At 33.9% G+C, this 72,089-nt stretch overlaps 2 protein-coding genes and 1 non-coding gene across 4 annotated transcripts; all 3 read left to right on the forward strand.

Moving 5' to 3' along the window:
- Nucleotides 1-3,292: 3,292 nt before the first annotated feature.
- Nucleotides 3,293-3,400, forward strand: LOC130971902 (small nucleolar RNA R71). The gene has a single exon (XR_009083104.1). It is a non-coding gene; the product is annotated as a small nucleolar RNA R71 (small nucleolar RNA).
- A 13,277-nt stretch (nt 3,401-16,677) lies between these two features.
- LOC130967625 (zeatin O-glucosyltransferase-like) lies at nt 16,678-18,320 on the forward strand. The gene has a single exon (XM_057892570.1). The coding sequence runs from the start codon at nt 16,740-16,742 to the stop codon at nt 18,168-18,170; it is 1,431 nt and encodes a 476-aa protein (XP_057748553.1). The 5' UTR covers nt 16,678-16,739; the 3' UTR covers nt 18,171-18,320.
- A 7,032-nt stretch (nt 18,321-25,352) lies between these two features.
- Nucleotides 25,353-36,726, forward strand: LOC130970402 (derlin-1-like). 2 transcript variants are annotated; one of them, XM_057896479.1, is made up of 7 exons: nt 25,353-25,568; nt 25,981-26,116; nt 26,327-26,400; nt 27,006-27,099; nt 34,866-34,994; nt 35,784-35,944; nt 36,381-36,726. In XM_057896479.1, exons 1-7 carry the CDS (start codon nt 25,552-25,554, stop codon nt 36,616-36,618), a joined length of 849 nt encoding a protein of 282 aa, XP_057752462.1. In that variant the 5' UTR covers nt 25,353-25,551; the 3' UTR covers nt 36,619-36,726. The 2 variants fall into 2 exon arrangements, with proteins under 2 accessions (XP_057752462.1, XP_057752463.1); XM_057896480.1 differs by lacking the exon at nt 34,866-34,994.
- Nucleotides 36,727-72,089: the final 35,363 nt, after the last annotated feature.

The raw sequence follows: 72,089 nt of genomic DNA on the forward strand, positions 1-72,089 counted from the left end.
CCTCTATAATCATGATGCTATGGATCATGATGGCCCGATCCACAGTAACTTTGGATTGGTTGCTAGTGGAGATGATGGAGCATTGGATGAACTCCAACCATCTTCTAGCCACAGGCTTAAGGTCCAGTCTTCTTAATTGAACCGGCTTGCCTTTTGAGTCTCTTTTCCATTGAGCTCTTTCAACACATATGTCCATAAGGACTTGGTCCAACCTTTGATCAAAGTTGACCCTTCTAGTGTAGGGGCGTGCATTTTCTTGCATTATAGGCAAGTTGAACGCCAACCTTATATTTTTCGGACTGAAATCTAAGCATTTTCCCCGAACCATTGTAAGATAATTCTTTGGATTCGGGTTCATACTTTGATCATAGTTCCTAGTAATTCATGCATTGGCATAGAAATCTTGAACCATTAAGATTCTGACTTGTTGAATGGGGTTGGTCAGAACTTCCCAACCTCTTCTTTGGATCTCATGTCGGATCTCCGGATACTCATTTTTCTTGAGCATGAATGGGACCTCAGGGATCACCTTTTTCTTGGCCACAACTTCATAGAAGTATTCTTGATGGACCTTTGAGATGAATCTCTCCATCTCCCATGACTCGGAGGTGGAAGCTTTTGTCTTCCCTTTCCTCTTTCTAGAGGTTTCTTCGGCCTTAGGTGCCATAAGTGGTTATAGAAAAACAAAAAAAGCTATGCTTTTACCACACTAAACTTAGAATATTGCTCGCCCTTGAGCAAACGAAGAAAGAATAGAAGAAGAAGAAGAAGAAAAAATGGAGGAGAGGGGGAGAGATGTGTATTCGGCCAAGGGGGAGAAGAGAGGGTTGTGTTGTGTGAGAATGAAGAAGGATGGAGGGGTTTATATAGTGGAGGGAGAGGGGTTTGGTTCGGCCATTTAGGGTGGGTTTGGGTGGGAAACAGATTTTGAATTTAAAGGTAGATAGGGTTTATGGGGAAGAGAGGATGGATGTGAGTGGTGAAGAGGTGTGGGGAAGAGAGATTGAGGTGATTGGTGAAGGGTGTTTCCCACAGATCCTGAGGTGATCCTGTGGGGTCCACAGATCCTGAGGTGTCAATGATTTATCATCCCTGCACCAATTAGGCGTGTAAAATGCCCTCTGCATGCAATCCTGGTGTTTAACGCCAGATTAATGCTTGTTTTGGCATTAGACGCCAGCTCTATGCTTGTTTTGGGTGTTCAACGCTAATCTGCAACATGTTTCTGGCGTTGAACGCTAGTTTTATGCTTGTTTCTGGCGTTTAACGGCAGCTCTCCTCATGGTGTAATCCTGGCGTTTAAACGCCAGACTGTTGCTTGTTTCTGGCGTTCAACGCCAGATTCATGCTCTGTTCTGGTGTTGAACGCCAGCCAGATGCTCCTTAAACGCCAGTAAGCTCTTCCTCCAGGGTGTGCTGTTTCCTCTGTTATTTTTTATTCTGTTTTTAATTTTAGTATTTGATTTATGACTCCACATGATCATCAACCTAATAAAACTTAAAAGAACAATAAAAATATAGATAAATAAAAATTGGGTTACCTCCCAATAAGCGCTTCTTTAATGTCAATAGCTTGACAGTGGGCTCTTATGGAGCCTCACAGATGTTCAGAGCATGATGAGGGCCTCCCGACACCAAACTTAGAGTTTGAATGTGGGGGCTTCTCAACACCAAACTTAGAGTTTGGTTATGGCCTCCCAACACCAAACTTAGAGTTTGATTGTGGGGGCTTTGTTTGACTCTGTATTGAGAGAAGCTTATCGTGCCTCTTTTTCATGTTCACAGAGGGATACCCTTGGGCCTTAAAAACAAAGTAGTCCCCATTCAATTGAAGGACTAATTCTCCTCTGTTAACATCAATCACAGCTCCTGCTGTGGCTAGGAAGGGTCTTTCAAGGATTATACATTCATCCTTCTCCCTCCTAGTGTCTAGGATTATGAAATCAGCAGGGATGTAAAGGCCTTTAACCTTTACTAACACATCCTCTACCAATCCATAAGCTTGTCTTATTGACTTGTCTGCCATCTCTAATGAGAAAGTGGCAGCTTATACCTCAAAGATTCCCAGTTTCTCTATTACAGAGAGTGGCATAAGATTTATACCTGACCCCAGGTCACACAGAGCCTTCTCAAAGGTCATGGTGACCATGGTATAGGGTATTAAGAATTTACCAAGATCTTGTTTCTTTTGAGGTAGAGTTTGCTGAACCCATGTATCTAGTTCACTAATAAGTAAGGGAGGTGCATCTCCCCAAGTCTCATTACCAAACAACTTGGCATTCAGCTTCATGATAGCTCCTAGATATTGAGCAACTTGCTCTCCAGTTACATCTTCATCCTCTTCAGAGGAAGAATAGTTTTCAGAGCTCATGAATGGCAGAAGAAGGTTTAATGGAATCTCTATGGCCTCTATATGAGCCTCAGATTTCTTTAGTTCCTCAATAGGGAACTCCTTCTTGTCTGGGAGATGTCCCATGAGGTCTTCCTCATTGAGATTCACGTCCTCCTCTTCCTCTCTAGGTTCAGTCATTTTAATTATGTCAATGGCCTTGCACTCTCTTTTTGGATTCTCTTCAGTATTGCTTGGGAGAGTGCTAGGAGGAGTTTCAGTGATTTTCTTACTCACCTGGCCCACTTGTGCCGCCGAATTTCTAATGGAGGACCTTGTTTCACTCATGAAACTTAAAGTGGCCTTAGACAGTTCAGAGACTATATTTGCTAAGCTGGAGGAGTTCTGCTCAGAATTCTCTGTCTGTTACTGAGAAGATGATGGAAAAGGCTTGCTATTGCTGAGCCTGTTTCTTCCACCATTTTTAAAGCCTTGTTGAGGCTTTTGTTGATCCTTCCATGAGAAATTTGGATGATTTCTCCATGAGGAATTATAGGTGTTCCCATAGGGTTCACCCATGTGATTTACCTCTGCCATTGCAGAGTTCTCAGGATCATAAGCTTCTTCTTCAGAAGATGTCTCTTTAGTACTGTTGGATGCATTTTGCCATCCATTCAGACTTTGAGAAATCATGTTGACTTGCTGAGTCAACATTTTGTTATGAGCCAATATGGGATTCAGAGCATCAATTTCAAGAACTCCCTTCCTCTGAGGCATCCCATTACTCACAGAATTCCTCTCAGAAGTGTACATGAACTGGTTATTTGCAACCATGTCAATGAGTTCTTGAGCTTCTGCATGCATTTTTTTTAGGTGAATAGATCCACCTGCAGAATGGTCCAGTGACATCTTAGAGAACTCAGATAGACCATAATAAAATATATCCAAAATGGTCCACTCTGAAAGCATGTTAGAAGGACACCTTTTGGTCATCTGCTTGTATCTTTCCCAAGTTTCATAGAGGGATTCACCATCTTTCTGTTTGAAGGTCTGAACATCCACTCTAAGCTTGCTCAGCTTTTGAGGAGGAAAGAACTTAGCCAAGAAGGCAGTGACCAGCTTATCCCAAGATTCCAGGCTATCTTTAGGTTGTGAGTCCAACTATGTTCTAGCTCTGTCTCTTACAGCAAAAGGAAAAAGCATGAGCCTGTAGACTTCAGGATCTACTCCATTAGTCTTAACAGTCTTACAGATCTATAAGAACTCAGTTAAAAACTGATAGGGATCTTCTGATGGAAGTCCATGAAACTTGCAGTTCTGTTGCATTAGAGCAACTAGTTGAGGTTTCAGCTCAAAATTATTTGCTCCAATGGCAGAGATTGAGATGCTTCTTCCCTCAAATTTGGAAGTAGGTGTAGTATAATCACCAAGCATCCTCCTTGCATTATTGTTGTTGGGTTCGGCTGCCATATCCTTTTCTTGTTCAAAAATTTCAGTAAGGTTGTCTCTGGATTGTTGTATTTAGCTTCTCTTAGTTTCCTCTTCAGAGTCCTTTCAGGTTCAGGATCAGCTTCAACAAGAAAACAAAGAATATTTAGAATCCTCTATGTCACAATATAGAGATTCCTTTATGTGAGTAGAAGAATAAAAGAATAGAAGAAGGAAAAGGTAAGAATCCAAACTCAAGGGGGAAGAGTGGGTTCAAATTCTTGAGTGGAAGAGAGGTGTTAGTAGATAAATAAATAGAAGGAGATGAGAGAGACAGAATTTTCGAAATTAATTTTGAAAAAGGGTTAGTGATTTTCGAAAATTAGGAGAAGAAATAAGATTAAAAATTAAAATTTGAAACAATTAATTAATTAAGAAAATTTTTGAAAAGGAGGGAAGTGATTTTCGAAAATTAGAAAGAGAAAAGTAGTTAGGTGGTTTTGAAAAAGATAAGAGATAAACAAAAAATCAGTTAGTTAGTTGAAAAAGATTTGAAAATCAATTTTGAAAAGATAAGAAGTTAGAAAAGATATTTTGAAATCAAATTTTTGAAAAGATATGATTTGAAAAGATATGATTGAAATTTGTTTTGAAAAAGATTTAATTTTTTTAAAATTAAAATTGATTACTTGACTAACAAGAAACTAAAAGATATGATTCTAGAATTTAAAGATTGAACCTTTCTTAACAAGAAAGTAACAAACTTCAAATTTTTGGATCAATCACATTAATTGTTAGTAAAGTTTCGAAAATCATGAAACAAATATAAGAAAAAGATTTTGAAAAATAATTTTTAAATTTTTGAAAATCATAAAAGAAAAATGAAAAAGATTTGATTTTTGAAAAAGTTTTGCAAAGATAGGATTTTTAAACTTGAAAATTTGACTTGACTTATAAGAAATAGCTAAGTTTTTTTTTATTTTTTGACTAAGTCAACTCAAATTTTTGAAATTTTGAGAAAAATAAGGAAAAGATATTTTATTTTTTTTTTAATTTTTAATGAGCAGAGAGAAAAACAACAAAAATGACTCACAATATGAAAATTATGAATCAAAATACATGATGCATGCAAGAACACTATGAATGTCAAGATGAACACCAAGAACACTTTGAAGATCAAGATGAACATCAAGATTTGTTTTTTTTTTTTTTTGAAAAAATTTTTAAGAAAAGAAAACATGTAAGACACCAAACTTAGAAATTTTCAATGCTTAGACACTATGAATGCAAAAAATGCACATGAAAAATAAGAAAAGACACAAAACAAGAAAATATGAAGATCAAACAAGAAGACTTACCAAGAACTACTTGAAGATCATGAAGAACACATGCATGAATTTTCGAAAAATGCAAAAGTTTAAAAAAAACATGCAATTGACACTAGACTCAAACAAGAAACACAAAATATTTTTTATTTTTATGATTTTCTAATTTTTTTTGGATTTTTTTTGAAAATTTATTTTTAGAAAAACGAAAACAAAGAAGATTTTTTTTTATTTTTCGAAAATAATTTTTGGAAAAACGAAAACAAAGAAAATTTTTATAAAATATATTTTGAAAACTTTTTGAAAAGAAAATTACCTAATCTGAGCAACAAGATGAACCGTCAGTTGTCCAAACTCGAACAATCCCCGGCAACGGTGCCAAAAACTTGATAGCGCAAAATTGTGATCTACTCTTTTCATAACTCGAACAATTTTTAGTAATGGCTCCAAAAACTTGGTGCACACTACTATGGTTCACTCACATTCTTCACAACTTCGCACAACTAACCAACAAGTGCACTGGGTCGTCCAAGTGATAAACCTTACGTGAGTAAGGGTCGATCCCACGGAGATTGTTGGTATGAAGCAAGCTATGGTCATCTTGTAAATCTCAGTCAGGCAGATTATAATGGTTATAAAGGTTTTCAAAAATAATAATAAATAAAGCATAAAATAAAGATAGAGATACTTATGTAAATCATTAGTGGAAATTTCAGATAAGTGTATGAAGATGCTGTGTTCCTTCTAAATCTCTGCTTTTCTACTGCCTTCCTTCATTCCTTCTTACTCCTTTCCATGGTAAGTCGTGTGTAGGGCATCTTTGTCAATGGCTACATCCCATCCTCTCAGTGAAAATGGTCCAAATGCTCTGTCACAGCACGGCTAATCATCTGTCGGTTCTCGATCATGTCGGAATAGAATCCATTGATTCTTTTGCGTCTGTTACCAAGCCCAACAATCGCGAGTTTGAAGCTCATCACAGTCATTCAATCCCTGAATCCTACTCAGAATGCCACGGACAAGGTTTAGACTTTCCAGATTCTCAAGAGTGGCCGCCAAAGGGTTCTAGCTTATACCACGAAGATTCTGATTAAGGAATCCAAGAGATAATCGTTCGTACTGAGGTAGAACGGAAGTGGTTATTAATCACGTGTTCATAGGTCAGAATGATGATGAGTGTCACAGATCATCACATTCATCATGTTGAAGTGCAACGAATATCTTAGAATAAGAATAAGCTGAATTGAATAGAAAATAGTAGTACTTTGCATTAAAACTCGAGGTACAGCAGAGCACCACACCTTAATCTATGGTGTGTAGAAACTCCACCGTTGAAAATACATAAGTGATGGTCCAGGCATGGCCGAATGGCCAGCCCCCATAAACATGATCAAAGGATCATAAGGTAATCCAAAAATAATCCAAAGATGTCTAATACATTAGTAAAATGTCCTATTCATACTAGACTAGTTACTAGGATTTACAGAAATAAGTCTAAATGCAGAAATCCACTTTTGGGGCCCACTTTGGTGTGTGCTTGGGCTGAGCTTGAGCTTTACACGTGCAGAGGCTTCTTCTGGAGTTAAACGCCAAGTTGTAACGTGTTTTTGGCGTTTAAATCTGGTTCGTGACGTGTTTCTGGCGTTTTACTCCAAAATGCAGCATGGGACTGACGTTGAATGCCAGTTTGCATCGTCTAATCACGAATAAAGTATGAACTATTATATATTGCTGGAAAGCTCTAAATGACTGCTTTCCAACGCTGTTGAGAACGTGCCATTTGGAGTTTTGTAGCTCTAGAAAATCCATTTTGAGTGCAGGGAGGTCAGAATCCAACAGCATCAGCAGTCCTTTGTCAGCCTCCTATCAGATTTTTTCTCAGGTCCCTCAATTTCAGCCAGAAAATACTTGAAATCACAGAAAAACACACAAACTCATAGTAAAGTCCAGAAATGTGAATTTTGCATAAAAACTAATGAAAACATCCCTAAAAGTGGCTAGATCCTACTAGAAACTACCTAAAAACAATGCCAAAAAGCGTATAAATTATCCGCTCATCAATCACTGTTGTCAATGGCTACCGTTCGTCCTCTCAGTGAAAATGGTCCAAATGCGCTGTCACCGCATGGCTAATCATTTGTTAGTTCTCACTCATGTTGGAATAGGAATCATTGATCATTTTGCGTCTGTCACCACGCCCAACACTTGCGAGTTTGAAGCTCATCACAGTTATCCCATCCCAGATCCTACTCGGAATACCACAGACAAGGTTTAGATTTTCCAGATCTCAAGAATGCTGCCAATTGATTCTAGCTTATACCACGAAGACTCTGATCGTGAACCAGAAGGCTAAGAGATATGCATTCAAGCTCGTTAGCATGTAGAACGGAAGTGTTTGTCAGACACGCGTTGATAGGTTGAGAATGATGATGAGCGTTACATAATCATCACATTCATCATGTTCTTGTGTGCGAATAGATATCTTAGAACAAGAATAAGCATGAATTGAATAGAAAATAGTAGTAATTGCATAAATACTCGAGGAACAGCAGAGCTCCACACCTTAATCTATGGTGTGTAGAAACTCCACCGTTGAAAGTACATAAGTGATAATGGTCCAGGCATGGCCGTGAGGCCAGCCCCCAATGTCTAAGATAGCATAAAACTGATAAAAGATCCCAGCATATCCAATACAATAGTAACAGGTCCTATTTATACTAGACTAGTTATTAGGGTTTATAGAAATAAGTAAATGATGCAGAAATCCACTTCCAGGCCTACTCGGTGTGTGCTTGGGCTGAGCATTGAAGCTTTCATGTGTAGAGACTTTTCTTGGAGTTAAACACCAGTTTGTATCCTGTTTTGGGCGTTTAACTCTAGCTTGTAACTTGTTTCTGGTGTTTAACGCCATAATAGGGCAGGGAATTGGCGTTTGAACGCCAATTTGCGTCATCAAAACTCAAGCAAAGTATGGACTATTATATATTTCTGGAAAGCCCAGGATGTGTACTTTCCAACGCAATTAAGAGTGTGCCAATTGGGCTTCTGTAGCTCCAAAAATTCCATTTCAAGTGCAGGGAGGTCAGAATCCAACAGCATCAGCAGTCCTTTTTCAGCCTCTGAATCAGATTTTTGCTCAGGTCCTTCAATTTCTGCCAGAAAATACCTCAAATCACAAAAAAACACACAAACTCATAGTAAAGTCCAGGAATGTAAATTTTGCTTAAAAACTAATAAAAATATACTAAAAAGTAGCTAGATACTACTAAAAACTATCTAAAAACAATGTCAAAAAGTGTATAAATTATCCGCTCATCATCCTTATACGTCGACGGCTCTTTCAACCTACAAGGATGTAGAGCAGGTATCATACTTGATGATGGCCATGGCAACGTCATCGAGCATTCCCTCCATTTTTCATTCAAAGCAAGCAACAATCAAAGTTAGTATGAAACCTTAATTGTCGGCCTTAGACTCGCTGCCGACCTAAACATCACCGAACTTAAGGTATACTGCGACTCCTTACCATCGTCCAGCAGGTAAAAAACTTATACCAAGTAAAGGACCATTTGCTTTCTAAATACCTTGACATCATACAAAATTTACTTTCAAAATTTTCTAAATACGAAATACAGCACATACTCAGGGAGAGTAATGGCCGAAATGACATCTTGTCTAAACTTGCCAATACTCATCCAAACAGGTCATCCCTTTACCAATCTACATTGCTTAAGCCAAGGATTGAACTAACAAAAATCTTAAGTGTTACACAGGAAGCAGACTGGAGATCTCCATACATGGACTATCCTCAGACAGGAAACTTGCCAGGCAACGTCGAAAATATCCGACACTTCTGCCGACATGCCTCCTATTTTACAGTTTATAATAACGGCCTATATAGACGAGAATTCTCTCGTCCATTACTAAAATGTCTTTGCAGAATAGAAGCCGAGCTTGCACTTGCCGAGGCACATGAAGGGATCTGTGGTACACACCTCGAAGCCCGAAGTCTATCTTCAAAAATACTCAGAACTGGACTATACTGGCCGACAATACGACAGGATTGCCGTGAAAAAGTTAAAAGGTGTAACAACTGCCAGAAACATAGTCCGATCACACATCTCCCGGCCGAACTCTTACGCTGTTCCGAGGTAAGTTGGCCGTTCAACCAATGGGACATAGATATCCTCGGCCCCTTCCCCACAATAGCAGGACAGGTAAAATTCCTCATTGTAGCAATTGATTATTTTTCCAAATGGATAGAGGCACAGCCTCTAGCCAAGATTACATCACAACAAATACTTTCTTTTATCTGGAAATATATTATTTGTCGATTCGACATTCCTCGACACATTATCACAGATAATGGTCGCTAGTTTGCTAATCAAAAATTCCCATCCTTCTTGCAGGACTTGAAAATCAAACAACACTTTTCCTCAGTAGAGCACCCACAAACAAACGGATTAGCTGAAGCTGCAAATAAAGTAATACTACATGCTTTAAGAAAGAAACTAGATGAAGCAAAAGGCCTCTGGGCCGAGCTTATCCCAGAGATCATATGGGGATACAACACCACTGTCCACTCAATAACAAAAGAGACATGTAAAACCCGGTTAATTAACGGCTAATTAACCCATAAATGAGAATTTATTCTAGAAAGCCTAAAATGTGATTTTTATGGCTAAATGTGATAGAGGAGATTGAGACGAGAATTTTGGTACCAATTTTGTAGAATTCGGACCAAGATTGGACCGAACGGGCCAAACCGGGCCAAACCGGGCCAACCGGACCCAAAGTGGGCCCTTGGCCCAACATAACTTAACCAAAACCCTAGTTTTCAACACTCTCTCTCCTCATTTGTTACACACACAAGCTGAAATGGTGGAGAGGAAGGGAAGAACATTCTCTCAACTTCTCTCTCTCACTTGATCTTCAAATCACCATAACTTTTGATCTAGAGCTCCGATTGCCGCCCCGTTTGCGGCCACGCGTTCACCGCGGAGAGCTCTACAAAACCCATATAATCAATCTTGAGGTAAGCCACACCTTGCTGTTCGAAATCTCAGCCCCTATTTTCGAGTTTCATGGGTTAAATGTTGAGATTTTGGGTTCTTTGATGTTATAGGACCCAACTCTCTTGAAGGAGAAGGTTAATCTTGTTTCCTTGGACCTTGGGTGAGGTAAGGTTCTTAACCCTAGTGTAATTTTGTTGTTTTATGATGTTTGGGTTTTGAGGTGTTGTGTATGGGTATGATGGTTGTGGCTTAGGTTGTGTATGTGTGGATATTGGAGCTTGATTGGTGATTTTGAACAAGCTTGGAAAGGGCTTGGTGGTGAAAAATCTGCTCTTGGAGGTGTTGAGGCCTTGTGAGCTTGAGGATAAGTGGTTTAGAAGTGCTCCGGTGGAGCTTGGGAAATTCGGCTAAGGTATGGTTTCGGTTTCCCGTATCTAATATGTAATGTGGTAGGAAATACTTAGGCTAGAGGCCCTAAGATAGGCATTGAATGGTTGATGTTGTTGAATGATTGAGATATATGATGTGGTCATATATGTGATGATGAGTATTGATGCCTTGATAGTATGATGTATGAGAAATATGCATGTTGTGATATATGCTTGATTATTGGTTATGGTTGAATTGTGGGTTGAACCATGTTGATGGTGAGTATGATGTTGTTTGTGTACCATGATGATTTATTGGAATTGGTGTTGTTGAGGATTGGTATGAGGAATAGTATATGATATGTCAATATGTTTGAGTTTGAGCCACTTGGGTGAAGTGGGAGATAATGGTGAAATAGTGATTTTGGTAAATTGTGAGTTATGTGTCAATGTGTGAGTTGAGGAGGCTTGATGTTGAATTTGATGTATTTTGATTGATTTCAAAGAAAAGGGATGAAATTGGCATGTTTTGATTGATTTTGGAAAGAAATGGAAATGGCTTGTTTTGAAAATGGCACTTTGTGGTTTTTATGAAAAACATGGTTTTTGGGCATACTTTGGCGGGACATAACTGGGACTACGGATCTCTGTTTTGTACCAAACCTTTTTAGAAATGAAATTGGATCCGGGATGTTCGTGCCGTTCGAAGAACGGACGAAAAATGATTTAAAATGAGGAAGTTATGTCCGTTGGAAGATTGGGGTGTAAGTCTGTGAATTCTGCAGTTTTTAACTTAGAAAATTTTTAGCAGAATGACCCCTTGCGCGTGGGCGCACCTGGCGCGTGCGCGCCGATCTTCCGAAAGTGCCATCCACGCGTACGCGTGATGTGCGCGGGCGCGCCGATTGTGCTGCACCCAATGCCCAGCCATTTTCCAGAGAGTTATGCCAGAACTGTGCCGGTGTTGTGCCTGGGGCACGAGAACACCCGCGCGTACGCGAGGTTGACGCGTGCGCGTCGATGGGCAAGTTTGGAATCCACGCGTTAGCGTGCATGACGCTTGCGCGTCGATGAGTTTTTGAGGCCATCCACGCGTGCGCGTGGAGTGCGCGTACGCGTGGCCCTGTTTTCATCCCAAAGTTGATATTTGAGTTTTAAAAGCCAAATCTCACACTTCTAAGCCTCCGATCTCACCATTCATGTCTTAAATCATCATAATATGCCTAGCTATTAGAAAGGGGCTAGTGAATGTGATAACTTGCGAGTGAAGCAAGGGAAAAATGTATGATCAATGAGGATCAAGATGATTATGTGAGATGCGGAGGATGGTGGTGGAAGTGTTTGTTATGCCATGGGCCGAAAGGCTGTAATTGTTTATGAAATGGCTGGTTATGGATTTAACCATGAGCCGGAATAGCTGTGTATGCTATGAATATTGGCTGGTTCTGGATTGAACCGTGAGCCGGAATGGCTGGTATGGATGTTGATCCATGGATGAGAATTCATGCATGTTGATGCTGAATTATTGATAATTGTGAAATTGCACTTCCACTATCTGAGTACGAGTTTCCTTGGGTAGTAGCAGTGGCTAGCCACCACGTGCTCCAGGTTGAGACTCGAAGCTCTGTTAACCCTATGTTGTAAGTGTGGCCGGGCACTGTGAAAGGCCCGGATGAGCTCGAACCCCCGTAAATATTCACCAGTGAGGGTGAAGGATATGGATCATGTTTATGATCAAGTTTATAACGAGTATAACTCGAGTTTGGGGATGCACGACAGAGGGACAGTCCAATGGTTAGCGACCAGGACTTGTCGGGTTGGCTCTATAACCGACAAGATGATATCATCGGCCACTAGGGACAGGCATTCATCATATGCATACTATGTGAATTGGTTGAGATTGCCTAACTGACTGCATATTACTTGCTAATTGTCTAAATGTCTTAACTGCTACTATTTGTATATTCTCTGTTTGATATATCTGTGTTTGCTATAATATACTCCTGCTGGTGGTTGGGAGGTTTGAAGGAATTGGAAAGGGAAGTATTAGTTAGACTGAAGAATCTTTAGTCAGATGCCCTTATATGGTTTAGCTTGTTTATAAGCTTTGATATTATCTGGGGGGAGATATAGGATTGCCTTTGGCTTTCCTTTATTATTATATATTATATATGTGGAAGCTGTTACCATGCTGGGGACCTCTGGTTCTCACCCATGCGGATTTTGTGGTTTTCAGATGCAGGGCGTGAGGTTTCCCGCTGAGGCATGCTGGAGACTTCTATACTTGCGAAGATCCTTTGTTCTCGGGGCTATTTTTGGTTTATATGTTTTGTTTAGATACTTTTATCTCCATTAAATAATACGAACTGTGATGACTCCTTTTATGGGAGAATTTTGGAGAATAGGTTTTATGTATTTGTGTCCCTTTGGGTTTACCTTGGGGTTTTCCTTTTTCTATCATATGTATATACTGTTATGCTCGGACCGGTTATCTTCGCAGCCGGATTTTGAGCCTTGATATTCCTGTTTTTGACACTCTTTTGTATATATATAATCTCGCGTTGGTTTATCCTTGTTCGTTACGTTATCGATCGGAGTGTTGCGCTTTTGAGTTGCGGTTTTTGTTTACCACTTTTTCTACAAAGGCTCCTAGTTATAATCAATCATTCATACTACTATATGTACTAAATTTTTATTTTAGAGGTCGTAATACCTTGCCATCTCTGAATTATGACTTAAGCATAAGACTCTGTATGGTAGGGTGTTACAAGACACCCTTCCAGCTAGTCTACGGATCCGATGCAATGATACCCGTGGAGATCTCCCAATCCTCACTGCACACTGAACTAGCCGACCAGACTACACAAAACACAGCTCGGCAAATCGAACTTGACCTCGCAGAAGAAATAAGATCATCAACAGCGGTCAAACATTTGGCCATGCAACAGCACATAGCTCGAAGATATAACCAGAGACTTCAACCAAGGTCTTTCCAAGTCCACGATCTTGTGCTCAGAAAACAGAACAAGCTATAAAACCATCAGCACATGGCAAACTAGCAGCTAATTGGGACGGCCCTTACAGAGTCACAGAAGTAATTGGCAAGGGAGCCTACCGACTACAAACCTTAGAGGTTAAAGATCTCCCTAACACTTGGAATGTATCTTTCTTAAAGTTATATTACAGTTAATACCAGGGACAGGCCAGTACTCTTTTTCCTACTACCAAGATTTTTCCCACAAGGGTTTTGCTTGGAGAGGTTTTAACGAGGCTAGCCTACCTGGGCCTTTGAAATCAAGGGTTCTTCAATAAATAAATTTCTTATTTTATCAAATCATTATTTTCTCCATTTCATAGTTCCGCTTCATCTATAAACATATAATGCCGACCTATACTATCAATCTGACCATTCGGATACTATCAACACCGATCATATGCCAAAATAAGTCATTCGAAATCTATCAGTCAATCCGATATCCGACCTTTAACATAATCTGATAACTCGGATACAATCAGTCAATCCAACTGCCGACCTTAAAACGGAATCTAATCACTCAGATACAATCAGATAATCCGACTGCCGACCTTAAACGGAATCCGATCACTCGGATACGATCATTCAATCAAACCAACATCCGATCTAAATCGAAATCAACTGATTGAACCAAACAAATATCCGATCTAAATCGGAGTCCGATCATTCAATCAAACAAACCTCCGATCTAAATCGGAAGCTGATCATTCAAAATTAAACAAATATCCGATATCACTCCGAATCTAACCTCTCGGATACAATCATTCCATCAAGTAACTAATCTTAATCAAAATCTGAACACTCGAACACTATCATTCAATCAAATATTTGATTATAATCCGAACCCGACCTTTCGGCAAATATCAGTCAAAACAAATCCACAATCTTAAACAAACTACTCGGACTTAATAATAGATTGCCGAGCAATACTCAGAATTACTGCCGACCATTAAACAGAATGCAGTTACACAACATACTATCAACGCCTATTAAATCGGCATCTCAATAAACTCTGCCCACTCAGCCTTTCAATGATACTTCTCCATCAAATTAATGGCATTATACCATTAACACAATTTTGCCTAAAAAACAAATTGGCTCCAAGCCACAATCACAACTAGGAGAAATTCACCTATCATAACAATATATATGTTTTCTACAAAATCAACATGTGCAAATAACCAAAAGCCAAATAAACTATTTACATAAACAGTACCAAAATTAGGAACATAAACAGTCATAAGCTCACTATAGGAGCAAAACAAATCACTAACATACATGTTTTAACACACAAAATATACACACTGATCAACTATTTTCATCCTCTTCCTCGGCATCTCCGTCATCTTCAACCATAACTCCATCTCTGACAATGTTGCCCGAATCCATCTGAGAAAAATCACAATCGGGAGCCAAAAACTTTGCTTGCAAGGAAGCCCTTTCAAATCCCTCAACAAAAGAGTCTAAAATTTCTGTTACCTTACTTTTCTCAACTTCCTTCAAATCTCGCTATTATCTCTACAACCTGGGAAGTCATAGAAGAAAGCTCGGCCTCTTTCTTCTTCAAATCTTCAACTTCTTTTGCATAGTTTTCCTTCATCAATTTTAGCTCTTTCTCAAGATCAGCTACTTTACTCTCCAGTTCTGTAACCCTTATATTCTTTAAGCTCAACTGTTCCTCCAACTTTGCATCTGGCTTCTACTCGGCCACTTGACGATGTTTCTTTTCTCGGCTACGCCCTAAACTGGCAAGCCTCAGACCAACAACCTTATACAAAGGAAAATGGAACCAAATTGGTCATCCATAAAAATATCAAACAAATAACAAAAAAAGAAAAAACAAGAAAAAAGATAATAGAGAAGGAAAGCAAAGGTAAAAAATGTCAGAAAAAGATAATACCTCTCTCGCTCATATTTTACTTCAAACTTCTTCTGATAAAGCTCACATAACCTTATGTCAAACTACCAAACCTTTTCAACTCCAAAGGTTAATTTCAAAATCCAAAAAACCGCTTTCCAGTACCACCAAACAGTCACTTCGACTGCCCTAAGAGATATGATGTGCATTGAGAAGACGCACGTCATTAATAAGTACACGCAGTATTCTCTCTCTCATTAATATTAATTTATTAATTGTTTAACAAAGCATCTTGAACTGGGGGCTCCAAAATCACGTCAAATGCCGAGTTATACACCAACTCAATTAACCGACCTATTCATTAAAAAGCTCAACCTGCTTCATTAAACACAATTCCCAGGCCAAGCTTGGGGGCTATGATCCGGCCGTTGCAAATCCAACATCATAAACTCGGCATTATCATTCATAACTCGGCATTATTCACGTTATTATTCAGAAAGCTGGCGTTATAGTTTGGCATTACAGTTATTAATCGGCAATCAATGATCATAACTCGGCAATCTGCATAACAACTCGGCCGTTACACGTTACAATTTCAACAAGGTAACACCCGACCAAAACATCATCATTAAGAACCCAATAACTGCCTTTTAAGTTGGATGACCAACAAAGGTATAACGGACCAATAGTACTCCACCTATAAGAGGTATGACATCTTCTCCTTTAAGGACACATTGAATTCTCAATACTGACTTAAGTTTCGGAGTGCCTTTGCAGGTACACTCCCCCCTTGTTCCTTGCTCACGCTCTGCTTATTTGGACATCTCCTCGGAGTAAAGCTCGGACTACCACAAAGCTCAAAGGTCTGCACCGAAGATAACAACTTGGCATCGACTCCCAGGGACCGAGTTCTCCCTTCAGGTATCCATACAAGAACACAGTGTAAACGAGATAAGTTTACACAGTGTAAACAAGATATACACATATCATTCGCATCTCTTATTTCGTTTACACTATAAACGAGATAAGACATATTACGTATTTTTGTAATTATTTTAAAAATTATTTATTTTAATAAATAAAATATTTTTTATTTATTTTAAAAAAATCCAAATATGAACCTAACTGATAAAAAGGTACTATGAATAACTGTTTATAGAAAATTAATTTAGCAAAATAAACACTCATTTTATAGAAGATAAAGTATATCTTATTGATACTACCCCGAATAAAGTTCGAATGTCGTTTTCCACTTCTCATAAAATAAATAAACAAAAAAATGTGATTTTTAAAGTATAAATATTAATAAAGTCTAGTATACTTTATATGTACATTGCATAGTAGCCAGCTAAGCATCAACCCCTACAGCCCAAACTCGAAGAATGGCTTCCACTGGCAAAACCTATGACAATAATAATGTTCATAATCAAAACCAAGTTGTTGTTGTGATGATACCTTTCCCAGCACAAGGCCACCTCAACCAGCTTCTCCATCTCTCACGCCTAATCATATCACACAACATACCCGTCCACTACGTTGGAACAAAATCACACAACCGCCAAGCCACACTTCGTGTTCAAGGTTGGGAACCAACCTCCATTTCCAAACTCCATTTCCATGACTTTGAAGTCCCTCCTTTTCCTTCTCCTCCTCCAAACCCTAACCAACAAAGCATGTTCCCATCTCACATAATTCCTTCCTTTTACGCTTCCTCAAATCTTCGTGAGCCTGTGGCATCACTTCTTCGATCCCTTTCGTGTCTGCACGAAAGGGTGGTAGTGATCCACGACTCGCTAATGTCGTCTGTGGCACAAGATGCCTCGGACATACCAAACGCAGAGAACTACACTTTTCAGAGTGTCTCTGCGTTTTGCTTTGCATTGTACCTTGTGCTGGATCTCATGCAAAACAATAATCCGAATATTGAAAGTTTTGGTGTTCATATTACCGAAGCTGCTTCTTTAGAAGGATGCTTCCCGGAAGAAATAATGGACTTCATTACAGAACAAGTCAAATTCTTTGCATTGAGTAATGGGTTCATCCACAACACAAGCAGAGCCATTGAAGGTCCTTATATGGAGATGATAGAACAGTTCCCTGGCATCAACAAAAATATTAAGCATTTTGCTCTGGGGCCATTCAACCCTTTATGCCCCAGCAAGAAAAGTTGCAAGGAAAAGGACATCATAATTGAGTGGCTTGATAAGCAAGAACCAAATTCAGTTATATACATCTCTTTTGGGACAACAACATCATTGACGGAGCAACAAATCAAAGAGATTGCAACTGGGTTGGAACAGAGCAAGAAGAAGTTCATATGGGTGCTGAGAGATGCAGACAAAGGGGACATTTTCGACGGCCAAGTCAGGAGATACATTCTCCCTGACGGATTTGAAGAGAGAATTGAAGGGATGGGGTTGGTTATAAGAGATTGGGCTCCACAATTGGAGATTCTAAGGCACAATTCAACTGGAGGATTTATGAGTCACTGTGGATGGAACTCTTCCATGGAGAGCATAACAATGGGGGTGCCAATTGCGGCATGGCCTATGCACTCTGACCAACCAAGGAACATGGTTTTGATAACCCAAGTGTTGAAGATTGGTTTGGTTGTTAAGGATTGGGCCAAAAGGGATGAGTTGGTTACTGCTTCCGAGGTTGAGAATGCTGTGAGAACTTTGATGGCATCAAAGGAAGGTGATGAGATGAGAAAGACGGCATTGAAGCTGAGAGATGCCGTTCTTGAATCCATGGATGAAGGTGGGGTTTCAAGACGGGAAATGGATTCCTTCATTGCTCATATCTCCAGATAACATGAATCTTTTTACCATTTAAATTTTCTAAAGCTTATATTTGTCATCATTTAACATGTAAACTTATATCAATTATCTCTCATATTTCTATGGCTAAGTTTTTTAGAAATGGATGAAACGTATCTACAATCTACTGTTATGGATAACAATTTTGTGATACACTCTTATAATACAGTAAAGCACACCCTCTTCAATACTAAAATATATCTACCGACAATTATATTCAGATTCACACGTGAATTTTTTTTGTTTACTTAGAGAATAAAGGCTTTAATTTCATGCAAGATAAGGCAATTTATTCGAAAAATATGAAACCATAGTTGTAAAAACTAAATTGAATTTCGGTTGGATTGAGAAATTAATAAATCAGACTCTAATCCGATTCAATCCAAAACCAAGACCGTTTCAAGATAAAAATCGGTGAGAATCAACCAAACCGAACTGCATCAAAAACTAGTGCTATCTGCTCTAGTCGAGCATTGTAAAAATACCTCGCCAACTTTCTCTCTCCATACGCGCGGCCCCTCGATCCTTCTTCTAACACTATAAAGTATAAACATTCTTTATTTCTTTACATCAGCCGGTGTAGAGCTTTAAAAAAAAAAGCATGACTTCAAGAAAAGTACCTGGGAGTAGGACAAAGAAATAACAATTATTGTATTACAAAATCCAAAAAGGAAAAATCGACCCCCACTAGCTACTTGCTTTGATCTCTACCAAACATGGCTTTAACTTATCCCATTTACTTCCTTGCAACTATCTTTCAGTCACTATCTGAACTGAGCTCACCAATAACTGCTCGCCACGTGTACACACTTGCCCCGTCTTCATATGAACCTGACTTGTCCCCACCGGTACCCTGGTCCCCACCGTCTTCGTCCTCCTCTTCGTCGTAGAGCTACTATCCGAAGATCATGAAGGCTCCGGCGAGGACTGCTTAGACGTCACCCTAACGTCACCGCTTATCCGATGATGCATCAACTTCCATTAATTAAATCAATCGCATTACATAGTTTATCCTTAAAAATCATCATATTTTTATCAAAAAAAATCATCATATGAGAATGGTGTCACAAAATTAGCGATTGAGAGTGGAGGATTTAGTCCCCTCTTGCATTGTTTAAGATGGCATCATTTTTAAGTTGTTTACTTGTTTTAGAAGACTATTGGTAATTCGTAAATCAATCACCATTCAGAAAAAAGAAATGTCCATCTTTTAAATTATCACTACAATAAGGTATCTTTTAAATTATTTCTTCAATCACCTTTTTATTACTTTAATTTTTAAAAATATAAAACAAATACATTTAATAGATATGATGTTTCTTTTTCAAAAATTTAGAAAGACTAAAATTTATAAATTTAAATTTAATTTACAAATCACGTACAGCATACTAACACATTTCAAAATTTTCAAAACATCCCAAAACATTTTTAAACGTCACTCATATAATGAATTTTTTATGTTTATCAAATATGTTTAATTTTTAATTTTGGATATGTTCAAAAAAATATTTATATAAAATTTTCGAATGAATTTTGGATGTGTTAGAAATCATTTAGTGTACAATTATAGTATTTTGGATGTGACTTAAAAAAGAAAAAATAATAATTTTTTTTATTGTGGGTAATATTCATTATAGGGTGTGTTTGTTTAATTCTTTTAATCTAACTAGTAGAAAGTAAATTCTTAATTTTTTAACATATTTCACTTTCAATCATATTTTCACGAGTAAATATTTGATAATATGTTTAATTTTTAATTTTAGATTTGTTCAAAAAATATTTATATAAAATTTTCGAATGAATTTTAGTTGTGTTAAAAATTTAGTGTGCACTTATGGTATTTTGAATGTGACTTGAGAAAGAAAAATAATATTTTTTTATTGTGGGTGCTCTTGGGTGAATGACCTTGATGTAACTCGGTCGCTTGCAGTCGATGCTTAAGTTAGTATTATAAATTTTTTGTGTGTCCTTTCGAAAATAAAATGCCATATCTTTATAGGTGATGTGGAGTAGATTGGTTATGTTTTTTGGTAATCATTTGCATTGAAGGGTAAATATAACAGGTCGGTAGGTTATGGTATCTGATCGGGCGTTAGGATTCCGAGCTATACCGTTTGAGATGGGTTATAGCCCGTTGACCCGAGTTATAACGCATAATGCCGAGTTATGACTTATGATTTGTAACAGCCATATCACAATCCTCGAGCTTAGCCTGTGAATATTTTTGATGAAGCAGGTTGAACTTATAATGAGTCATAACTCAGTAAGTAAGATAGCTATGGAGCCCCCGGATCAAGATGCTTTATTAAAAATAATAAATATCAAGTTGGATTAAAGAAAAAATGGTAATAATTATAGTTAAGAGAGAGAAGAATTAAATGCTAATGTGAAGAGTGTGCATGTTCTCGAGGCCTTCTGCATCGTGGATGTAACTGATGGGACGGTTTGGTGGAACCCAAGCAATTTTGTTAATGGTTTAATTAGATACTTTGGAATCCAAATGGTTATCTTGTAAGTCATTATCTTGCCAATTATAAAAAATGTTTGGGAGGAAGAAATGAGCAAGAGAGGTAAGCTTTTGTTCTATCTCTGCTACCTGTAGTGTTTCTTCTTCTTTTGTTTATTTTTCTGAGTCGTTGATAATGGGGGTTTGAGAAAGAGAAAAAGGGAAAGATTGATTGGTCTTACAATTTGGTGAACGAAGATGTGCGAAAACGGATTTCTTTGTTTGTTGATGAAGAAGCTATCAAATAGATAGATAGGAATATGATATATAGAAGGGGTTCTGGTGTGCGTTTAGAGTTACTGCCATGTTCTGCTCATGATCGTGTCTTTTATAAGGGGGAGGGTTTCGAGTTCTTTTACATACACAGTTGTGTGCTAGAAGAGTTAAGGGTCAAGCTTCCTTTTACGAATTTCGAGTGTTAGGTTTTAAAGCAGTTGAGCTGTGCTTCTCGCAACTTCACCCCAATAGTTGGGCTTTTTTGCGAAGTTTTAAGGTGTTGATGGAGTTTCTGGAGAAAAATCCGTTGTTAGAGTTATTCTTCTTCATGTTTCAGGCCAAGGTTGTTTAGAAGGGTGGTTGAGTGAACTTGAATAGTTCTCGAGGGTTTTGCCATTTTTAAGCTGTATAAGTCCTCTTTCAAGGACTTTAAAGAGATGTATTTGAAAGTCAGGTCTGCTAAGAGTGATTTTCCATTTTATTTTGATGAAACTCTTGGGGAGAAGTTTTCATTGTGGTGCTGCTTTGAACCCCAAAATATTCTAGGTTTTGAGACAATCAGTCCGAGAAATGAATGCATCATTGAGTATTTAGTAGACTTTATTAGTTAATCTCGATTTTTGATTTACTTCAATGAGATGACAATAGGCAGGCCGTTGTAGAGTATTTGGGTAAGGTGTTGAAATATAGCTTTGTAGGTATTGATTTAGTATGTTAGTAACTGTTTGATTCGTATTTGTTTCAGGTGGGAAGTATCTTGGAGTATCCATTGCTACTTTAAGAGCTCGGGGAAAAAGTAAAAATCTGGAGAAGGAAGGGTCGACCTCGAAACCAGATAAGGGTACTGGTGTGGGTGAGGTTAATCAACCTCACCCAAAAAGGAAGAAGGTCATACTGAAGAAAAGGAAATCAGATGTTGTGACTTATCTGAGGACTCTGATGAAGATGGGGAGGGGTGGAGTTCCTATTGAGGAAATTCATGCATTTATGGATAATTAGAAAAAACTGCATGATATTGCCGACCATAGTGATGGGTCATCTATTTGGTGTAAAGACTTTCCTCATATGGTCGTCGCTGATGAGGTTTGTCAATCGTCGGCTGATGTGTCATTGGCGAATGAGGTTGGAGATATTGCCATTAGGCAATATATGCAGGTATGATTTTTGTTTTGTTTTCTTGTTCTATTGGTTTGTTATTTGATTGTGTTGTTGTCTTTGTAAGGTTGTTGAGTTGTGATGACAAGTCATCTTATGCTAGCTTTTCAAGCATTTTTCACTTGTTTCATTAGGTTTTATGCACTTTCTTGCATTGTAAGTAAGTGGTTTGGAGTGGAATTGCATGGTTTTGTTGAATCAATCAACCATCCTTTATTTGACACTAAATCATGAGGTTTAAGCTAAAACTAATTGGGTTTTGAATGATTTACAAACTTTGTGAATTTGGTGATACTTTGATTGGTTGTTTTGATTAATTGAAAGTGAAGAAGAGAAAGAAATAAGGAAAGTGTGGCCTAAGGAAGAAGAAAAGCGTGGCCTATGGAAGAAGGAAAGCGTGGCACATTGGTGCGCGAAATTGTGATCACCAATGGTGCCATCAACGTGGTACGCTCAATTGCAATCTCAACTCTTTATCACAACTTCGCACAACTAACCAGCAAGTGCACTGAGTCGTCCAAGTAATAAACCTTATGCGAGTAAGGGTCGATCCCACGGAGATTGTTGGTATGAAGCAAGCTATGGTCATCTTGTAAATCTCAGTCAGGCGGATTCAAATGGTTATCGAGGATTAATGATTAAAAGATAAATAAAACATAAAATAAAGATAGAGATACTTATGTAATTCATTGGTAAAAATTTCAGATAAGCGTATGGAGATGCTTTGTCCCTTCCGTAAGCCTTGAAGTAGAATTTGGTATCGAAAGAGATGTATGTAAGGACATCAAGTAAGAGTTAAATTGGATCAACAATTCGAGAAGTCACTCAAAAAAATGAAATCGAAGATTTTCAAAATCAAGGGTTATCCAACAACTGTCACACGATCAGACAAAAGAGCGAGAACGATTACCTACGTTTTTGCATACGTGGGGGCGTCACTTCAAGATTGATCAGTTAAGGAAATGGCTATAAATACTAGAAGGATCAAAGGAACAAAGGTTGGAACTTGGTTTCAAAAATTACTCACGCACACTCACATCCCAGCAACTTTCTGAATTTGCTGCGAGTCAAATTTTTGTAGGATTCCTTCCACTTGTTTTTACTTTTCATATATAATTTTTGCAAAACATTACTTTTCATGTTCAATTTATCTTTCAAACAACTTTAATTTTCTTGTTAAATTTACATTTCGGCACTTTCAATTTTCATGTCAAAAATCATTTGATTCAGTCGAAGGCATTCTATCGCTTTGTTTAAATTCAATGCAAGCCATTTCGATTTTAGTCAATTTTACTTTTAAAAATCTTTATTTAACACTTTTTCAGTCTTTCCTTTAAATTTCGTCTAATTCGAAGATCTTTGATGCACTCTTAGAAAAATTGGTACTCGCAAAAGAGGAGTTGCTTTTGCTCCCAGACCATTAGAATTGAACCACCATCGATTTGCTAAAAATCGACAAAACACCAGGTCTAACGAAATCCTATGTGCGCGCTTTTTCTTCTTCTTCGTCCACGTTTTTTTATTCTTCTTTTTCCTGTGATTTTTCTTTTATTCTTACCTACACTTTTACTACTTCTTCTTTTTCTTTTTCTCCTCATTTTTTTTCTCATTTTTCATTTTTTTATTGTCGTCGTCACCACCACAACTACTACCTCATCCTCTTCCTCCTTCTTCTCCTTCTTCCTTTTTCATTTGATTTCTTCTTTTTTTTTTTATTTTTTCTCCTCCTCCTTCAATATCATCACCACCATTTTTACATTTTCATAATTCTTGCTTCACCCTCTTAATAAGAATCTGTGTCATGATTAAGAAATTTCAATGTCAAAATTAAGAACTTCTTGTGTCATGTTTAAAAAGTTTCAGTGCTATGTTCTTTTTCTTTCATATTTTCATAATTCTTATTTCACCCTTTTAATAAGAACCTGTGTCATCGTTAAAAAATTTCAGTATCAAAATTAAAAAATTTCTTGCCTCACGTTTAGAAAATTCCGGTGCTGTGTTTTTGGTAAATTCTACATAATTCAAAAATCTCCCTCCTTCTCTTCTTCTCTTTTAGTTTAATGCCACGCAATCAATTCAATGATTACAAAATATATCATTTAGTTAAAAATAACACATAAATTTTTTTATAAATGACCAAAATTTTTTTAAAAAAATCATAAGTCCAAAACATTAAATTATTCAACTAACAAAAAATATTTAAATATATTTTAGAACCAAAAAATAAGTGATTATCTTTTTAAAATTATAGATAACTTTATCTTTTTACAACAATATGATAAAAGAATTAAATAATCTATCCAAAACATTTGATAAAACCACCTAACAAATTACTCATTTTGGATAGTTTTATTGAAGGAACACTACCAAATCTTTGATCCGTATCAAATTTGTTTATAAATTTTGTTATAATTGGATTAAATTTGTATAGTAGTTTTTGAGATTCCCAACCTTTATTATTTTAGTCTTTTAAATTTAAAATTGTCTGTACTAATTTTTGAAATCTAATTCTAGGCACCATGTATATTGGTGTCTGGACACTTTTCGGTGTTAAGTCAATGAATGGAATGTCGAAATAATTTTGGCTTGCCATGCTAGATCCGAGCTAAATGATGTTTATTCATTTTGGCGCTTAAACAAAACAAAAACGAAGTCGTTTTGGAGAATAAGGGGAGATAATGTATTTATACATAATTTAAACTCTTCTTTGTTTTCTTGTTTTGTCTTGTTTAAGCGCAAAAAACAAAACAACGTCGTTTAACCGTATATCTAGAATAATAAGTCAAAGATAATTTAACATTTTATTTGCTGGATCAGTGTTAAATAGGATCTAAAAGTTAATATAGTGTCCATAGCTAAATCTCGGAGACCAAAATAGTAAAAGTTGAGAATTTGAGGGACTAATTTAAGGATTTACTCTTATAATTGTCTGCGCTCGAATTTTTATAACAAAAAATAATAGTTTTCTTTAAAAATTCAGGAATAATTTATTTATATTATAAAAAACAATTTGAATAAAATTTATTACAGCTTAATTTGAGGTATTAATCTAAACAAAACAATATAATTGCCAGTTAAATTCTTGGGAGAATGACTTTATCATCACACCCAAAATTGATAATACCATTTTTCTTTATTTTTTGTGATTTTTTCAAATGATCCTTTATCTTTATTATTTTAATATTTACAAATTTTCTATTAAATATAATTTGGGAATAAGACAGGAAAATACTCTCCAAATTCATGCGCAATACGAAAGGAAAATATCTCCACTAGATAACGACAGTGTGGAGTGTGATCTGGTGCTAAAGCTAGACTTTGAATGGTCATTACTTCAAAGACTAATTCTTCATCATTTATTGGCTCATACTAGTATTCCACTACTCTTTGGAATTTCCAAAGTTGTGAAATTTTATTTTATATTTTCCTTTCTTTCTTCATCTTATATGTTAACTCTACATTCTCTAATTCCCATCATTCCATTCAATTCAATTCAATATGTCTACTCCAGCAGAGTATTCTCTCTTTCTCTATTTTCTCTCCCTCTAAACAGAGATTAGATTTTCATTTGTTGATGCATATTTGCATTTTAATTGTTGTGCTTTTATTGAAATTGTTACTATATATCATTTTATGCTCAAAATTCCATCATAATCATCTTAATTATGCTCAATTATTTTGCTTCACATCTCCTATAAGTGCATTATGTTTTGAGACCGAGCAAGATTTATTTCTTTTTAAGCTTTGTTCCAATGATTTTTCGATTTAAAATCTTCAAACAAATTTCGTAAAAACTCATCAGAGTCTCCTATGTTATTTTTCTAAAGTTATACCAAAACTTGTTTATTTTTCTAAATTCTAAAACTTTTGCTATGCTGCCATATACCATTTTAGAAAAATTAATTTAATTCTATGTTGCTATTGCAGTTACTACCGTTCTCTACCACCTGTCAGTAAGACCTATGGAGTGTTATGTTTGATGACCAGTGCTGCATATTATCTGCAATTATATGATGCAAAGAACATAGCACTCTTTTATGGACTTGTATTTAAACGCCTTCAGGTTTGTCATAAAAAATTAAATTGATTCATTCTTCTTCTATGTTTCGCCAACAACTACCTATTCTTAAAATTCTTGGGACCCGGATTTTCGTTCTAAGGCTAAAATTGAGATCAACTCTTTCTAGCAATAAAATTCTAGCAAAAGTTCTAATTGTCTCGTAATTTCATTTATTTAATTTACTCACTTATGTTTTGTTTGTCCCTGATGTAGATTTGGAGGCTTATCACAAATTTCTTCTTTCTTGGACCGTTTTCATTTCCATTTGCAATTCGACTTATAATGATGTAAGTAGCAATGTAATTTTTTTTTTATCACATCCCTTACTTTACACTCCATGAGCAATTTCAAAGAGTATTTTTAAAGTATTATTTTTTATATTTATAAAAAGTGAACTGATTTAAAATTGAAATGTGTATTACAATTATTAGATGAAATAAAATTGATCTCACATTAGAGATATGATATTATTTCAATAGACGATTAATAAAATTTTGTCACTTGTATAATTATCTCGATAAATAATTAAAAATAATATAAATTGAATTTTTTTTGGACTGAAATTCAAATTGAATTGAACCAAATATTAGAATGACAAATATTACATTTAGTTTCAAATTACTATTTGAGATATATAACTTCACAAATATAGATGTAGCATTTTATGAGACCCCAAATGAAATTAAAATAAAAGTTACTATTTGAGTTGTTCAGTTGTTCTAAATTCTGAGAATCCATACTTTAAAGTTAAAAGTGACCAAAATTGTCTCTTTATATCTCCGATTTAATTCTTGATGAAAGTATCTATATTAAGTTATTAACTTTGTATAGTAATCTTCAACTTTCCAAAAAATTAGAATCATGATTGTTTGAGTATTTGATAATTGAACAGAGCAAAATATGGAGTTTCGTTGGAAAGAGGACCCTTTGATAAACGTACTGCAGACTATGTTTGGATGTTCATATTTGGTGCACTCTCGCTTTTGGTATGTAACGCAATTCTTGTTTATTTAAATCAATTTTTACATGTTTGCTCCTCTGGTCTGTTGAAAGAGGTAATGTAACTGAGCATAATTTGAACTAAGCCAAACAAGTAGAAACTGAATAAGATGTTAGTAATATAAGAATAGTGTAACATCCTATTATTCAAATTCTTATACTCGAATCAATAGTCAATGATAATAAGGTGGTATGACTCTCAAGGTGTATTATAATATATAATTATAAATAATTGAAAAGAAGTATAAATTGAGAAGTCTGAAAAGAGTAAAAATAAAATCGCAAAATTGTAACACTCACGTATCGATAATTAGAAGACAAAGTGCGAATCGACAACGATATAAAGATAAAACTATAAAGAAGAGTAAGAACAAGACAAAGTATAGATATATAACATAAGTAAATAGCCACTAATTGCGACCCGCGAAGTTTAGGCCGGCTATGGCACAGTATAAAAGTAATTGACAACAATATCTCCTAATCTCTCCCAAAAGATACATAAGGACCTCTATAGGCAAGTTCAAAGGATTAAATACATAGCATAAGTTTTCAAAACAAAAGCGAAGAGGATCTAAGAAAAATGTAAATCAGAGAATTTCAAAGGTCTTCGCCATCTTTCAGATAAACCACAGCTCACTGATGAGCACCTGGACTTGCATCTGAAAAACAAGATATATATACGGAATGAGAACTCCGGACCCATGAGTTTCCAGTACGGTAATAGTGCTAAATAAATACAATACACTATAATATAAATTCACTAAGCATCTTAAACTTCTTACCTCGTCATATCCATCCTAAGTTCTCACTAATCCATAACTTGGCAACTACCATAGGGGATTCTAATTCTAATCCAATATCCTTTATACTTTCACTACCTTCCAACTGAACAATCCAAGAACCGAACCATCCCTCAAGTATTTCAACTCTTATGCAAACACAAACAATACAGATAAGTAATGCACAAGTAAGGCAAGTAAGACAATTAGAAAATAATTATGAAACAAGCACAATTAGGCAAACCAAAGTAATTAGCAAACCCAAACAATTCAAACAGATGCATATGATGTATGTCTATCCTACTGGCCGTGAGCTCACGTGTCGGTTATTTTGGCAGAATCCGACATATCCGGTAGCTAACCTAGATATCATCTCTCTGACATGCCTCCACACTCTTGGGATATAGTGCCTGTCACACTCTCGGGATATAGTGCCCATCACACTCATGAGATATAGTGCCCATTACATTTCCTGAGACAAAGTGTTCCCACACTCTTGGGATATAGCGCCCTCCACGCTCTCGGGATATAGTACCCATCACACTCATGGGATATAATACCCGACACACTTTTCAGGGTAATGTGCTTTCACACTCTTGGGATATAGCGCCCACCACGGTCTTCGGATATAGTGCCCGTCACACTCATGGGATATAATACCCGACACACCTTACAAAAGAGCAAGGTTCTGAAAACCGAACCGGTCATCGAACCGCTCTAGTTACTGGTTCACTGGTTCATAGGTTCAACCGATTCAACCGTGGTTGAACCGAAAAAACCGTTTTACAATAAAATAATAAATAAAATATAAATAAACACATTAAAACATAATTATAATCTAATATAAATCTTAAAATATTATCCAAATTAAAATACTACATAAACCAGAATGTTATGATCTTATTCAAGTACAAACTCAAAAGTCAAATAACAAAATAAGACAACCAAACATAAAATGCCAACATCCAAACTTATCATCAATCATCAAAATCCACTATAAATCACAATGTTATTGATACTAATGCTGCATGCCATTAATTCTGGATGGAGTCATAAATTAAGGAATGGAATAATATATATCATCCGGCTTTCAGTTTGCTTATTGATTCTATAATATATATATGTTCACCAGTTTTGTAATTTATCATCCACAAAAGGGAAATTACAATCCAGTGAATCCACAAAGACCTCAAACTTGTCAAGTTTCAAAAATTTAACAACAGCAATTCAATCTCCAGCAGCACATCACTAGGCAAAGAAATCACAAAATCCTACATAACTGAAATAAAAAAATCATGAAGACAGTCACCATTTAAGCATAATTAAATCGCAAAACAGTAAAACAAACACAAACACACACAAAACAGCAGCAACTTCAGTTTCCAGCAGCACATCACTATACAAAGAAATCACAAAACACAACATCAGCACAACAACAGCAGAGCAGAACATATGCTGAATTAACTAACTTAACAATCTAAGCATAATTAATCCCAAAGCATAGTTTTAATTGACTTAATTAAACACAAAAATGCTCAGCAGTCAGCAATGAACAACAGAGAGCCAAAAAAGCATAGCACAGCAGCGAAGAAGACACAAACCAGGGTACAACACAGCATAGCAGTAGTGAGCAGAGCCATTCAATAATCAATATAATTTGATAATTTATGAACTAAAAAATAAACACGAATAGCAGGCACTAGTAGTGAGCTATATGATACAAGTATTCCTTTAGGCAATGAGTACAATCAAGAAACTTTAACAAAATTTAACAGCAGAAAAAAATAAAAGCATGTACAAACCAGTATCATTTTATCATTAATCAGTAGGAGGATTAGCGTTGGGGGAATGGAATGGCCTTCGAGCACCACGAAATAGGAGGATTGAAGAACGATCACGACGAACCAGGCGGCGACAGTGCGACCAACGGGGGCGCGATGGAGGCTAGGGTTGTGTTTTGGGGAGAAATAATGAGAGTATGTATGAGACTGAGGAATCAGGAATGGGGCTCGAGACAGGGGCAAGGGCTTCAGGTCACTCAGGATGACACTGCGCGACGGCAAGGAGTGGTGGCGGTGGCTGCGATTTCCACGGCTGACTTCGACGGAAAGGGCTGCGCGAATCTCCAAGCTGGCTCCACGAACTTGCGACGGTGAGTGACTTCGATGGAGGTGTTGCGACGGCGGCGGTGGCTCGAGGTAGAGACTGCATGCGTGGCCACTGAGTGCGAGAGGCGAGAGTGGAGGGCTGCAGGGTGGAGGCTCAAGAGTGGAGGGCTGCAGGGGAGTGAACTGAAGAGTGAGGAGACCGAAGACTGAAGGCTAGGGTTGGTTTCTAGATCAAAACGCAGCGTTTTTGACAAAATTTAAAAAACCGGCCGGGTCACGGTTCGGTTCGATCGACCGGTTCCCGGCCGGTTCGGCGGTTCAATTTCGGTTCTTAAATTTAGCGGTTTTGCCTTCTGTCCGAACCGTATTTGTTAACGGTTCCCGGTTCGACCGGTTCGACCGGCCGGTTCGAACCGGTTTTCAGAACATTGCAAAAGAGAGAAACTCAACATACTCATCATCATCAATCTCAATCAAATTTCTATTATCATATTCATTCATCAATCATTCACATTCATTCATTCAATATCATTATGGCCAAGAATTCATCAATTATATAGCACTTTCTCAATTTATCAATCATAGTTACAGTCATTGTCTACCAGAGATATAGTGTCCATCACACTCACTATTTATCATTACCACCCTTATACCTTCTCTCGTACACTCACATTTTATCAATTCATATCTTAATTCAATCTCAAGTTCATCATTTATAATCATCCTCATCATTCACTTCTCATTCAATATTGCCAACAACTTATTACTTAGTTACTCGCTCTACTCACACTTTTCAATTTAAATCCCAACTCCAAAACCTCTCTTCTCCTATAAGTCACCATCACTTCCTAATTCAACCCTCTTCATTACCATTATCATTCAATTCTAGGGTCTTAGAGAGTGGAAATAGAGGTTTAGAAGTTCAAAATTAGGTTTTAAAATATAAAATTCACTTTGCTGAAAACAGGAGTCACACGTACGCGTGGGTGAGTTTTTTTTCTTGCTCGCGTACGCGAGATACCAAACCCAAAAAGGTTGGTCGCGTCGCGTGCGAGGCTCGCGTACGCGAGTCATGCAGAATAGGTTAAAAGTTGTTAAGTCCATAAATTCAGTTTTATGCACCTAACTTTCGACGTCCATAATTTTCTATACAAAACTCTGATTTCCACAAAATGTATACCGTTTTAAAGCTTTCAAAATTATCTTTAATTTTAAATACATTTTGTTCAATTCCAAAATCCGAAGCTCAAGTTATGAATCGTCGAAGTTCATTAAAAACCAAGTTTTACCCAAAAGTTCAAAAACTTTATCTTCCAACATTTCATTCTCATACCAAAGTTTTCCAACCTAAAATAACCCAATTTCCAACCAAAATCCTTCCATACCCTTATCACCCCTCTCTCTACATATCAGTATCAAATTCTATCAATTTCAATCCAACAAATTTATAATTAACCAACATTATTCATAAATTAACAATCAATTATTATCGTTATTCATAATCATTATCAAAACTTATCAATCATCAACCATCACTTACCGTCCTTACCTCTTTCCAACTTCCGACCCAAATTCACGGCCTCCGCCTCAATATTTCATCAAATCAATATACATAAACTCATAACCATATAATTCACTATCTAATACCAATTTCAATCAACACAACAATAATAAATCATCCAAAACATCAATTATCACATCATGTCTTCTCCACATAGCAACTCTATCCAAATACTAAATTCAAACTTAATCTGAGGGGAATCTAACCTAGGAATTTACATCACACCACATGGTACTTAAATGAAACTTAAATAGTACCTTAGCCGATTCCTCGTAAAACCCAAAGACACCTCAAGGTCAACGTTCCTTAAGAGACCACAGTCCTAAAGCCTCTCCTAACCGAATCTCAGCCACCAAGGTCCAACAATCAAGCTCCCAACATCATCAATGTACTCCAAATCAACAATATTCAATCTAATCCCACAACATATTACTATAATCAACATTCAAGCTTGCTAATTCACAAATCAACAAGGACTTGAGGTTCTTACCTTATTTATGCATCAAATTGAGCAAGACCCACTAATTTTCTCCAGTTAATTTGGCCCTAGAACATCAAAACAACTAAAAATCTCAACACTCACTCACCAAATTTTCGAATTTGGGAGGAAGATACTGAGAGTGAGATTGAGTTTTTCTTACCAAATTGATTAGCAGGATTTGTAGAGAATTCCGAGACAAATATGTGGCTGTTAACGGCTCGTCAATCGAAGTCCCGAATTAAAAGTTATGGCAGAATAAAATTGGAGCCAAGGGTTTGCTCTTCTCCTTCTCCCCCTCACTATGTTTCAGTGTGTTTCCCCCTTTGTTTGGGGAAGAAGGGCTGATGCCCTTCATTTAAGTAGAGTTGGACTGGGCCACGGGCCCAATACGGACCGGTTCGTTCGATTTGGCTTGTTTGACCTGATTTTGGACTAAAATCTTTAAAATTAGTATCAAAATTTTTATTTTAATCAGTTCTATCTTATTAAACTATAAAATTTTATTTTTTAATTTCTTTAAATAATAATTAATTTATTTATTAATTATTTACTAATTTTTTGGGTTTTACAAATAACATAATAAGAATCATGGGAGTGTGATGTGGTGACTTATTATCATCTGAGTTTTCAAGTAAGTAGATGTTTGGAGCGAAAATATAAATCATCACATTCATGAATAGATACCATAATAGAAATAATAATGTATGATTGATTAAGATTTTAAGTTCCTTCAGGCTTCATCTCTTAACTAATGGTTTAGATTTTAGAGTTAGTTTGGTATTGTGGAACAAAAACAAATTTCGGCGGGAGACTTCTATCCCTTTTAAGAGACTTCAACTAAGTTAGGCATGGAATTTTTAGTAATAAGGCTTGGATATGGTAGTAGTTCAATCCAGTCAAAACATACGTACATATACATATGCAGGGATCTTATGAGAATAAAATTTTTATATTAGAACGTAAGAATGCATTTATAATTATTAGATTGATTTAAATGATTGAGAATGAATATGCCTAATAAATAATATACAAGCAATGTATGTAATATAATTATTAAATTCATGAAAAAAATACATTTAATAACTATTATATTTATAGTCATTATCTTTAATTTTTATTAAAATATACCTAATAAATAAATTAAAATAATTATATTTTACATAATTATAAAAATATAACATGAGAAATTATATTATTAAAAATATTATGTTAAAAAATATTATACTCAATTATTATAAAAAAAATTGTTTATTTTGTGTTATAAATGAATATAAATTATTTTTAATATTTTCAATAATAAATTAAGATATGTATGTTTTACTATACATACTCTTAAAAATAAATTTTTAATTTTTAAAATATATATTATTAAGTCACTAAATCAGTTATATATATATATATATATATATATATATATATATATATATATATTATTTTAGTATATTTTAATATAATAAATAATTAAATATATTTATCATAAAAAAAGAACTAATTTTGTTATCGCACTATAGTTAAACTCTTATACATACGCAGACCAGCAAATAAAATGCACTCTTTAATGATTGTAGGCTACTTCCATTTCTCTAAAAAGTAAATAATATTTTTTTTTTTAAAAATGAAATCATAATTAAAAAATTCTTTTTTTATTAAAAAATAGGTATTTAATAATCTCATGTCATCAAAAGAATAAAACAAGAAATATAAAGTTATTACGGTATACTTCAAATTTTTTTGTCAAAGAACTCTTTTTATGGGTATTGAAATTATTTTAAAAATTATGAATTCATTTTTAAGAGTATGTATAGTGAAACATACATATTCTAATTTATTATTAAAAATAATTTATATCAATTTATAACACTAAATAAATAATTTGTTTAATAATAATTGAGTATAATATTTTTGAACATAATATTTTTGATAATATAATTTCTTATATGTTATATTTTTATAGTTATGTGAAATATAATTATTTAATTTATTTATTAGGAATATTTTAGTCAAAGATAATGACTATAAATACAATGGCATTATGTATTCTCTCTCATGAATTCAATGACTATATTAAATACATTGTATTATGTATATTATTTATTAAGCATATTCAATTTTAATCATTTAAATCAATCCAATAGCTATAAATACAATCTAGCATTGTCATATAAAAATCTCATTTTCGTACAATACATCCCCTAAAAATCTCATTTTCATACAATACATCCCCTACATATACATACAATATGTAAAATTAATTAATATAAATGAATTATTATATTGATTTTTAGCCAAAGTCTTCTCTACTATTGCGTTATTTTTCCAAGTTTCTTTTTAAACAATAGTTCTTCTTCTGTCTATTTTACTGCACATGCTTTCATAACTTCACCATTATTTCCAATTCAAACTCATATATAGTTCTAATTACATTCATAAATCCTTCACACGGCGGCCAAAACCTATATTCACAGTAGTGAAATCCATACCTTGCTACCTTAATGCTTTCATTGAACGTTAATTGGACTTAATTAATCCATTAATATTCATTATACTAATTTTTCCCTTTAATAATTCAGTTATACTCATTACACTTGTTTCTTTAGATTAACAGGCCAACGAATGATTATTGTTTAGTCGTGAACCAAAATGTACATGACTGCAGTTTTTTGTTTTAGGAAATTATAATTCAATTAAGAAAAATTCAATTAAGAAAAATTCAATGATTTAGTGAACGAATTAAACATTTTTTTTATCTAGAACATTCTATTAGGCATGTAGAGAAAACATGTTATGGTTTATTTTGATTGATCCATGCATCCTCATGTATTAGGTGATCACTTTTGTGCCATTTTTCCGGGTTCGATTCTTGGGAGTATCTATAGTTTACATGATCACTTACGTTTGGAGCCGTGAGTTTCCAAATGCGAGAATCAATATTTATGGTGTTGTATCATTGAAGGTACATTAAATTTTTAATGATCTTAGCTTTTACTTAATGCTGCTGCTGCTGCTTTATTATCTCATCAGTATAGATTCTCTCGACTGTTAAAAAAAAATTAAAGAAGTAAAGTATGATTTTTAACCTTTCATTGCACTTTTTCTCTCATATTTTTTTATTAATTTCACTTATAAAATTTATGATAAAAGATCGTACTTTACTTCTTTAATTATTAAAAATAATTGAAAGAATTCATTCTCATCAGTCATCACAAAAATACATTTGTCAATTTGTTGCTTATAACATTTGTCAAATTGTTGGCTTATAACCAACAAAGTGAAATGATTTATTAGTACTAACGCAACAAGTTCTTTTTAATTAAGTCTCATTTTTTCAACTTTTTTTTTGTTCTCTCCCATATGTTTTGCTTTTCATTTCTTTTTCTTTTCTTTCTTTTTTCTTTTGCTTCTTCAATTCCTCCTCCTATTAAGGATCGCAATAAGATAGATAGGATTAAATATTGACACTACTTAACCTTGTCCTGCCTTATCCTACACTATACTTTTGTTTTTGTTTCGATTAATAAAATCTATTGGACAATATCAAACATCCGAGATCATCTTGATTCCTGAAGAATTTTAGATCGGACATTTTGATTTCCCAACAAATTTTTACTTGAAAGTGTGTTTTGATACATTAATATTTTAATATATTGAAAAATTGAAAGGGAGAAATAATTTAAAAACGATGGAGTATAATTCATAATCTATAGTAACTATCGGACTTTTGTTAATCTTTATTGATGTGCAGGGTTTTTACCTTCCATGGGCACTACTAGCTCTAGACTTAATATTTGGAAGTCCTATAAAACCAAATATTTTAGGGATGCTTGCAGGACACCTATATTACTTCTTATCAGTACTTCATCCTCTTGCTGGTGGGAAAATCAAGTTCAAAACTCCTCTCTGGGTGTATCCATTATTTTTTTAAGTAAATTATTAGTTTAACTTTAAAAAAATTATGTTGCTGATCATTTAATTTAAAATAAATGTCTCTTTCAATCTTAGACAATTTATTTAAAAGATAAAATATTTTCTATAATTTAAAATTATTTTTCAATCATTCAAATAATAGCCTAAGTAATCTTTGTAAATACTGACCTGCTCATGTGTCTAGAGTGGCTTAAACCAATTATTTGGATGGTTGGCAATCGATGAAAAATTTTCAAATTATAGAAAAACATTTTGTGTTTTGGACAAATGGTCAAGGACGAGAAAGGTATTTATTCTTTAATTTAGTTTCAAAACATTTTCATATAAATCATTGTTGAAAACATATATATGCCCTCCCTAAAATACATAGCATTTGATCACGCTTCTTATAATCCTTAACTAAGTACCAAATCAGACACAAAATAGTGGCATATTGGGGAGAGGGTACCCAAGTGAATGCTCCAGTGCAATCTAATCCATCATCTGGAATTGTATTCAAAGGAAGAAGTCACCGACTTGGGGGGTCTCAAGCAACAAGTAACACTAAAGGGAATGATAATAACAATAATGCTTCCTCTTCTCAGCAACAAAATCATGATAAGGGAGATAATGGGATTGCCTTTCGTGGTAGAAGTTATCGCTTGAATGAATGAGTTTGGCTACATATCACTTGTTTATAACTTCTCGTTTATTTACAAAGGAATGTTATATACATAACAATTATGTATATCCTTTTTATATATGTATCTTTTACCTTTTAATGTTAAAAGTAAATGATAAATGGTACATAAAATAATGAAGGTTTCAAGTGGGTTGAAAAAGAAATTGAATTATAGATTCACTTTTTAAGTTAAAGAATAACTTGTGCAGAAAAATAGGTTTTAAGATATTATTTTTGTCTTTGTCTCGTCTTACAATAAGAGACAAAACGAAATTAAAAGTTGTAGATTTTAGAAAGGAAGAAGAGTAATATACACCACGATATATCTTGGTTCAGTCACAAAATATAATGTAATAAATAGTAGAATTTTTACTATAATCAAAACAGATTACAATTATTAATTATAAAATAGTCACACTTTTATAAAACCCTAAGCTAATTCAAACTTAGTTCAACACTTAAGTACTAACACAATTTAGATAAGAAGAACCAAATGTTCTCAACTTAGCACACTTTTGAATACAACTCAAACAAAATAAATATATGATTTTTGTCCGAACACTCTTTGTCTTTTGTTTCTTTCAATAAACTCTCAATTCTAGACACAAGAAATGAAAAATACGCTCAAAATATCTATAAATTCAGTTAATTTCAGTTAATTTGAATATTATGACATAAAATATGATGTAAATATACAAAAGATTATGTAAATATATAATTTATTTTGTATTTATAATTTTAGTTAATTTTTTTGTGTGACTATTTTAGTTAATTTGAATATTATGATATTATGACATAAAATCACCTATAAATTTAAAAAGTGTATTATTATTATTATTATTATTATTATTATTATTATTATTATTATTATTATTAAATATGATTTTGGTCTCTATGATTTAGACTAAAAATTTTATTCGTTTCCAACTTTTTTTTGCATTCGAATTCGTCCTTAAAGTTCAACTTGGTTTTAAAATCATCATTTTACCTAAATATTAAAATTATGGACCAAATTACCTCTAACAAAAAATTATAAAATTAAAAAAAGTAAGAGAGAGAGAGAGAAGCATGACGAGAGATAAGGGGAAGAGGGAGATGTCATGCGCCACCATCGCTGTTTCTGCTCCTACGCTAGCACATCCATGAGCGGGTGTGGTGGAGACCGCGTTGACACAAGCAGATCGAATAGCGGAGTTAGAGTCGTTATTTTTGCTATTTTCCGACGAGCTTTGCAGCGCTACTCCTTAGTCACTTGCCGCTCTCCTCGCCACTCACCGCTTGCATTCTCATTGTTTTGCAGTTTCTTCCTTCTTCTTGTGCTCTTTCAATGCAAATCTGCTTCTGCTCGTTTCACTTCTTCTTTATTTCACTTCTAAATTAGGGTTTTAATTCTTTTCTATTTTATTAATTTTTTGATATTTGAAATGCAGATTTGTTTCTGTCATTGATCTCTCGTCTTGGTACAAATTTTTTCTTCTATTTTTTATTTATTACATTTTTTTTGCTGTCTTGTTGTTGTGTCTTGTTACTTCTGCTAATGTTTCTTATTTATTCCTTCTACTTTGGTTTTAAGATTTTCATTATTGTTGCTGATGTTGTGAAAAATCCTTGTTGTTGATGATGCTTTATTTTCTTAATGATCATTTTATTTATTTTAGTATTAGTCACTGCAAAAATTATTGGAATAGCGACAAGTTTTAGCGACCAACAAAATCATCTGCTAATAGCAATCGATTTAGTGGCCGATCCAATTTTTTATACCAAAAAAAGTTGGTAGCTAATTAAATTAGCGACTATCACTAAAACCATTCTAGTTGCTTGCTAAATCGGTCACTAATCAGAAATTAGCAACCGATTTAGTAACTAATATCTTTTTGGTCATAAAAAAACCAATTCGGTTGTCGGTCGCTAATTTTTCATTAGCTACTGATTTAGATACTAGTACAAAAACTAAGTTGAAAAATTGTTGGTCATTAAATCGATTAATAAGGGGTTGGTTTTCAAATCAGTAGCTAATGATAAAATTAGCCACCTATTTAGCGATTAATAAAAATATAAGGTGATAAAAGCAGTTAGTCGTTAAATTTATCATTAGTGATTGATTTAGCAACCAACATAAAATCTAAGCTGGAAAATAGTTGGTCGCTAAATAGGTTGTAAATGATAAAATTAACAACTAATTTAGCGACTAATAAAAATATAAAGTGATAAAAGTAGTTAACCACTAAATTCAGTAATTAAATTTATCATTAGCGTAGCGGCCAACTTAAAAACTAAACAGAAAAATAGTTGGTTACTAACTAAATAGATAGTTAAAATTATGGTTTCATTTTCACAAAAACGCATGCCCTCTCTCATTCTTTCAGCCCTCATTCTCTTTCGTAGCCCCGGTCTCTTTCTCCCGTCGTCGCTCGCTTCGTCGCCGATCGCTCGCCACTGCTCACCAATGGGTCACCGCTCTCTCCTCATCGTCGCTCATTCCTCTCCTCTTGCTGCCGCTCGTTCCTCTCTCCTTGCAGCCACTCTCTCTGATGAAGATGTAAATTAGTTAGTTTTATTATTTTGGCATATTTTACTTTGGCAAGTTGTAACTAATAGTTAGTTATGTTATTTGTAGAAGTGATGAGCTGACTCAGCATCAGGTTAGATAGTCCCTTTAGTGTTGCTAATTAAGTTAAATAGCTATTAGTGAGAGCTACATATAGAAGTAGCTAGGATTATTGTATAGTGATTTTTTCCTTCTATTTTTCTATATAATGAGAAGTGCATTTTCTCACACGTACTCCCTGTACTCCCATCACATCTCTTTCTCTCAATTTTAATCTTGAGCATGGTTTTCACATGGTGCGGTGAGCATGGAAGATCTAGAATCTGACGAGAGGTGAAGAACAGTTATAGATCGGAGCTGTGATTCTACTTCAATGGCAGACGTTTCAGACGTAGAAGGAAACCGCGATCAGAACTCAAATATAACCACAACAGAGCTTCGAAGCTTAGCGAGATTGCTATCGAAGCCTTTCTGACTCTAGGTTTCCAGATCTGAACTCGAATGGAGCTAGGTCAAGTGCGAGTGCTTTGGTAGATCCGTCCATCCAGGTGAGAATCCTGGAGTTTCTATAGTGTCAGTCGTGTTGAATACCTATAATTATAACTCCTGGTCTAGATCTATGAAGAGAGCTTTGAGATCAAAGAATAAAATTGGATTTATTGACGGCACACTTGCTAAACCAATTATGAACCATCCTGAGTTTGTGGTGTAGGATAAGTGTAACACGTATGTAGTGTCATGGATTAATTTGTCACTAAGCAGTGACGTAGCTCAAAGCATAGCTTGGCATGAGAGTGCGGCAGATCTGTGGCAAGATTTGGAGCATCGATATTACCATGGAGACTTGTTTCGAATTGTGGAATTACAAGAAGAATTATAGGCTATGAAGTAGGGAGACTTGAATATTACAGAATATTACACAAAAATAAAGGCACTTTGGGAAGACATTGAGAGTTTTGAACCCATTCTAGTGTATGTTAGCTGTGATGTGAATTGTGAATGTGGACTTGAAGTAGTTAGGAGTTACTGGAAAAGAAACTATGCGGTTCAATTCTTGCGTGGACTGAATAAGCAATTTAGTGGCGTTCGAGCACAGATCATGCTGATGAAGCCATTTTCTGCTGTGAATGAAATGTTCCCTCTACTTACTCAACAAGAGAGACAAATCCATGTGATGGATACTGAGACTAGGAGCTTCGTAGCTCTTGCCTATTTCACTCACAATTTCAACGATAATAGCGTCCTTAGAGGGAGAGGACGAGGAATGTGGGGTGGAAGAGGTGGACAAAGTGGAAGAAACTCACCTAAGAGCTGCTCATATTGTCACAAGGCAGGACACTTGGTGGACACATGCTATCACAAGCATGGATTTCCACCACACTTCCAGAGGCAAAAATAGCCAAGGGAAGTGAACAATTTGGCAGCAGCTAATCACATTGCTACTGAGGTAAATGATGAAAGTAGCAGTGGTTTGAAGCAGGACAAAGAGAAGGATGATCTACCATTGTCCAATCAAAGTTTGAGAGATGCACTAGTTGCCTTTTTTCGACAGTAATGTGCACAAGCTTGCCATGGAGAGAGCATGAGAGAAACCTGCAACTCCAATGCAAGATAGGGAGGTACAACTTTAGTTGCTTACACATTATGCATGAGCTCACATATTGCACATCTATTATCGGTAAACACTTTCTTTTCAAATTCTTGGGTGCTTGACACAGGAGCAACTGATCATGTGTCACACTCATTGCATTTTTTTTGCAACTTTTAGGCATATTAGGTCAATTTTTGTGAAATTGCCAAATGGATCTTACGCAACCTCAAATATTTGTGGAACTGTGGTATTTCCAGACACACTATATCTCACTAATGTGTTGTACATACCCAGTTTTAATTTCAACTTACTCTCTATATCTCAGCTTACAAAAGACTTGTATTGTAAATGTGTTTTTACTGATAATGGTGGTGAAATACAGAGTCAGACCTCCTTGAAGAAGATTGGCACAGCTAGAGCATGTAAAGGGTTGTATATGTTAGATACATCAACTGATTTGCATGCATCATTAGCATTAGTTCCTTCTACATCTACGGATAACATCATACATCAACCAAAGGAGAGTAATAAGAATAGAAAAATAACTTTTAGTTCGAATATTAAGATAGCAGATTTGGTATCACAGCATCAATTTTCTCTTACTAGTTTGTGGCATAATAGACTAGGTCACTTACCACATAGTGCATTTGAAAGTGTTAGGAAGGTTTATCCTTGTGTAAAATTCAATAGGCTTGAATGTAATATACCTTGTGATTCTTGTCACATGGCTAAACAAAAGCGGTTACCTTTTCCTCTTAGTGAGTCAAGAAGTGCGTGCAGCTTTGATTTGATACATGTAGACTTCTGGGACCTAATTCAGTTGTTTCAATGCAAGAATTCAAGTATTTTTTAACAATAGTAGATGACAAAACAAGATTTGTGTGGATTTACATTATGAAGTTGAAATCTGAAATAGGTTCTTTAATGCAAAATTTTGTAAACTTTGTTAAAACACAATTTCAAACACATATCAAAGTTGTTCGCTCGGATAATGGTCTGGAATTTAAACTCGCTACTTTTTACCAAACACAGGGCATTTTACATCAAACCTCTTGTGTTGAAACCCGTTAACAAAATGGTATTGTTGTGAGGAAGCATCAACATCTACTCAATGTGGCAAGAGCCTTGATGTTTTAATTTGGTTTACCTAAATATTTTTGGATTTTTGCTATAGGTCAAGCTGCGCATATAATTAATCGACTACCATCTCCTATTTTAAAGTATCAAACACCATTTTCTACTTTATATAAAAAAATGTTGATATTAGTAACCTTAGAACATTCGATTGTTTGGCCTACGAATCTACATTAGCTCACGGTAGGAAGAAGTTTGATAAAAGGGCAAGAAAGAGCATTTTTCTTGGTTTTAAATCAGGTACAAAAGGTTTTCTTCTATTTGATCTTGGAACAAAGGAGCTTTACTTGTCCAGGAATGTGGAGTTTTATGAATATTCCTTTCTGTACTTGCTGTCCAATTTTAATATTGCTATGGATACCTCCAAATCTGTTGGTCCTAACCATAGTTCGGATCTTGCACTACTCGATCATTTTACTTGTGATTATTCTTCTTTGGATAGTGTCGTATCTTCCCGTTCTACATCTGCATCTCATTTATCCCATCCTTTAGTTGTTCATAGGCATGTTGGGGATCCATCTGAGTCCTTGCATCAAAATAATTCATCGTTTGAGTCCATGCATCAAAATGGTTCATTTTCATCTTCTTCTATAGTTTCCCTACGCCGGTCAACTCGGGTTAGCAGACCACCACACTACTTGCGTGATTATCATTGCATGCTAGCTAGGACAAATTGCTCTATCTTACAATTTGATTCATGGAAGTATGGCCTGTCGCAAATGGTGCATTATGGGAAGTTGTCCCCACCTTTTAGAGCTTTTTCCCTTGCTCTACCACAACCGAGAAGTCAAAAACATATCAGCCGGCTGTAGCTCATGAATGTTGGAGAAACGTCATTAGTACGGAGTTGCTCGCTCTTGAAAGGAACAAAACCTGAACCGTTACTTCTTTGCCTCCAGAGAAGCGTGCTATCGGTTGTAAATGGGTATTTAAAGTGAAATTCAACCTGGATGGTCGTGTGGAGAGACACAAAGCACGACTTGTGGCTCGTGGGCACAACCAACGGGTTGGTTATGACTATTTTGATATGTTTAGCTCGGTGGTAAAAATGACCACTTTGCGAGTAGACCCTGACAGCAGTCCGCGGTTGGCCGTTGCACCAATTGGATGTTAATACAGTATTTTTACATGGTGAATTACATGAGAAAGTTTACATGGCAGCTCTACAAGGACTTAATGTTTTGGCCAGATCTGTTTGTTGACTTGATCAATCGTTATATGTGTTAAAGCAGGCGAGCCGCCAATGGAATCCGCGGCTGTGTGGTTTTCTTCAGCAGCACGGTTTCCTCAAATCCAGTCATGATCATTCCTTTTGTACCAAGCGCACCAGTAGTGGACTAGCAGTGATCCTTGTGTTTGTGGATGATTTAGTTAATGCAGTTGAGATTAATGCTATTAAGGAAGCCTTGGATGCTGAATTCAGCATCAAGGATTTGGGAAGACTAAAGTTCTTCCTGGGAATGGAGGTAGCATGCAGTTCTCAAGGTATTGCTTTGTACCAAAAGAAATATACCTTGGATCTCCTTAATGAGTTTGGGATGGTAGAGGCAAAACCAGCAAGTGGCCTATGCTTTACAATGGAAAACTAGCTAAGGATAGTAGCTCTAAGCTCCCAGAGTTGACAAAATTTAGAAGGTTTCTTGGAAGACTCCTTTATTTGACTAATACACGTTCAGATATTGCGTATGTGGTAGGTAAACTCAGCCAGTTTCTTGACTGCGCCACTGATGAACATTTTAAGGCTTCATTGCTCATTCTTCTTTACCTCAAACAAGCACCAGCAAGGGGGTTATTCTTCCCCTCCAAGAATGATTTCAAGCTTTCTGGCTTTGTTGATTCTGGTTGGGCTACGTGTGCGGACACCAGATGCTTAGTCACCGGGTATTGTTATTTCCTTAGATCTTCCCTCGTGTATTGGAAGAGTAAGAAACAGACAACGGTAGCCTGCTCTTCCTCTGAAGCAGAGTATTGGGCTATGGTACAAGCAACTAGAAAGGAGAAATGGTTATTGTTTCTCCTTCTTGAGTTTCGGATTCAACACTCACAACCAATCAGTTTATATTGTGATAATCAATCCGCGATGCATATTGCGGCGAATCCAAATTTTCACGAACGAACAAAACACATTGAGGTGTATTGTCACATCGTGCGGGAGAAGGTGCAGTGTGGTGTGCTTAAATTGCTGCCAGTTATATCAGCTAATCAAACAGTTGATTTGCTCACAAAAGCGCTTGTCCCAGGACCATTTGGTTTGCTACTCAACAATCTAGGAATACTTGATTTGCATTCCCCGCTTGAGGGAGGATGTGATTCCTCTTCAAGTGGAGTGATTAGTTCCAACTTGAGGGAGGATGATGAAGATGTAAATTAGTTAGTTTTATTGTTTTGGCATATTTTACTTTGGTAAGTTGTAACTAATAATTAGTAATGTTATTTGTAGAAGTGATGAGCTAACTCAGCATCAAGTTAAATAATCCCGTTAGTATTGTTAATTAAGTTAATTAGCTATTATTGAAAGCTATATATAGAAGTAGCTAGGATTATTCTATAGTGATTTTTTCTGGATTTTTTTAATATAAATCGTGAAAAATATTTATTTTTTCAAAATTTATTTGTGAGCTTTATTTACCGAAATGCACTTTTTTTTGGTATTTGAGCGAATTCGCCGCATCCTACGGCGAACTCTAACAAAATTAACAAGTTTGCCTTACATCCCGGCAAACTTTATAAATTTTATAGAGTTCACCTTACTCCCCGATGAACTCCACTTCAAATACATTAAATTGAGTTTGAAAAGTTAACAATGGTAAGCATTATCATCGTATCTAAAGTACATAAGAGTACACAAGAGTACATAGGAATAAGTCGTATTTTATTTTTGGGAAATAGTTATTATTTTTTAATTTATAATTAAAAAAATATTTGTTAAATATGGCTTATTCCGGTGTACCTGTATATTTTTGGAGACCATGATAATGGTTGCCATAGACCCAGAAAATTATAATAGTTTGGGCAAAAATAATTTTTTTTGATAAAGAGAATTGAAGTTGTTTGATGTAAAATTTTATTTTTCTTACAAATATTTTTGTCTCACAATTTTGGTAAAAATTTAATATTAGTTAATTCGAATTATATTTTTTATAGATTCTTTAATTATTGAACTATAATTTTTTGTTGTATTATATAAAAAATAATCCATAAAAATATAATTTGACAGATATAAGATATTGAACAAGGGACCGATATTAATAATAAACGTATCACACAATAATGCCAAAACATTAGAATGAGAAAAAATATTTTTAATATAAATTAATCTATTTTTTAATGTGTTAATTATATTTATTAAAAATTTGACTAACTAACATACTATAAGATTTAAATAACTAAATATATTGATATTATTTTTTTATTATTTTTATATATTATTTTTGTCTCATGGGTTTATGGTAATCATTATTATCGTTTTCAAAAATATATAAGTACACCGGAATAAGTATGTTTAACAAAATTTTTTTAATTATAAATTAAAAAAATAACTATTTCCCAAAAATAAAATACGACTTATTCTTGTATACTCTTGTGTACTCTTATAAACTTTGGAGACGATGATAATACTTACCATTCTTAACTTTTCAAACTCAATTTAATGTATTTAAGGTGGAGTTTGCCAGGAAGAGTTTGTTCGAGTATAAGGCGAACTTGTTAATTTTTATAGAATTCGCCGTGAGATTCGATGAATTTGCCCAAATACATAAAAAACATACATTTCGATAAATAAAGATCAGAAATAAATTTTAAAAAAATAAATATTTTTCATAATTTATATTGAAAAAAAATTATTTTTCCTTCTATTTTTCTGTATAATGAGAAGTGCATGAGGAGTGCTACACATACAAGTCATTTTTATTTACAAGTCTTACAAGTTGGGCCTAACACGCGCGTTACTGAATCATCTTCGCGTGTTTCATCTTTGTTTCCTTTTTTACGAAAAAGAAGAAGAAGAGACACAGAGAAAGAAGAAGAAGAAGAATAGGAAGAGGAAGCACGGAGAAAGAAGAAGAAAAAAAAGAGGCACAAAAAAAAAACGTGAAAACGGCGTGAATATAAATGATTTGTATGATTTTATGGAAAAGCGTTCTCTCTTTGCCTTCGATCTGCTTCTATTTTTTTCGATTTTCATGGTTTCTGAAATCAAGCTTTGAAATTGTTTTGAAGATGATGGAACTTCAGAAATACACCCGAAGGATTACAAAAATACACCCAAACGATTATAGAAATACATCCAAAAGATTACCGAAATACACCCAAACAGTTATAGAAATAAACCAAAAGATTATAGAAATACACCCAAAGGATTTAAGAAATACACCCAATATAGGAGGAGACAGTATATTTCTTCTTGAAATCTTTTAATATTTTGCTGGTTAAGGATGAGGCACATGATAGAGACAATCTAAAAAAAATCTAGAAAAACAGTAAAACAGTACCTTAAATAATGTTTCTTCATTTTTTCAGGTGATTTTAATGAAGGAGAAAGAGAAAACGAAAAGAGGAGAAGAAATTTCAATAAAAAAAGAGGGAGGAAGATGTGGTGTTGATGACGATGATAACGAGAGAGAAAAATTACGAAAAAGAAGAAAAAGAGACACGAGAGGAAGAGGAAGAGGAAGAGGAAGAGGAAGAGGAAGCAGAAGAAGAAAAAAAGACACACAAAAAAACGTGAAACGGCGTAAATATAAATGACTTGTATGACTTGTATTGAAAATCACTTGTATGTGGAGAATTAATCTTTCACACTCCTCTCCTGTCGTCGTCGCTGCGCGCTACTCTCTACTCGCCGCTCGCTTGTTGCTGCTCCTCTCCACTCGCCGTTGCTCTCTCCTCTCCGGTTGTCGTCAATCGCTTACTGCTCTCCAAAGCTCGAATCCCTGTTGTATACATAGGTCAGTGTCTTGTGTGCTTTGTGTAGCGTAAGATTTCTCAACTATTTTTTCCGAATTTCAGTGTTAAATTGAACATGAGCTGCAATCATGATTCTAGGTCTCATGATGGCTGAATTTATCGTTGCTGCATTTTAAGCTTACTAATTAGTCGAAAATTGAGATTTATGATGTTGTTGCTGTTGCACTGAATTGAGAACTGATTTTAATAACTCACTACGACTCGAATGCATTGCACTATGCTTTTCTTCTGTGTTGAGATTTGAGAAAACAAAAAGAGAGAACTGTCTTTGTTGCAAATTATGATCAGTTGAGGTTATTGAGTAACCTAATCTGATAGTATATTATTCCTTATCAGTGATTATAACTGCATTCCTTTTTGTTTTTGATTGACTACATTTCGTTTATTTATTTACTTTGAATTTTGAATTTTAGTTCAATATAAATGTGCAAGGCTCTAACATGCTTGATTTGTGTTAAGGAGAGTGAGATTTTCAATTACTTGATGACATGGAGCAGTATGAAGTACCTGAGCAAATTGAAAAAGGTGCTTTTGGTTTTGCACTTCTCGTCAAGGATAAGCATGAAAAAAAAGTTTAAAAACACAATGTTGGTTCATGAAGAATTCCTTCTTTCCCTATCATTGTTGCTTGTTTGATTTCCTTGTACACAGTTTATGCACTAACTTGATCTAGTTTAACATTGCACAAAACATAAAATTGTGTCTTTTGTCCCTGTGCTTTGGTGCTGCTATGGCCTCCTCTCTTATGCTCTATTCTGCTCCACCTCTCTTCACCTTCCTTCAGAGGTAATTAAAGTTATTCCCTTTCCCTGTTTAGTATTTTGGATATCTAATTAGAGAACTTCAGAGAAGTCCAATTTTCTCTGTCCGCATTATGCTCAAATGTTTCAAAAAAATAACTCCAAGTTTGTGTAGTTTTGGTTAATCTTCAAATATTTTGATTTTCAATCCTTTGAAGTTCAAATTACCTCAAATTACTATCTATTAGAAGATGATAGTTATGTGGTTGGTGCTGCTGTTGGAGTAGATTAAGTGTTGTTTATATTTAATGCAATCTATCTTTTCATGTTTGTTCTTCGAGGAGCTGTTACTTTATTTCATTGTGAAATATGAATATGTTAGCTACGAGCTGAATATATTTGGCACAGTTGTCATAATCATGTGCTCATATGATTCTCTGTCCATCTTTAGTGGAATATGATTAATCATGTGTTCATATGATTAATCCTGTGTTTGAGTTAATGAGAACATTTTTTTTTCTTTTGTATGAACAAAACAGATAGTACCCGATAAGTGCAGAGTCATGGTGTTGTCAACTAAAGTTGAAATCTGCCTTGCAAAAGCTGAAGCTTTTAATTGGACATCTCTGGAATATAGCAAGGATGTGCTTCCTTAGAAAATGAATGGCGCTGACAAGTAAGTTAAACTAATTAATGTAGTTTATACTTTTGTGACATTCATATTATTCTTTTTGAAATGAACTTTTTAAATGCTTTGACTTTCCTGGTGATGAACCTTGCACATACAATTATGCCAATTGGACCTCTTATACCTATCCTTTTTATGAAAGAAAAAAAAATTGTTTTACCTATCCTTGTTAAGAAAGAAAAAAAAGTTGTTTACCTATCGTTTTATACCAAACCATGAATTCTATTCTTCACCTATCAGTGTCTATCAATTTGTTCCTTCATGTTAACTTTGGGTTTGGGTTTGGGTTTATGTAGATATGCTGAAAACAGCACCACCATCATTATTGTTTGTTGCAAAAAGCTTAGATGATGAAAAAGGGTATGCAAGAAAGGTTGGAGAAGAAGTCGAAAAAAGATGTGAATTTGAAGAATGTGAGAGTGAAAAAAAGATGGAAGAGCTCGTAGTGTTATTATTTTGCTAAAGAAGCTAAAGAAGAATGACCATTGGTTTATTAAATTCTTTTGCTTTCTTGGTTCAATAGTTGTAGTGGTATTATTTGAACTAGTGTAAGACCGGCGCTACGCGCGGGTTAAATGTTGATCCATTATAAAAGTTTATTAGTACTTGTTCAATGATATTAATAGTTCTTATTTTTAATTTGAAAACAAAAATTGTATATAAAAAGTTTATTGTACATTATATAAGATTATTGTATTATATATTTTTTAGAACCTTAACAATCTTATAATTTTTCTAATCCATAGTAGCATATTTCACTTAAATATAAAAGTTATTATATTTGTTTATTTAAATAAATGTTATTACACTTTGTTACTGATATACATACCAAAAAATTAAAATTTTACTAAGTGACATTTAATTAATTATGCTATTAGACTCCTAGTGTATAGTCTGCGCTACGCGCAAGTCATGTACTTAATATATTTTATTGTATTTTTGTATAGTTTATTTACAAAAAGATTAATATATATTATTGAAAGAATTAATTTATATAATGTACAAAAAGATTAAATAATTAATTTAGTTAGTATATAGAAAAATTAATGTAGGTAATATTCTTTAATATTTTAGTTTATATTAACTTATATCTTTTGAATAATTTTTTTTTTCAAATGTAACCTTTAAAACAAACATTTTAATTAAACAAAAAGTTAACTATTTTAAGTTTATGAAATCAAGTATTCAAAATATTTTATTAGTATGTCTTTCATTTTTTGGACATGTCTCATAGATATATTTAATTTTTTTTCTTAATCTCTGTGAAAAGGAGCTCACATCTATTAACATATAACAAAATTTTTCACACGTTTATGAATTAAGTGATTAATATCTTTTAAAAATATTAATGTTTAAACTAATTACAAAACATAAGTATATAAAATTTAGAGTTGTTAAAACTAATTTGTATATTTTTAATATTTTTTTATTTAAATGAATTTTTTTTAGCATATTTTAACAAATTTTAAGAAAGAAAGAAAACAGTGTACCATTAATTCAACATCCATTTCTGATATCCATAAAGAAAGAAAGGAAGAAAAGTAATGGTCCAAAATGAGACATTGCCATTAATTCCTCCTCAAATTCACATAAACTGATATACAAACTTCTTATGAGCAAATAAATTATCACAAAGTAATCACATATAGTCATAACATTGTTGCATACATATATTGTTAAAGAAAGTCAAAGCAACAACTAAATCTTTTTAAAGAAAAGAAAGCCAAAGCACGACCAAACCTTTATGAGGGAGATTGTGTATCTTTCCTAATATAATATTAATAAATCAATAAAAATATTTGCCAACTCTGACTTGTGAGGGAGATTGTGATCATACTATTTAGATTTACTTCAACTATAGCGCCGCTCATGAAGAAAAGCCTTTTATCAATACTTCTACTGTTTAAGTTTCGATCCATAATGACATTAACACCTGCAGCAATACAGGCAGTGGCAACTGAGATAGATGCTTCAATTATTGCATAGGTTAATTACAAAATTTAGAGAATAATATACTTTTCGCTTTTGTTTCTTCTTTTAATTGTGCAATAGAGTCTTCTGTCTTATAATTGACGACAACATCAGCTCCAAGATCCTCACAGGCAGATAGTCTTTTTTCTCTGCCTGAAATTCAACACTTGATTTAGACAAAACTGTTCACGCTAACTATATTGTTTGTTCTAATCTAGTCAATTATGTCCTCTTGGAATGCAAAGCAATTAGAGTTTGTAAACAGACTACTACCCGAAAGAAAAGGTATAATGTTCACTTAAAAATTTTGCATTATAGCGATAAAAGTAGCTTCACAAAAGAAAACTCATGCATTTATAAATATGAAAAAGAGAAAGCTATTAGATAATAATTTCAGATTGAGCAACGTGTTTTCTTTTGTTATCCTTTTTCAAATTTAATTTCAGAATTACACACATGTTCAAGTTAGAACTGAGCATAGAACTTAATTAATCTACATTGGAACAATATCATTAATCAGAACAACATAGAATGCTTTACTTACAATATACTCATTTAAAAATGCTTATTAAAGCAAATCAATAAAGGACCTTAAGAAATACCAATATTGTTACCTATTGAAATGCTTTACTTACAATGATAATTATGTAGAAATGGAATAAATCAAGCTACTTCTATTTAAACTCACACATGCATTTAGCCATTAATTTGTTAAGTTACAAAGCTTCTATTTTATTTGAATACTACAAAATGGACAACTAAGATCATATTTAGCGATCATCTATGTATATATTTTAAGAGAATTTAAACCATCTTTTCTATCATCACCATCATTGCCATTTAAAATGGTGGACAATTTTAAAAAGTGAAACACAGAAGAATTGAAAATTGACGAAGAGAGTTTGTATGTATTCTATCAATTAGTCCTCTAAAATCAGCATTAATCCATGTAATGATTAAAATGTTATACTATGTCAAATCATAATACAATGCTTCTGCAAACTATCCCTGACTATGATGTCTTTGAAACTGTCAAAATATAAAGCAATTCATTACTAATTACTATCTCAGTATATTTTCTTTGAATGCAAAAAAATATGTAAGAAAAATTATGCCTACAATCATATAAAAAATTATTACTTTAGTAGCAAATATATTCTAGAGCAAAAATGTTAAATTGATTATGCAAACGTTTCTTCTATATTGAAGGAAATTCTTAGCTTATGTAGTAGTATTATACCGTGTGAAGTTGAAAACCAAAATCATGAGTAAATTTAGGTAATATATCTACATGAGTTTTTAGAAGGCATATCTCAAGCACAACCTGACGCGAACCAAATAAATAAAGAAAACTGAACATAGCCAAACAGGGTATCATATTTTAGTTATGAAGGCTAAACTTCTTAGTATAATCTAATTAAACATAATAATACAAAGACCGAACACACTTGTGTTGTATATAAGAGATGAAATGAGGGAATTTGAAAGCTAATGACCTAAACAAATAAATCTTTTAACAATGTAAAAATTGGTAGGGTGACTTTTGCAGATGAGAGATGTTCTTACTTTTCAGCAATTTCAAACAATTCAACTGCAGTTCCAACAACAATAACAAACCCTTGCCAAGCCTTAAGAGATGTCATTGGTGTTAGAACACTCCCTACCAAAATTAATTATCAGATCAACTTTGCTATTTGGATTAAATTAAGATTATTCTCTTTCTCAACTTCAATTTTTTTTCAATTTCCACTATAAAAAAGATACAAACTACTTTCAATCAAAAGTTATTTAATCCCATTTTTCTATAGTTGTCAACTATTTTATTTTTTAGTGATCTATAGTTGAAAAGGCTAAAGAGTATCCCACTAAAATAAAAAAGCACTAATATGAACCAATGAAGAACTTCATAATTCACAAATTCATCTTTTGAAATGTTTGAAAAATTCTCTCTCCCTCTTACCTGCTAATTCTTGAAGGCACATTCATTTGTAACAAATGACCACCATTATGTCACTAAGAGATAAAATTTCCTGCAAAAATCAGAAAAAAGAAATAGAAAAAGAGAAGTAGATAAACAAATAATTTTTTAAAAATATTCAAATAAAAATTTTGCAAATTAATTAAAATAGTAAAGTAAACTACAAATTGATCTTCCAAGAAAAGTAAAATCAAAGACCAAACTTGGATTATATAATTTTCTTCTGATTTTTTATTTTCTGGAATAAAGTAAAGTAGTAAACTACAGATTGATCTTTCATTTAGATATAATTAGTATCAAACAGAGGATATAAATTTTGATCCCATAAAAAAAGGCAACAACTGGCACTAACCCAATGGCAAAGAAGAATATGGTGGCAAATATTCAGTATAATATATTTTTGTTTAAAGAAAAACACATGTTCTACATAAATGTCTCATGATTCACCACAAAAAATGCATAAAAATTTGCAACAATATAACATTTAGGGTGCTCCATATGCAACACAAATGATGAAATGAACAAAAAAACAGGTATAATTGTATCATATTATAGTTGAATAACTTCAATTGAAACTTACAATGCTTGTTGATGATATTTTTCATAGTCTCCCTCTATCAAAACAGAATACCTATATGACATTAAAAATGAATTTTTAAAAATATAAAAGCCAATAGAATTGATACTTTTTCTGAAATGAAATATGTGAACCACACCTTTAAAAGTCAACTTACCTTGTCCAGCTCATACTTAACAATGTTAACTTTTCTAGTTTTAACAACATACCATGCTAATCTATTTCAACCACCTTTGCCAATTGTAAACTGTCTAGAACTCCAGGGGTTTAGACATATATTGCAGCAATAACAAAAAGTAATGTTAATGATAAAAACTTATTAGTTTATGCATATTCTCAAGTTTAAAGTACCAAAATCAATATCCCTTTCTTTGATGAATATGATTTTAATGTATTCAATTATTTTAAAAAACTTCTACTTGTTCTCTTCTTGTTTGCTAAAAATGTAAAATTTATAAATATTTCAAAGAATGTTTTAAGCATAAAAACACTAAATAAATTTTGGAAAACTCAATTGATTTTTGAAAAGGAGTTGTAATGTTCAATAAAAATTATAATAATATGCTTGGCGTATTTTTCTATCTATTTTATAGAATAACTTTGACCAAATTATTATAAAAATGGATAAGAAATTATAGGTCTTTGAAATTTTAACTTGCATTCACATAATGAACATCCAATTGGTTTTTCTTTAAAAAAAATAACATAAATTTTATCAGATATATAATTAATTTTATATACCTTTTCTTAACAAAAAATCCAAATTTTATATAAAAATTTTTAAATTGATAAATATAAAATCAATAATCATCGCAAGAATTGAATTAGACATAGAATTTAGCTTACTTGTTGATTAATACATCTTTGAAGATGACTGCACCCAACAACAATATCGGTAAACAACAACAAACACACTAAATCATTTTGTTAAACAAAGATAAAGCCTTCTCCAAATCATCATGAAGTTCCCACAACCCTACCACATATAAATCTAAAAAAAGAAGCTATTAAATCAAAATTTCAGATTGAACAACAGAAATATGTATGAGTTTCCTTTAGTCAAACTTTTCTATAATAATCTTAGAATTACACACAGATAGAACAAAGCATGGAATACTTATTAAAGCAAATCAATAAAAGACCTTAAGAAACACCAATATTATTGCTTATTGGAATGCTTTATGACAACTTTGCAAAAGCCTATTAATAATTGATTCTTTGCAAACACCAATATGTAATTAATTCATTGTATATGTATACATGTATAAAGAGAAAAAAGAACTACTTAGTTGGAGATTTTTTTTAATTCTTTTAAATTATGATAAGCTATTACATATTTACATTTATAAACTGAAATGGTACAATGCAGAATAAATTAAAAAAGAAATATTTTAAGGTAAGTGTCTCTTGAGAGTACAGGGAGTAACACTATGATTCTCAGTTTGAAGAGTAAATGTAATGCAATTATCTTTATATGATACATCTAATTTTAAATGGAGATGATAATAAAATCAATCTAACCTTTTCAACATGAAGAAAACTTGAATGGTACCTCTTTAAAAATAATCTTGCCATATGCCGCCATTCCTTTCAATACATCACCAATATATTCTGGATAAAGAAATGGAGGAACTTCAAAAATGCTAGATCTTTCAAGGAAATAATTTCCACAAATTGAATATGCATCTGAGTATTTGCAACCTACGAAATTGGACAATGATAAAAATGAAACTTCTAATGTATCAATGTTCAAAGAATTGAAAAAGAAGCTCACACATTGTTGATTTAAGAAAGTAATGAACTTATCACAAAAGCAATATCTTCAACAAACAAAAGTTCAATGCCAAATAATGTCTTTTCTCCAATGTTCTCTCCACCAATCAGATTTTTTTTTTACTTGAAATTACTGCCCTCACTCCATCCAGTAGTATATCAGGCTTCACTTTTCCTATTCTATTTATGAGAAGCACAAAGTGAATTTGAAAACAAATTTACAGAAATCAAAAACCAAAAATATTAAAAATAAAGTAGAATCATACACACATAATATTCTTTCAAATCAAACCCTTCTTCTGAAAATCATTCACATATGATATCCTTTCAAGAAATGTGTTCTTGTTTTTCAAATCTATGTAACTCAATTTTTCGATGAAGTTTAATGGTCAAAGAAACACTTCATAAGTTTTATTTGCGTGAGTATTCTAACCTTTAGAGAGTAAATTACTTCTGCAACGTGGCAAACGATAGAGATCTCTGCGTTCTCTTCACCGGTATGGTCAACTTGCCGCTAGCTGCTCCTTCTTCAATAATAGGACCAACACAACTCACAACTCATTGCTGCCACTGTTCTTCGTCTCCGCTGCATCCACAACCATCGCCACCTCTGACTTGTTGTTTTTCATCTCCACTGCTCAACGAAAATAGCTCTGGATCATCTAGCGCTACCTTTTGTTCTTTTTTTTCATCTCCACTGTTCTTTTTTTTTTGTACCAACTGCAACGGAAAAAGAAATTCTCATAACAAAATAGACATTAACGAAATTTAGCACATAACAAAATCAAGTGAAAAGACAATAGACTTTAGACATAACAAAATAGATATTAAGAACTAACCTTGGGAAATTGAGTTGTAACTTTTTCATCTTGTGGGCATACTGTGCTAAGCACTTGCTTCCCATAAAATAACTTTGCATTTGCCTAGCTGTAAGTTGTAAACAAATTACAACAGAAGAGTATCAGTTCTTAATTGATTTGGAATCATCACAAATCAGATCAACTACATTTTTCTAGTACCATTCAAGAGAAATGAATCTTCCCACTAATAATTATCTTCCCCTCTTTTGGTTTACCCCAGTGGTCTCTGGATCCATGCATTTGGAAAAAGCAAGGAGGATAAAAGAACATAACAGACTATATATATTCTATTCTAAGGACCTGTTATCACATCATGGATTGCCATTGCATTATACAAATTAAAGATTCAAGAAGATTGCAAGCTTTTACTTTTCTGATAGGTCCAACAGATCCACCTAGTTCAAGAGATGTTACGTATTCTAATGATACAATGCTTTGGACTTTGATGTTATAAATGAAAAAACTAAATCTAGAAAAAAAAGGAGAGCAATAATGCATGAGCAACACCTCATTAATTGGAAACTCCACAGTATTAGATCCTGGTCTCAATATCGTTATTATTGAATTCACCGTCTTTACATTAATATATATTATTGAAAGAATTAATTTATATAATATAAAAAAAGATTAAATAGTTAATTTAGTTAGTATATAGAAAAATTAATGTAGGTAATATTCTTTAATATTTTAGTTTATATTAAATTATATCTTCTGAATATTTTTTTTTTCAAATGTAACCTTTAAAACAAACATTTTAATTAAACTAAAAAGTTAACTATTTTAAATTTATGAAAATAAGTATTCAAAATATTTTATTAGTATGTCTTTCATTTTTTGGACATGTTTCATAGATCTATTTAATTTTTTTTCTTAATCTCTGTAAAAAGTAGCTCATATCTATTAACATATAACAAAATTTTTCACACGTTTATAAATTAAGTGATTAATATCTTTTAAAAATATTAATGTTTAAACTAATTACAAAACATAAGTATATAAAATTTAGAGTTGTTAAAACTAATTTGTATATTTTTAATGTTTTTTTTATTTAAATGAAATTTTTTTAGCATATTTTAACAAATTTTAAGAAAGAAAGAAAACAGTGCACCATTAATTCAACATCCATTTCTGATATCCATAAAGAAAGAAAGGATGAAAAGTAATGGTCTAAAATGAGACATTGTCATTAATTCCTCCTCAAATTCACATAAACAGATATACAAACTTCTTATGAGCAAATAAATTATCACAAAGTAATCACATATAGTCATAACATTGTTGCATACATATATTGTTAAAGAAAGTCAAAGCAACAACCAAACCTTTTTAAAGAAAAGAAAGCCAAAGTACGACCAAACCTTTATGAGGGAGATTGTGTATCTTTCATAATATAATATTAATAAATCAATGAAAATATTTGCCAACTCTGACTTGTGAGGGAGATTGTGATCATACTATTTAGATTTACTTCAACTATAGCGCCGCCCATGAAGAAAAGCCTTTTATCAATACTTCTACTGTTTAAGTTTCGATCCATAATGACATTAACACCTGCAGCAATACAGGCAGTGGCAACTGAGATAGATGCTTCAATTATTGCCCAGGTTAATTACAAAATTTAGAGAATAATATACCTTTCGCTCTTGTTTCTTCTTTTAATTGTGCAATAGAGTCTTCTGTCTTATAATTGACGACAACATCAGCTCCAAGATCCTCACAGGCAGATAGTCTTTTTTCTCTGCCTGAAATTCAACACTTGATTTAGACAAAACTGTTCACGCTAACTATATTGTTTGTTCTAATCTAGTCAATTTTGTCCTCTTGGAATGCAAAGCAATTAGAGTTTGTAAACAGACTACTACCCAAAAGAAAATGTATAATGTTCACTTAAAAATTTTGCATTATAGTGATAAAAGTAGCTTCACAAAAGAAAACTCATGCATTTATAAATATGAAAAAGAGAAAGCTATTAGATAACAATTTTAGATTGAGCAACGTGTTTTCTTTTGTTATCCTTTTTCAAATTTAATTTCAGAATTACACACATGTTCAAGTTAGAACTGAGCATAGAACTTAATTAATCTACATTGGAACAATATCATTAATCAGAACAACATAGAATGCTTTACTTACAATATACTCATTTAAAAATGCTTATTAAAGCAAATCAATAAAGGACCTTAAGAAATACCAATATTGTTACCTATTGAAATGCTTTACTTACAATGATAATTATGCAGAAATGGAATAAATCAAGCTACTTTTATTTAAACTCACACATGCATTTAGCCATTAATTTGTTAAGTTACAAAGCTTCTACTTTATTTAAATACTACAAAATGGACAACTAAGATCATATTTAGCGATCATATATCTTAAGAGAAATTAAACCATCTTTTCTATCATCACCATCACTGCCATTTAAAATGATGGACAATTTTAAAAAGTGAAACACAGAAGAATTGAAAATTGACGAGGAGAGTTTGTATGTATTCTATCAATTAGTCCTCTAAAATCTGCATTAATCCATGTAATGATTAAAATGTTATACTATGTCAAATCATAATACAATGCTTCTGCAAACTATCCCTGACTATGATGTCTTTAAAACTGTCAAAATATAAAGCAATTCACTACAATTATGTAAGAAAAATTATGCCTACAATCATATAAGAAATTATTACTTTAGTAGCAAATATATTCTAGAGCAAAAATGTTAAAACAGAAAGTAAAAATTAGATACACAAACACACTAAAACTATAGTAACTAAGCAAGACAGTTCCCTGCATCACCAGCCACCGAAATGTTTTTGCTCTAAAAAACAAAATTGTTCAGAATAAAAATACTTTATTAAACCAAGATGACAATCTTTAACTGGCCATACACACCAGAAACATAAAAAGATCAGTGGAAAACATTGAGCAGAGAAACTTACCAATCTCACCGTATTTAAGCTTGAAGTCATTTGGGGTGGATTGAGCCACTGCACGATTTGGCCTTTCCTAGGCAAAGCTGTCCAATTCAGAATGGTAGGGGTTGGGCCATCACTGCTACATACTTAGTGTGCGTTAGCGTTGCGTTTTGCATCACCATCTCTGGCGCCGATTCCTCACCATCGATCAATCATGTGTATGAGTATCCTCTTTACAATTTTCGATTTCTAGTTTATTAAAAAACGAGTCATAGGCCAAACTGATGGAAACTTGAAGCTTATATCAACAAAACAAAAAAAAGAAGGAATTCAAACAAAATCATCGACAATGTGAGAAAATCTATTAAAACTGGTATAAACTTCATTAACATTTTTCTCAAGAAGCTGCATTTTAATAATTAAAAAAAATGTAAAAAATAAATCAAACAATAAAAAAAGCGTGTGACAGAGAGAATAAACCATGCTTCATTTGCAGCACCCGCCAGCGAAGGAACGTCTGCGACGCCGTTCTGCGGTGGATGCAGTTCTACGCATCCAACAACAGCGATGGCCTCCATCACCGCCGTCGCCTCATTCCTCTTCCTTTCTCATCGATCTAGCCTCACTACAAGAAAATGGAACATTTGTAACAAAAAATTTGTACCAAATTTAAAATTGTTACAAATTATAGTTTTTCCGTAACAATAATTAATTATTGTTACAAAATAACAATATTTTGTAACCACAAAAAAATTTGTTACAAAATATTTCAATATTTTGTAACAACATGATTTCTTTTGTTACAAATTATGTTGGCTTTCGTATCAAATCGTTGTTTTGTTGCAAAATGTTATAATATTTTGTAACAAAAGATTATATTGTTGCAAAAATTCATAACATTTTGTAACAAAATATCTATTTGTTTCAAAAGCTCTAAATATTTTGTAACAAAAAATTAATTTGTCACAAAATACTATATTTTTGTAACAAGTTATTTATTTGTCACAAAATTCAAAGATTTTTTGTAACTGATAAAAAATTTTGTTTCAACATATTAAATGTAAGATTTCAAATTTTTAAAAATTAATATAATAATTTATTATATTTATTTAAGATTTTATATTCAAAAATTTATTTTACTAAAAATATTTAAGTCAAATTAATGATACGTTAAATTTAAAATTATTTTAAAAATTAAATAATAAGTCATTTATGATTTATTATATTTATTCAAAATAAATTTTTAGAGATTTATATATTAAATAGAATATTTTCTTAAATTTTAAAAAAAATATAAAAATTTTATATAATTTAATTTAAATGTTTAAGATTTTTGCATTTAATAATTTAAATTTTATGAATAAAAAAATTAATTTGATTATCTGTAATTTTATCTTAATTAGTAATTATTTAAAAATAATTATAAAATAATAATAAAATAATATTTTAAGAATAATTAATTTAATTACTATAATTTTTAAAATTAAAATATTTATTTAAAAATAATTTAAAAATTTATAGTTAAATAATATCTGTATATAATTATTAAATTAAAATTAATTTTCAGTTATTATACTACCTTTATTTTTATTGAAAATACTTAAATTACCCAATCCCTAATTGTAATACAACTCACATACTCCATTCTCTAACATCCCGAGTTTTTGGATAATTAAATTTATTATATTTGTTGATGATTTTATTTTAAAAAAATTATTTTATTGAAAGTAATTAAATAAAAACTTTATGATACTTTGAAGTTAAAAATAATTAGGAGAAATTATCTTTTTTGTAATTGAAAAATAAAAAAGAATTGTACCATTCAATTTAAGTAATTTCTATTATAAATAAATTATGTTTTATTTTATTCATTTACACTCTTAGAGATTAATTTATTAGAAATGATTAGATTAATTTTTATAAATACTTTAAGTTTAAGTCAATTAATATTTATATATAATTTTTATTATAATTAGTTATTTTATAAATTAAAATTAAAGTTTCAGTTATAGAAAAATAATAAAAAGTTATATTATTTAATTGGAATAAATAATATTTTGAGTTTAAATTATATTTTATAAATATGATAATATGTTTATTTTATAATTTAAATTAAAAATAATTAATTGAACTTAACAATATGTTGATAAATAATGTTCTTAAATATTTTTAATAGAGTATATTTAATTTTAAAATTATTCTATCCTCTAATTTTATCAAAATATTTATTTATATCTATCCTTTATTCTTTTATAAAATTATATTTTATTTTAAAAATTATTCTACTCTTTAATTTTATCAAAATATTTATTCATATCTATCCTTTGTTCTTTTATAAAATTTCTAATTTCTAATCCTAATTTCCAAATTAAAAATTAGAAACCTAATTCTCAAATTAAGAAACCTAACCCTAAAATCCCCCTTTCAGCATCGCATAACAGCCTTCAACACACATAACCCTTACAGCGGAGAAGAGAGAAAGAGAAAGTGAGGATCCGAGAGAACAGAGGAGAAGGTGGAGGGCTGCTGCCTCGCCGCCGCCGCTGTCGCACGCATCGCCACTCCGTGGAGCCACACCTTGCTGCCGGTCTGCCATCGAACTGCCGCAGGCGTTGTCACCACGAAGAGAGGGAGTAACGCATTGAAGAGAGGAGGAGGAAGGAGACCCGTGCACCGTCGGAGCCAATGTCACCCAGTCGCCGTTGTTCTCCGTTCAAGCCTCTGCCAAGTCACCGTCGATGAAGCTTCTGCCGCTGCTGAGAATCGTGAGCAGACGCGTAGAGGGAGGAAGATGCAGGGAGAAGAAAGAGGCGCTGTTCGAGTTGCTCTGCCCAGCTGCCTTCCGCGGAGCCACCGCCGTCGATTGTCACTGGGAAACTACCGCCGCGCCTCTTGTCACTGGAATCACGGACTAGAGAAAAGGGGCTGCCTCTCCTATTGCTGCTGCTTCGTTCTTTTATCGTAAGCGATCTCTGTTTTCAGTTCCATTGAATTCATTTCTTTTTTCGATTCCATTGAGTTTGAATTCTCTAATTTGCTGTTATTAATAATCGTAATGTTATTAAGTTTGGATTATTGCTGTGAATGTGACTGATTTTGTTGTTATGAGAGATTAATTGGTAGATTTAAGCTTGGATTGAGGTTGTGAAAATGTGATTGGTGTGGTGTTGAGACTATTTTGATTTGAGGCTGTGATTTGTGAATAATGATTTAATTGTTTGAAAGTGACTAATTACTCAAATTCCTGGTTACACTGATTTCTTGATTTAGTTGTGAAATTGAGATTTATTTGATGATGGTGGATATTGTTGCAAGATTGTTTGAGAAATTATTGGTTACTGGATATGTTAATTTGAGAAATTATTGGTTTCTGATAGATCTCTGATAAGAACAGGTTTTGATTGGTCTATAGGAGGAGAGGTAAGGAGTAGATAAACTGAATTTTCACTGCTTTTACTACTTAGTTCATAATTGTTGCTGGTTGGCTCCTTTAAGCTAGTTTAGCAGGTTAGGAGCAGGAATTCTAGGCTTAACTGCTGCATATAAATACTGGGGTTTAGTTGGTTTTAGTTAGATAATTTTTGTTCAGTTTGGTAGTTCAGGAGAAGGGAACTTTCTCCAGAGTTGGTTAGATCCAACAGTGTACTTCAATAAGGGATTGTGAAAATTTCCTATTTTCTGCTGGACCCTATCAATCTCAAATGCTAATCTGTCCTAAACCTGTGATGTGCAGTGTATCGATCCTTGGCTCCATAGGAAAACATCATGCCCAGTGTGCAAGTCATCTATCACCTAATTTACCGCTGGTTTCAGATGGATAATTTCTTATTCTACTACAGAATGTTGGCTGTCCCATTTTGGTCTGAGGTACAGCAATGGATGATAATATATTCCCGTTAGTTGATAAGTAATAGAAATGCTTCCTTTTTTCAGTATGCTATTACTATCTGGCCTGTTAGATATATAAAAAGTGAATACAAAGGGTCTAGAACTTACAAGTTGGTGTTTTGTTTCTAAACTGCTCTAAGATATGATTCATTTTGCGGTATGCATATATAGGTAACTATTTTGATTCATGGTCTTGTAAGATGTAATTGATCACTTGCAGGTCCTAATGAAGTCTGCCAAACCAGTGGCAAGTCTGAAAGCCGCAGTTTTTTCCCCATGACAGATTAGTTACAAATATATCTGGTTGATGGGGCTACACAGGTATATACTGGGATTTAGACTTAGTAAATTTGTATCACACTATTAAGGGCTTGCTTGCTTTTCTACTTTTTGGAGGCATGCTACTGTTCGCATATAATATCTTGTGATTCCTTGTGCAGTTTCATGAAACTAGTCATCACATCACATTTATGATTTATCTTGCGTTACTTGATGAACAAACCCTTTAATTTATGCCACTTACTTGTGATTCATATTTACTTGATTATGTGCTCTACACATACATGTGTATCACTTGTTTCGGCATTTTGAATTGTTGAGAAGTGAATACAAACTTGCTTGTTTTGAAAATTTAGAAACTTTTTGAACTTAAGGAACTTTTGACTATGCACCTAACTTTTTGTTTCGGTTTTTCTTATTTACAAGAGTGCTGAAATGGTGACCACATGCTACTTTGAGAGTTCAAGAATATTTTGATTCATAGTGACACTAATCTATGTTAGAACTTTTAACTTTTGGTTGAACTTTTATGTTTTGGTTAAACTACTTAATGTACTCACTAGTTAATGTTATTTTGTTTCAAGATAATTTTAGCTAAAAGGATCTTATTTGACTTATGTATGTTTTTGCATATTATATACATGTAAACTTGCTTATTAAAATCGTTAATATATTAGTTAATTTAAAAAATAATTTAGTAAATTATGAATGTAATTTGTAATTAAAAAAAGTTGTTACAAAATAATTAATTTGCTTTCGTAACTAAAGAAAAAAAATGTTACAAAATCATGTTACATTTTGTAACAAAATCTTTTGATAGGAAAAAAAATTGACTATCACGAAAAATACCTTCAAGATCAAAATTTGTTACCACTTTTGTAACGGCTTCTGGTTTTTTGTATCAGAAAAAATTGTTACAAAATATGGTATTGAATTGTAACAGTTCTATTTTTCGTTACAAAAACTTTTTGTAACGGGACTTACTGCAATGGACCCTTTTTTTATTACAAAAGACTTTTGTTTCAAAATTTCGACGTTTTGTAACAATATTTTTTGTTACAAATGCGACTTTTTCTTGTAGTGCCTCCTTCTTTGTGACCGCTGCGGCGCTGCCCTCGTCGTCACCCTCTTCTCCTTCTTCTGTCGTGCTTTTTCTCTTTATCGTCGTGTTCTCTTCTCGTTAAAAAATTTGTTGACATCTCAGTTTTTAAATTTGCGTATGACAAATGTGAACAAATTAAGATATATAAGAGGCTAAAAGCACAGCTGGAACAAAATAGATTTGAATTTGAATTTGATTCAAATTCCCGCCCCATTGCTTTTGCTCTGTGATGCAATAATCTTGTACTCTTGTGATTCATTGTTTTTTTGACACTTGTCTTGCAATTAAGATAAACACTTGTCAAACATAGAACGTACCACTTGTCGATGAAAGGACCATGTACTACATTCTTATTATATATTAATAGATGTTACATATGTTTTTTGTTTAGTGAAGTGTTAACCACGTGTTAAATAATTATGTAAACATTACTCTACTTTATAGTTATGTAGATATCATGAATGTTATTTGGTATTTGTTTGAAAAACGCATCGATAGTTTATTTATATATTTTGTTGAATTATTATTATAATTAGAAAATTAGGATCAACGATCGATTTAGCCACTAAAAAATTGTCACTAATTTTTTGTTGCTGATTTAGCGATAGAGAAACTGGTCACTAAGAATTGGTCGCTAATTAGCAATTGAAATATTTGTTTCCAAGAAAAGCTCAGCGACCAATTTAGCGATGAAAAATTTTGTCAGCATTTAGCAACGGAAGTTTTAGTCACCATTTAGCGACCGATGTTGTTTGGTGAGGGTTTGGTAGTCTTGGTTGAAAATTGATTACTAAATTAGTCGCTAATGATTAGCTACCAATGTCGATCGCTATTTCAAATTTAACGACCAATGTTTTAGCGACTACCAGAATCGGTTGCTATATTGATAATTTTTTGTAGTAGGTAGAAGATAAAGCATAAATTTTGGATGAAGAAAAAGAAAAAAAAATTTGTGTATTTTGGTGGAGACGGTTGTTGGAAAAGGATTGTTACAGAAGGGTATTTTGGTCTAAAAGACGATTTTAAAATCAAGTTGAATCTTGGAAACATAAAATTTTCGGCGTAAATTTTAAAGAGCAAAATCATACTTAACCCTTCTTATTATTATTTGATTTAGAAGTCTTTTTTAAAAAAAAAATTAAAAATCTATTTGTACCCTGATAAATTGATTAAACGTATAATGAATGTGAGGTTTATATAATATTACTAGTTAATTAAAGGAAGAAAGGTTTTGAAAATCGAATTGGTTATTGGATCATTTTTTAGTTACTAGTTTATTGATTTTGAAGTTCAACCGAATCAATCGTGATTCAACTGTGAAAGTTTTCAATGGCTGAGAGAGAGGTTGAATCTATGACTTCTTTTAAAGTGAGTTACCAAAACAGATTTAAAACTTAGTTGTTATAGAGTTTGTTAACACAATTATGTAAAGGATAATTTATTTTTTCTCATAAAAATAATGTAAAAGATAGAGTAAAGAAGAAGCTAACACCACTATATATCTTGGTCCAATCACTAAGTGTAACATGACCTACATTTAGTTTTCACCACAACAATATTTAAAATTTCACTATAATTTCAAAAAAATTACATACACCAATTTTGTATGATTCTTCCTAATCTTATCAAGAAATACACAAGTTTTCAAGCCTGTCACCACTAAGCTAACCTAAGATTTCTTTAAATGGTCTCCCAACTTAACAAGAAGAATCTCTTAGACTCATGACACAAAACAGAAAAATATATCAAAAGAATTTGACATAGTCAATAATTTTTTCTCCAAATATAGCTCTCTTTGTCTTCTCTTTCAATGGCTTTTTCAAATGCCTTACATATTAGCCTTTTCATGAAATAAAGAAAGATAACCTAGAAAAGCAACATATTCAATGTTAACAACAAAAGAAAAGTATAGCAAGTCTAACACCCTACCACACAGAGCTTTACGCCTAGGCATTATGACCTCTAAAAGTTAAAATATATACATAGTATTTGAAGAAATATATGTTCACTAGGAGCCCGTGAAAAGAATAATAAAAACAAGTCCATATCACTTGTGAAGCATTGAGAGTAAAGGTGTGTAACCGAAAAAACAAAAGAGATAAGAATATATATATAGGATTCAAAATAAAATACACATAAGTAGTACTAGTCCCGACCTGCGAAGAAAAGGCCGACTAGATAAATATATACAAACAAACCCAAAAGTATGACAACAGTAAATATAAATCATGTTTCTCCAAAATCAACCTCAAAAAGGGATGTACAAGTTAATATATAAAAGTGGAGAATCTATATAAAATCTAAATACAGAATATAAATCCCAAAAAAAAACTTTTGCTTCCCAAAAGCTGATCTTGCCCGCTCAACAAGGTGCGTCACGTCTCGTATCTGTAAAGTAGAAATTTCTGAAACGAGTGAAAACATCATCCTTTACAGGGTTCTCAGCAGGGTAAAAAATCCAAATAGAGATGATGTAAAGACTACACAAACCCACTAAGCAATCTTAAAAATCCAGCAGATAAGTCCAAGCCTAGGGTCCTCTCTAAACCCCGATAGGGTAAACAGATACTAAATCTCAGCTAATCAATAATCTCAGATTCCCAATTTCCTCTCAATACAAGTCAATAGTTCAGTATCACAATAGTTCAGTTTCATTTATTCAAAATCATTTCCTCTCAATACAAGTCATTAATCTTACCAGTGATCTCAATTTGTAACCCGGAGCAAGTGGGACAAGGCCATGACCCATGCGTCTACCCAGGCAACTGAATTTCAATTTAAACTCATTTTCAATTGTTCAATCATTCCATCATTGTCGTCCCATCAATAATAAAATCTCAACGTCTCTCTATAGGAAGGGAACTTCAACCTTCCAGAAGGGAATCTTCAACCTTCCAATCAAAGAGAGACTGAATTGTAACGATATGAAATCCTCAACCTAACTCGTTTACAGCATAGCCAAAAATTGAATCGAAGTAAATCCTCAACCTTCTCTATTCAATTCCATGATGTAGCATGAGAGAGAATCCTTAACCCTTCTTGCCTATCGTAATAAGAGAGAGAATCCTTAACCTCAACTTGTTTATCACAGCAAGTGAGAGAATCCTCAATCTCGACTCACCTTTACGTGAGCGGGATAACGCCACCGTCCTGACAACGTAAATCGCCATACTTTCTCAATTAGAATCACAATACGAGAGAGGGAATCCTCAACCTCAATTCGCCTATTCATTTCGGGATATAGTGCCAGTCATACTTTTTAATCATAATCTCGTCATAATCCCCATTCACATATATAACGTATAGCCCCCGAAGAAAATCCACAACCTCCCCAATCCATCATCAATTTATCAATCTTAGGTTCACGAATCCTTCATCAATTATTAGTAACTTAGACTCGTCATTCATTTCTCAAGTCAATTCCGTATTCAATTAGTTCATTAATCATAAGCTCTCATCATACCTTACTCATAATCAATCATTATCATCTATTGATATCATAATCACCCTCATCATACCTTAATCGCAATCAATCATCATCATCCTTCAATATAATAATTATCCTTATCATATCTCTCATTAACTCGTGAGCAGGATAAGAGCACCATCCTGGCACGACGCCATAACCACGAACAAGCAGAATATCACCCAGACATTGCCATCTCAGCCAGCCCAGCTATACTCAGTCATCGTCAATCTCATCATTATTCATCACTTTAATCCACAATCTCCTCCAATTATCAATTTAATCTAATCGATGCATTCACATTCATTCTCAAGCCTAAAAACAAGCTTTCAAAACTTAATTAGGGGGTTACAGAAGTTTACAAGTTTGCTAAAAAATTTAAACTATTAAAAATAGTGTTATAGTGTGAAAATAGAACATCGTGATTACGCATCACCCTTGTGCGTATATGATGAGCGGATAATTTATACGCTTTTTGGCGTTGTTTTTATATAGTTTTTAGTATATTTTAATCAGTTTTTAGTATATTTTTATTAGTTTCTAAGCAAAATTCACATTTCTCGACTTTACTATGAGTTTGTGTATTTTTCTATGATTTCAGGTATTTTTTGGCTGAAATTGAGGGACCTGAGCAAAAATCTGATTCAGAGGTTGACAAAGGACTGCAGATGCTGTTGGATTCTGACCTCCTTGCATTCGAAGTGAATTTTCTGGAGCTATAGAACTCCAAATGGTGCGCTCTCAATTGCGTTAGAAAGTAGACATCCAGGAATTTCCAAAAATATATAATAGTCCATACTTTGTGCGAGTTTTGATGATGTAAAATGGCATCAAAATGCCAGCTCTCTGCCCTTTTCTAGCGTCAAAACACCAGAACTGGCATAAAAGTTGGAGTTAAACGCCCAAACTGGCACCAAAGCTGGTGTTTAACTCCAAAGAAGACCTCTACACGTGAAAGCTTCAATGCTCAGCCTAAGCACAGACTAAGTGGGCCCGAAAGTGGATTTCTGCATCAATTACTTATTTCTGTAAACCCTAGTAACTAGTTTAGTATAAATAGAACTTTTTACTATTGTATTTTCATCTTGGTATCTATCTTTGATCATTTTATGCGATCTTAGACATTGGGGGCTGGCCTCATGGCCATGCCTGGACCTTTATCACTTATGTATTTTCAACGGTGGAGTTTCTACACACCATAGATTACGGTGTAGAGCTATGCTGTTCCTCGAGTATTAATACAATTACTACTATTTTCTATTCAATTCATGCTTATTCTTGTTCTAAGATATCCATTCGCACACAAGAACATGATGAATGTGATGATTATGTGACGTTCATCACCTTTCTCACTTATGAACACGTTCCTGACAAACACTCCCGTTCTACATGCAAACAAGCTTGAATGCATATCTCTTAGCCTTCTGGTTCACGATCAGAGTCTTTGTGGTATAAGCTAGAATCAATTGGCAGCATTCTTGAGATCCAGAAAGTCTAAACCTTGTCTGTGGTATTCCGAGTAGGATCTGGGATGGGATGACTGTGATGAGCTTCAAACTCGCAAGTGTTGGGCGTAGTGACAGACGAAAAAGGATCAGTAGATCCTGTAAGACCCAGAATCTTTGAAAAGTCTTATTATGAGCAAGTTTCAAATCCTACAGTTATTTATAGCCTTAATTTCAGAGATTATTTTATTATAGATAATTAAGGCAAGTTTTGATTTATTGAATTTGAGACGAGTTATGATTATTATCCAATTTTATAATTATTGGGTTATTTTCTATATTTAAATTATAAAGTTGGCAGTTATGAAATAATATGGATTTTACATGATTTTGATTAAATGAGTAATATTTTGAATATTAGTACTGCTATTTTGGAATATGAAGAAATTAAGTATATTATTTCTAATTATTTGATTTGGACATTTTATTGAAAATAATTGTGATATTGATGAACAAATAGTATTTTCTATGTACAAATAGTGTTGGATTTAATTTGGGTTTCAATTACTATATTATTCCTAATTTTATGTGAAATTACCGAATTACCCCTAACCCTAATTTTCAAAATAATGAAACCCTAACCCAGTGACCCATTACCCGACCCGGTTCCCTTTCACACACACTCAGCTCCCAAACCCAGCCGCCACACTTGACTGTTTTCCTTCCTCCTTTCATTCACACCACACACAGTTTCCTTTCTGTTTCCATGAAGGAAAGAAAAAGAGAAAGGGAGGAGAGAAACGGGAGATCAGAGAAGAGGGAGGCGGCGCGGTGGGTGTCACTGCCACCGTCGCCGCCGTTGCGAGCTGAGGGAAAAGAGAGTTCTGGGTGAAGAGAGAGAGAGCTCGCGAACCAGGGAGATCGACCCACGCCTCGCCGCCGCGCTACCGTCGTTCAGTCCGCCCGCGAACTACCGCCGTGAAGCCGTGCCGTTCATCTCTGCCCATTCGCGATTCTGCTACCATCACCCCATTCTGTTGCTGGAGATCTCGAAGCCGCCGCTCGTTGCTCCATCCTTGTCACCGCCACTGCCTCCATGTATTCCAACGGCGCCACCATCGCCACCGTTGGAGTCGCGCAGAGAGAGACGCGAAGGAGGAGAGCAGTCGCGCATCCAGCTGCATCCTCACCGCTGTGGTAGGGATCGTCGCCGTCAAACATGGTGGGTGGCAGAGAGACAGAGCTCACGTTTGAGACTGGAGAGGAGGTGCGGTTTCGTCGCTGCTGGGGAAGAAGAAGACGCGAGTTGGAGGTCCGGTCGCCGTTGTGCTATGGGGCAGAGTGAACCGCGCCGCACTGTTGGGGTTCTCACCGTCGCCGGAAAAGGATTCAGGCCGCCGCAGGTGCCACGGTTGGAGGAGGAAGCCACGCCCTGTGTTCTGACCGCCCGGAGATGGTTCTATGACTTCCGGGATCACCGCTGAAGCTCCAGGCAGAGTTTCTGCCACTTGAGACCTTGCTGCCGTCGCCGAAAATGTTTGCCGGTAAGGGTTTCATTTGAGGTTTCTACCTTTTTGGTTTTCGAGATGGTTTTGATGCTGTGCGATTTTTCTAGTTGACCCACCAGAGTTTCTGGCCGCCGCCGGAGCTGTTGCTGCCGCCGGTTCGAAATCGCAATTGCTTCGTTTCGCTAGTTCAGTAAGTATTTATGTTTCGGAAAGCCTCGCGTTAGTATTCTGTTGTGTTCGGTTAATGTATATGAGTTTTGATAACGTGGGGTCGAGTCCTGATTATTGTATGTTGCGATTAGTGTCGCTATGGTTATTGCGGATGTGGCTTGAAGATGAGATTTCGGTTGTTGATGATTTCGGGTTGAGGCGAAAAAGGACTCTGTGACGTGTTTGAGTTATGGAATTGCGTTTTGAGGTAGGGGCACTTTCCAAAAACTATGTTTTGTGTATTGGAATTATTACATATGGATACTGATGTAAGATATTGTGTATTTGGTGATTGTATCTGCCTTATGTATTATTTGATTGACTTGAATGATTATGGATGTTGGTTTGGCTGAGTTGTTGTGCGGCTTTGTGAAATATAATGTTTTGAAGTTGATTCCTTAAAGATTTGAAATCTGAGTTTAAACCGTTGAGGATTGGTTTGAATTGAGTCAATTATTTTAATGATGTGAAAAGTCGAATGCACTTTTGAATTCAGCCTGGTTTATTTTAATTGATTTGGTTTTGGACAAATGATTTGTTATTGAACCGTTTCTTTAAAGCTTTGGAAATGAGTTATATCGATTGATATTGAGTTGATTTGAAATGGTATCCTTGAGATACGCCACTGAGGCGATTGTTGGATTTAGCTTGCTTTAAATTGATTTCTGGTTTTGAGCTGTTGAAAAGGAATGAGAAATGGTTTAGTTGGGACCCGAACCGGGTGGCAAAAGTCCAAGTTTTAGGGGAGGTGCTGCCGAAATTTCTATAAAATCCTACACTTGTTTGTAAGGTTATCTAAAAAGGGTTGGATTTGAGAAATTGTATTATTGATTTATTAAAAGGATATTTATGTTTTCAAGCTTAATTATTTGGTGAACCTTATACATTGAGTTCGGCTTATTTAGAACTGAACTATTTTTACCGTTTGAAACACTGAAGGAAAGAATGATGCTTTAATATTGATTTCAATATAAAAAGGAGTTTTTAGTGATTTTTAAAGGAACCTAGACTTTTGATTGAGTAATCAAGTTTGAGGCATTTTGGAAGAGTTGAAAAAAAAATGGGTTCCAAAAAGAAACCTGAAAGTGGTTTGATTCAAATGAACCGGTTCCGTTTCAAACGAGCTGATTTTTGGACCGGGTTGGAACTGGTGATTTTGTATGATCGGTTTTATAATAAATTCAGTTTTATTTACTTGAACCGAGAATTTATGATTTTAAGAGTTTCAATGAATTTTAAGGAATTTATATAAGTTGACCTTCCCTAAAGACTTGGGACTCTGGCGAGAAACTTTTGTCATAAAATCCCATTGTTGGATGGGTGGTTTTGAATACTTTGAAATAAATCCTTAACTTGCCATGGTTTTGGAAGTTTTGGAAAGAGAATGCCGAGAGTGGCTTTGTTTTAAAAGAGAAATCACTTTGAGTAAATTTGGCTTATGAGCCTGAGATGATTTGAGAAATGAGATCTTTAAAGCCAAGGCTGAAAAGAGTTAAAAATTTGATTTCAAAGTGAAATGGCTTGAGAAAAGTGAGTTATGGCTTAAATGCCGGTTTTATGAATTTGATGATGTTGAATGATGGAAGTACTGTTTTTGTTATGGGCCAGAATGGCTGTGTATGATTATGAATATTGGCTGGTTCTAGAATTGAACCGTGAGCCGGAATGGCTGTGTGTGATATTGACTTATGGCTGATTGCCGAATGAGTTATAAGCCGTATGGCTGGCTATGAATTATGAATTTAAGCCGAAGGACTGTATTTATTGATAAATTGGTTGGTTCTGAATTGAACTGTGAGCCGGATGGCTGAGATGGATGGTGATCCAT

This window comes from Arachis stenosperma, chromosome 3 (assembly GCF_014773155.1).
Source record: "Arachis stenosperma cultivar V10309 chromosome 3, arast.V10309.gnm1.PFL2, whole genome shotgun sequence".
NCBI classification, from domain to species: Eukaryota; Viridiplantae; Streptophyta; class Magnoliopsida; order Fabales; family Fabaceae; genus Arachis; species Arachis stenosperma.

Bases quoted from the DNA above. Each gene is read 5' to 3' on its own strand.
- LOC130970402 (XM_057896479.1), top strand. The intron at 26,117-26,326 runs GTTTGTCATAAA...TCCCTGATGTAG, and splicing joins TTGTATTTAAACGCCTTCAG to ATTTGGAGGCTTATCACAAA. The intron at 34,995-35,783 runs GTACATTAAATT...ATTGATGTGCAG, and splicing joins ATGGTGTTGTATCATTGAAG to GGTTTTTACCTTCCATGGGC.
- LOC130967625 (XM_057892570.1), top strand. From the start codon at position 16,740: ATGGCTTCCACTGGCAAAACCTATGACAATAATAATGTTCATAATCAA.